This window comes from Cornus florida, unplaced genomic scaffold (genome assembly GCF_030987335.1).
Source record: "Cornus florida cultivar Cherokee Brave unplaced genomic scaffold, ASM3098733v1 CherokeeBrave_3.0.0_Hap2_Chr02, whole genome shotgun sequence".
Classification (NCBI taxonomy): Eukaryota; Viridiplantae; Streptophyta; class Magnoliopsida; order Cornales; family Cornaceae; genus Cornus; species Cornus florida.
In genome coordinates this window covers 11,499,571-11,555,000 of record NW_026775572.1, presented here as the reverse complement: position 1 = coordinate 11,555,000, position 55,430 = coordinate 11,499,571, and the positions used below count along the sequence as shown (strand labels likewise).

At 33.6% G+C, this 55,430-nt stretch overlaps 6 protein-coding genes and 1 non-coding gene across 7 annotated transcripts; 2 read left to right on the top strand and 5 right to left on the bottom strand.

Annotated features, from left to right (window-relative positions):
- Window positions 1-17,705: 17,705 nt before the first annotated feature.
- Window positions 17,706-18,871, bottom strand: LOC132295644 (probable glutathione S-transferase). The gene is made up of 2 exons (XM_059793949.1): window positions 18,557-18,871; window positions 17,706-18,068 (listed from the first exon to the last, which is right to left on the bottom strand). Exons 1-2 carry the CDS (start codon window positions 18,869-18,871, stop codon window positions 17,706-17,708), a joined length of 678 nt encoding a protein of 225 aa, XP_059649932.1.
- Window positions 18,872-30,261: 11,390 nt separating this feature from the next.
- On the top strand, window positions 30,262-31,162 carry LOC132293601 (putative lipid-transfer protein DIR1). The gene is made up of 2 exons (XM_059791141.1): window positions 30,262-30,613; window positions 30,697-31,162. The coding sequence occupies exons 1-2, from the start codon at window positions 30,283-30,285 to the stop codon at window positions 30,711-30,713; spliced, it is 348 nt and encodes a 115-aa protein (XP_059647124.1). The 5' UTR covers window positions 30,262-30,282; the 3' UTR covers window positions 30,714-31,162.
- Window positions 31,163-31,625: 463 nt separating this feature from the next.
- Window positions 31,626-34,603, bottom strand: LOC132293600 (uncharacterized). The gene is made up of 6 exons (XM_059791140.1): window positions 33,982-34,603; window positions 33,289-33,388; window positions 32,453-32,625; window positions 32,224-32,278; window positions 32,064-32,119; window positions 31,626-31,931 (listed from the first exon to the last, which is right to left on the bottom strand). Exons 1-5 carry the CDS (start codon window positions 34,444-34,446, stop codon window positions 32,103-32,105), a joined length of 810 nt encoding a protein of 269 aa, XP_059647123.1. The 5' UTR covers window positions 34,447-34,603; the 3' UTR covers window positions 31,626-31,931; window positions 32,064-32,102.
- Window positions 34,604-37,831: 3,228 nt separating this feature from the next.
- TRNAS-AGA (transfer RNA serine (anticodon AGA)) lies at window positions 37,832-37,913 on the bottom strand. Its single transcript has one exon. It is a non-coding gene; the product is annotated as a tRNA-Ser (tRNA).
- Window positions 37,914-38,890: 977 nt separating this feature from the next.
- LOC132293599 (probable proteasome inhibitor) lies at window positions 38,891-45,593 on the bottom strand. The gene is made up of 9 exons (XM_059791139.1): window positions 45,241-45,593; window positions 44,994-45,165; window positions 44,673-44,819; window positions 43,862-43,951; window positions 42,344-42,409; window positions 42,190-42,224; window positions 42,042-42,102; window positions 41,845-41,934; window positions 38,891-39,155 (listed from the first exon to the last, which is right to left on the bottom strand). The coding sequence occupies exons 1-9, from the start codon at window positions 45,413-45,415 to the stop codon at window positions 39,080-39,082; spliced, it is 912 nt and encodes a 303-aa protein (XP_059647122.1). The 5' UTR covers window positions 45,416-45,593; the 3' UTR covers window positions 38,891-39,079.
- Window positions 45,594-46,216: 623 nt separating this feature from the next.
- Window positions 46,217-47,648, top strand: LOC132293598 (uncharacterized). The gene has a single exon (XM_059791137.1). It carries the CDS (start codon window positions 46,464-46,466, stop codon window positions 47,421-47,423), a length of 960 nt encoding a protein of 319 aa, XP_059647120.1. The 5' UTR covers window positions 46,217-46,463; the 3' UTR covers window positions 47,424-47,648.
- Window positions 47,649-51,110: 3,462 nt separating this feature from the next.
- Window positions 51,111-53,029, bottom strand: LOC132293597 (aldehyde oxidase GLOX). The gene has a single exon (XM_059791136.1). It carries the CDS (start codon window positions 52,945-52,947, stop codon window positions 51,337-51,339), a length of 1,611 nt encoding a protein of 536 aa, XP_059647119.1. The 5' UTR covers window positions 52,948-53,029; the 3' UTR covers window positions 51,111-51,336.
- Window positions 53,030-55,430: the final 2,401 nt, after the last annotated feature.

Here is a 55,430-nt window from a genome sequence, read left to right as displayed (position 1 = left end):
CCCTAAGCCGACGTCTAATGCTATATTTATAGGCTTAAGGAAAACCTAATTCCCCATCTTAAGAAGAGACTAAGTCGGCTAACCGTGAAGAAGAAAAAATAAAACCCTAAAGTTATCCATTATACCGTTTAACCTAAATACACAATAAATGAAAAACAATAATTCCACGTAAGCATACACAAATTCAATTAAAACAAATTAATCATTTTGAAATTAAAACAAACAAAGCAAATACAAAACAAATAATTAGACAATTTACCAATTAACAAATAGCCAAATAAAATAAAACCAAACAAACACATCAAGAATGCAAAAATTACAATAAAACCATAAAATAAACTAACGAGACTATTCTTTTAAAATTAGGGATATTACAGTTAGAAATGTCATTTCATGGTTAATATAAAAGTTAAAGGGCAAAAATATCAATTCATTACTAGTGGGGGTGTCTTTGGCAACCGTATCAAAATTGAGGGAGTGCCTTTGTCCCAAAATAGGCTAAGTTTTATCTGTGTATCCTTTTAGCAAACTTAAGGGGGTGTTGTTGTACTTTACCCTTATTTTTATGTTGCATTTCAAAGGGGTAATGTGCAAAAAAAAACCCCTGAACTTTACCTTTTCTCCCAAGAAACCCCTAAACCTTTTTTTTTTTTTTTTTTTTTTTTTTTTTTTTTTTTTTACATAAAACACGCTAAACTATCATACTTTTGTAAAAAAAGCCAAATGACACTATTCCAATGAATTTTGGCGTAAAATAGTCATGTGCGTTTGCTGTAAATTGAAAATGCCAATCCTACCCTTATATATATATACACATATGTTGTAGTACATATATATAAAACGTAGTGTGTGTGTGTGTGTGTGTGTGTGTGTGTGTGTAAGTTATAGTGATCGTGGCAAATGACAACTGTATCCCTCACTCCATCTTCCATGGAGATTGAGAACGAACCGCATCTAAAACCCAGAATGTCACCGCTGATTTGATTGAACTTGTTCTTGTAAAATTATACTTTTTCCATGCCATATTAGTTGTCCAATTCAAAAAATTTAACTCACAATTTTTGTGCTTCAAATTTACCAAAATAGACCTCTAATATGGGATATAGGTAGTATATAAGTATATAAAAGGAATATGACTAAAAATGGCATCAAATGATTCAAAAATAAAAAGTAGTAGTGAGTCAAAGTTTTCGAAATGGACAACTATTATGGGATTGAAGTAGTACCATCAATCATTACTACCGGCCTCTTGGTTTTATCGATGTATTTCTTCCCCAAAAAACATAGAGGTTTAGCTTTACCTTTTTTATTTTTCTTTTTTCTTTCCTCTAAAACCAAGCAACATAGTTGGTCATAGTTGTGCACACTCGTTGGATTTTAATCTTCGATTGACAACCAAACAAGATAGCTGGTGTACCAGACATGGAAGGTCTTTCCATTAAAATTGGTAAAAGCCCAACCTCAAATTCCACGACCAGAGAAACTGGTGAGAGACCATCCTGAAACTCCATGACCGTCGGCGCCGGCGAGAGGTTCTAAGCATCAACGAGCAGCGAAACTAGTGAGAGCCCAACCTCAAACTTCATGAATGTAGCGAGAAGATCTAAGCATTAATGGTGCAATCGCAGTGACCAAAGCACTGAAGTCTCCTACCAAAAAATGGTGCAATAGTAGCGGCCAAACCACTGAAGTCTCCGGCTAAAGAACGGTGCAATCACTACGATTGTTCGGCAATATAATTGGTTGTGGGAGAATGAGAGCGTAAAGAGAGTTTATGTGCAACAACTGTGAGTAGCGCCAAATTAGGCTGTGTTTGGCAAATTAGGTTGTGTTTGGCAATAATGTTAAGGAGTTAATATGATAAGGTAATGTGCTCTGAGAATACTAGTAGTTGTTCACATTGCATTTGACACGTCAAGGGTAATTCTGTAATCTAACATTTTCGGTGACCTTTGGTGAAAGCAAATTTTGATTTTGTCTTGAAGTGTACTTTTTTTATAATTAAGGGGTAAGTTCTTAGTTTAAGGGAGTTTTGTGAAATTAACTGATTATTTAGGGGAGTTTTATGCACTTTATCCCATTTCAAAGTATGAAATTCTATGCTATATATATATATATTCAACTTCAACTATTTTTAGGGGCCTATTTACGAGGATTTTCCAAAATTGTTGAATTCGGCCCCTTTCACGTGAAAGAAGAGATTATAAATACAATTGTGAAAGAAAATATAGCTGTGTGTGAAGAGAGAGAAAAAAAAAAAGAAAATTTGATATTCTTAATAATGAGAGCACTATTACTAACGCGACAAAGTGATAATTTGACCAACATGTTTATGCTTAATAATCGAAGCCGTGAGTGCAGGAAAGCGAGTGGAGTCCAGGTGTAAGTGGGTCTTAGCATTCTAAGATGTGTGTGGTGTGTGTGTGAGAGAGAGTAAAAAGTGTGAATGTCATATCCGAATTATTTAAGGGTTCCTTCAGCGAGTGACCCTTAAGTTTGCTGGCATGATACCCCTATTTCCTCTTTTATGTCTCTCTTTTCACGGAAACCATACCCTACAATATTGTTCACTCATTCAGTTTTTAGGGCTTTTCTATTTTACTATTCTTTGTATATTATGATATTAGGTCACAGATATTTGCTCGCGTGACCATGCCCCACTTAATCAATGATACCAATTGATTACAACCAGCTAATAAGGGTGCAAACAAATTGGATGATTTGATCAAAACAAGGAATCAAAACTTGGTTTTGTTTTTTTATCATGCAATGTTGTTCTCTGGCTGTGCTTTGATTAGTCCCCCAACTTGTCCTCAAAACATCATTTGTAGACACCATCATTCACATGTCAAGAGGTTACTAACAAATTAACCCCAATGCAATCATCACCACTTTCGATTTTTGTGATTGATGTCTCATCACTCACTGGAGTCCAAATTTGAAGTAAATATTCAATTTTTTTTTCCTTTTATTTTGTGAATTACAATCTTTTTGTTTGGATAGGTTTTAAATTGAATATATATGAAGTTTTAGTTATTCTCTGCCCCTAACCAGATAAGGTGATGGTTTTACTGGACTAAGTAGGCACTATCCAGTTGATCACCAGTCAGAACACACTAACACTAGTAATGATTCATCGAACAATTTGTAGAGTTCAAGTCACCACACAAAAAGTTTCAAAAGTAAATTATAAAACCTTATTGGCAGGCAAAAAGAGAGGTACATGGTCAAACCTTTATTACATGATTTGGATTAATTTCGGGACAATTCTTAATGGACAAGTATACAATTGTGTCGAAAATGTGTAAACTATTTTCGACTTTTTGTTTACTGGTCAAAATTAATGATCTCATAACTATTTTAAAATTTCTCGGGTTTCATTTCTAGAGTTTAAGTCAATACGCAGAAAGTTTCAAAATTAAAAGTTAAAAAAACCCATTGGTAGGCAAAAAAAAGGGTACCATAGGTCAAATTTGTATTAGTGAATGTGGTCCCAATGGCGTGGACAATCAACAGGGGACACGTTGGAAATGTGTTAGTTTAATTTAAATTTTTCCTTACGTGCTTAATGATAATTGACCGGAACTAATGGTGTCAAAAATATTAAAAAATTTCTCGTATTTCATTTACTTCCTGTATCCCATATCACTTTCTATACCATTGCATATTGTTTGTAACAATTCATATTATTTATACAATAATTTTACAACGTTATTACACGACTAGACCAAGGCAGTGGAGGGATCCGGATTCACCCTTCTGTACGCGAGAAAATGCAGAGCTTATGGTCCCATTGTCACATACTCACATCTAGTTAGCTTAAATCAGAAGCAGCCCATTTCGTATAATACCTGTATATATATATATATATAGTTAGTTATATAGACTTACAGTATATATATACACACAAATACCAAATTGCAGGTGAGAAACAGCTAACTGACAATTATGAACTGTCCTCGTTCGGTTGAGGATTGACAATAATATTAACAAACTTTGATCGAATATTTTTGTCCTAGGAATCATTTGACTTGTATATAATAACAAAAGCGTCTCAAATAGATTATCTCCAGACCAACTCATAGCTGTTGCATAACGAAGCTGTGAGTTAAAAAAATTATACGCAGAAGGAAAAAAGATAAATGCCACATTTGAAAGTGTATGAAAATTCGAATTTTCAAATTGGAAACATAGGTAAATTAATTTATAGCCTAAATTGATTTAGTTATCAAGTTGAATATCAAGCTTTTTGAATTCAGAGCGACTACTCAAAAATTAAGGCCCATTCAAAGAAGTTTGAAATATGTCTTCACCCGTCCCTGGATTGTTGCTTTGTTGATGTTCATTAGGTAACTAAAAATAACTATTAATTTCTACAATCCCAAAAATATAAATATACAAATTGATAACTGAAGTCGTATAGTTCAATCAAAACAAATATGGTATTCAGTTTTTTATTTTTTATTTTTATTTTTTTGTAATATGGTAATATATTTTTGTAAATCCCCTTTTTCTTAATTAAAAAATCTGAACCTAATTCAACCATCAAATATCGATGGTCTAAGACTATATGATAATTTCTTAAAATAACTATATATATATATATATATATAGTCACACACCCAACAACACATACAAGCAAGTTAGCAGTGAGAACTGAGTAATTTTAATCTACCATGCCTGATCCAAGTTTAATACTAATAATTGTACCACAAGAAAAACAAAAATGGAAAAGGAAAAGAAAACCCTAGTTACTAGAGCGTGGACAAGACGTGACCTACGAGAAGCAAAACAACATTCACAACCAAAAAAACCAAAAAAAAAACAAACAAACGATTATTATTGGTATTGCAGAAAAAATCATTAAAAAAAAAAAAAAAAAAGTTTGGGCGCCGACGCTGGGGGGGGGGGGGGGGGGGGGGGGGGGGAACCAAAAAAAGGTAGGGTAAAATGTTTCTAACAAACAAACGATTATTATTGGTATTGCAGAAAAAATCATTAAAAAAAAAAAAAAAAAGTTTGGGCGCCGACGCCGGGGGGGGGGGGGGGGGGGAGGGGGAACCAAAAAAAGGTAGGGTAAAATGTAAGAAACTCCCTTGAATTATTGAGAAATCTGCAACTAATCCCTTGAACTTTAAAAAATGCAAAAAATCCTCTAAACTATGCAAAATTATTACAGATGACCCTATTCGTCCAATGTCCGGTGATATATGACCGTTAAAATTGGTTTGTTAATTTTAAATAACCATATTGCCCATAGAAGTATAAAAGGACAATAATGTCCCTAATTTCCAACTGTTGACCCAAAGCCTATTGTTATTGACGGGGCAAACACAAGAGAAAACAAGCTCAGTGCAGAAACACAAACCCAGTGATATTGTACTACATCTGTGATTGCTAGGTTTCTCTCTCTAAAATTCTGCCCATCCTTCTTTTTATTCATGAAATTGCCCTAACCCAGCCTTCCTTTTATTCATTCCACACACAGTGCAGAAAAGGAAGAAGTGGCGGCAACAGCAGTGGGGAAGAAATGTAGCGGTGAGCTCGGCGGGCTGGCTCGGCGATGGCTCAGTTATGGATGACTCGGCAGCAGCTCAGATGAAGCGACGGGAGAGGGGACGAGCTCGGATGGTGGAGAGGACCAGCAAGCAAGGTGGGTTGAACGACGATAGGCTAGTTCGGCCATGGTTGACTCGCAGCGATGGGCTAGTTGCGGCTGAACTGCACAGCGGTCGAACTTCGCCTCATCCGCCGACCTCCCCATTCCGATAAGGACGGTCACCCACTTCTCGTTTTCATCGAATTCCACATATTCGACCCTAAATTGCTCCACAATCATCCTCCGTAATCATCTTCCATGGTCTTCAAAAATTAAACTCCTACTACTAAAATCACACACCTTGAAACCCCCAAAATCCACTGTTACCACCCCACTTCCCCCTGAATTTGACAACTCTCCTCCTCTGGTGCCGCCGCGGGTGTACAGTGCCCGTTACAGTCATGATCGGAGAAGAATTAGACTTTGTAAAACAAGCAACTGAGTTATTGCAGATGGTGAACAGTGATTTGTAAATAGTTATATATATATATATACACACACTACGTATATGTTTAGCACCGAGCTCCAAGCTACAATGACCTAGTAAAGGTAAGTTTTGACAAAACCGCAAGCTCACAACCTGTATATATTCTCCAGTGACAAAACCAAGAGCAACAGATCATGAACACCGCCGAGCTTCTTCTTGAGAATATATTTTTAACGAACATCTGATATTGCAGAGATGGAACCATTCCAGCCACAGCTTACATTATGCTACATGTCGTTTTACATTATGTCTACCTTATCTCTTTGTGTGCTATCACACTTTCATTGGTTATTCATATTTTACTAAGCCACATCAGCAACTTAAGAGGCTTAAAGATCAAAACTACGTCGTTTTATAAAAAGGGTGAAATGGTCTTTTGATTTTTTCGGTGATCTGATGGGGCGAAATGCAACAAATAAATAGTCTAGGGGGGTTTCTTGAACTCCAGGGGGTTTTATGCAAAACCCCAATAGTCTAGGGGGGGTTTCTTGCATTTTACCCAAAAAGTTATTGCACTACTGTTTAGTCTTATATACCACCATACAAAGAAAACAGTTATTTAATGACGGTATGTGTGTGTGTGTGTGATACTGTTTTATATGTACCATGTAAAGCAAAGAGTTCAGCTGTTTCTATGGAAATATGTTGACCTTCTGTCCGAATCCCTTTGATCGACCTTAAATCTTTATATGTTAGTACTGTTTCGACTATGTTTGTATAATATAAAGGGTAAATTTCTCAAAGCCCCCAAAACTATTAAAAAGTGATCATAAAATCCTAACCAGTTTTAAAAACTCCCAATAATATAGTAACGTTATTATTTTACCCCAACTCTGGCAATTGTCCCCGTTAACCGAGCGCGTGGTTAACAAATGCTTTGATAAATTGACTTTTGTGACGAAAATACCCCTGTTGTCACATGTGCCAAACAAGTGATATGTATTTAAATGTGTTATACCGAAAATACCCCCAAGCTTGTAATAGTAAAAACACACCCACAGTGTCACCGTTTTAGTTCATCTTTTCTCCTCCATTACTTTAGGATGAGGTAGCTGGTTATGGGTTCGGTCATGGGTTTAGGATGTCCACGAAACCCATTTCAGTCCGGTGCATTTCTTTTCCGCGAAACCCACTTCAGTCCGACAACGTGCATGTCCACGCTACCTCAGCCCACCATTGCAAAAACCCAACAGCGAGCTCCTAAAACTAAAACGACGGTGAAGGTGACGGCGACACAACAGAGTTCCAAGACTTGCACGGTTCTACATTGACCAAAGCTGAGTTCGTGAGATTGAAGTCGTCTTCATGGCCGTGGAATGCTGCACCACCATGGCGACTATATTGTAGCAATGGAGTGTCGCACCGCCGTCGCGTTTACGCATGCTCACGGGTGAAGTTGGTTGCAGTCACCTGAACTATTCGGTGAAATTTTGGAGTTTGCTGCTGAAAAGTTCGCGGGTATCTCGAAGCTAGATGAAACTGTTCCGAGGTTTGCTCTCGCAGGCTTCAATGGAGGTTTTCAGGTGACCGACGGGAGATAGGAAACTTGTCAAATTTGCTGGAGCTTCAGTTAATCAACAATTTTTTTACTTTTTCGATACCTTCAACCATAGAAATTTATTAAGTCTCATTGATAATAAATCTTTCTAACAACCATCTGAGTGGGACCATTCCTCCATAAATATAGGTTACATGAAAGCTTAAAATAAATAAACAGTGTACGTATTGTACTAAAAATGAAGTTGCGCGCACCTTTTCGTATATTGACCTTAGGGTAAAGTACAACCACACCCCTAAGGTTTGACAAAAGGACACTCAGAGGAAACTTACCTGTTTTTTTGGACAAAGACACCCCCTAAAGGTTCAAAAATGGATAAAGACATCCCATTTAGATGAGAAATTGACCAAATTACCCCTTGACCATTTATGAAACTTTTTTAACTTTACAATTTAATAAATTGGACCAATCTACACTCATGAACAATTTATGCAGAAAAAAAAGTAAAAAACATTATATTATTCATTTTTTTTTTTTTGGTTTTTTGGTTTTTTTGTTTTTTTGTTTTTTTGTTTTTGTTATTTACTTTATAAATGTCCAAACTTCTTAAAAATGTAGACGTCTAAAATGATTTTTTGATAAAATACATATATTTCAAATAAATTATATTTTGTTATTATTTCTTTTCTTTTTCTTTTTTATTTTTAAATTAAGATGCTTAATTATTTCATCTAAAAAAATTAAACCAATCTCTTTTCCTTAAAAATAAAAAATATGGTACCGGTATAACTTTATGCATCTTAAATTATATATCAAATATTATACATTTCCCAACATAAAAGGGGGGGGAAAAAATAAAACAAAGGGAAAAAAATAAATAAATAAAACAAAGGGAAAAAAATAAATAAATAAAGGTATGCATAAAATTAAGATGCATAAAGTTATACTGGTACCTATTTTCTTTTATGTTATGAAATGCATAATATTTGCTATATAAATTATGATGCATAAAATTATACTGGTACAATATTTTTTATTTTTAAAGAAAAGAGATTGGTTTAATTTTTTTAGATGAAAGAATTAAGTATCTTAATTTAAAAATAAAAAAGGAAAAGAAAAAGAAAAAAAGTAATAACAAAATGTAATTTATTTGAAATATATGTATTGGATCAAAAAATCATTTTAGACATCTACATTTTTAAGAAGTTGGGACATTTATAAAGTAAATAATAAACAAAAAAAAGTGAACAATATAAAGTTCTTTTTTTTTTTTTTTTACATAAATTGTTCATGAGGGTAAATTGGTCCAATTTATTAAATTGTAAAGTTAAAAAAGTCTCCTAAATGGTCAAAGGGTAATTTGGTCAATTTATCATGTAAAGGGGTGTCTTTGTCCATTTTTGAGCTTTCAGGGGGTGTCTTTGTCCAAAAAATAGGTAAGTTTTCTCTGAATGTCATTTTGCCAAACCTCAGGGGGTGTGGTTGTACTTTACCCTTGATCTTAAATTATGTGGTTCCTGCAAATTTGTTTTTACCTTAGATCGAACATGTATTTTACTAAAACGATGACAATACGAAATTAAGTTTAGGATGAGGTAGCTAGTTATGTGCAATACGAAATTAAGTTTAGGATGAGGTAGTTGGTTTCGGTCGGGGGAGACGAGGTAGCGGAGAGAGAGGACGTTGAGGTGACCAGTGGAGTCATAGAAAGTGGAGGTGGATGTGGAGCAGAAGAAGGTGGTTTTGTGGCGACAAGAGTGGGGGAGTCGGAGGAGGTGGTGGCGGCGTCGGCGACGGTGGCGGGGTCATTGGCGAAGGAGGAGGGAGTGATGTGGGTGACGTGGCTGAAGAGGATGCCATCCACGTCACCAAGAGAGGAAGAGAAACGTTGGATCAAAGAGGTTAACGTAGGGCCCGATATTTGTATCTTCCGTAATAGAAGGTCATCCATGGCTGCCGTGCTAGAGAGAGAGAAGTGAAATTTGTGCGACGACGCCGTTTGAATTTAATATTGTGCCCACCGTTAGGTACACTGTGGAGGATTATATTGTAATTTCAAAAATATGATTTTTTAATTTTTTAAATAAAAAGAAATATAATAAGGGTAATTTAGTCATTTCACATACCATTAACGGTCAATTACTAGAGTTGGGGATAAAATAATAATATTGTTATATTGTTAGGGGTTTTTAAAACTAGTTGGAGTTTTATAATCGCTTTTTAATAATTTTGGGGGTTTTGAAAATTTTGTCCAAATATAAATGCTTTTGTTTTGAAAAATTATTGTACAAAAACTACAATTTTATTTAATAATTTATTTTGGTCCCCATAAAAAGATTTAGGTGTTCGGATGGATGGTAATGTGAAAGAAACAGTTATCTAACTACAGTAACGACAGTTATATATATATATATTCAATAGTTCCACGAGAGACCTGTATCATTTGAAGTGATGGAAGACAAAGTCCTCCGATTTTGATCGCACCCACCAATTTTTTTTTTTATCGAAATTAATAAACCTATCGAACAAAATTGTGGCCCACGGATTCAATATAGTTGGTCCTGATCAACATATTTGGCACCAACCATAGTACCATACGTACTTCTTATTTTTGTCGTTACAATAAATTATAAATGACAGTAATAAAATTGAAGATTGATATCCAGTGGGACACGTTCTGTTTGGAGTTTGAATTAATATATGCGAGTGTGGTGTCGGAGGGATATAAGATAGATTTTGCATTGCATTAGAGAGAGTTGATGATTTGATGTATAAGATGGAATTTGGGGGCTTAATGACTTGCATGTTTGTAGACAGACATAATAAGAGTTGTCAAAATTCAAACATAATATCATTAATATGTATATAACTGCAGACATGCATTTCAAGATTACAAGTATATTCTAGTCAAATCATAGTATAACTTCCAATTTTATATTCAACCAAAACTTCCATAAAATTGTAAAACCATGGAAGTACTTAAAATAAACACATCAACATTTTATGCGATTATAATTTATATTCTAATTGTACTTGTTAATCTGTTTCATATTTATTTTAAATATAAAAGAAAATCTACAAAATTATGGTTATTATCACAACCCTTAATACATTATATTAAGGATAATATTTGGGTCCTCTCATTGGAGGTTAAAGTTCATCCTCCAAATGAGATTGGACTAATGAAATTAGAATACATATTCAAAAAAACTTATAAAGTTAAAAGATGGGTATTACCCATTTCTAAAGGGCCAAATCCCTCTCATCTTCTCTAAACTGAATCACAATTTTATGATCTTACGTCAACCGCTTCTATCTCTCTTTCTCCCTACACATTGTTATTTTCCCTTGTTGGGAAACATGCTAATTTTAAAAACTTTTCGAGGGATTTAAATTCATAGATCTTGATTCATTACATAGAGACAAGTTTTATGCAAAAATAAAACATGATGTATCATTTAATTAAAAGATTGAATACTTACATTAAGGTTTGAGGAAACCTTAGATCTCTCCTCTAAAGTGAATGTTCTCACTTATTGTAAATCCCTTAGTAAGATGCATTCTCCTTGGATCTCCATCTTCTTGGTAATTGTTTTGCCTTTAGGAATCACTCATAATCCTCCATGAATGACCTTGTAAAACTAGGCTTGTGGGAGCCTCCATTAGATGAGAACATAAACCCTAATTTTCTAGAGAAAGAAAATATATATTCCTTTTTCCTTCTACTAAAAATCACCCCTAAAATATACATAGACCATGTATATTTGTAGGCAACATAAAAATAAAGAAAAGGAAACAACTAATCCTTCTCAATCTCTAATTCACATGTCTCAAATCTAATATGATTCCAATATCAAGTTGGGCTATGAGTGAGAATCCATTGGGCCTATTATTTTATTGGCTACAATGAATTAATAATTGACCCGGTCCATGGACCCAATTCAATTAATTCATAAATTAATTTCTACTCCACTAAAAGAAATTAATTGAACTCCAATTAAATAATAAATAACCACTAAGTCAATATTGCACTTTGACCACTCTATGCATAATTAGTTATCGGATAAATAATGCCATCAATCCGACTACTTAATTAATATATTTATTTTGGTACCTTTGATTATTTCTGGCTTGATCACAATAAAATATTTGTTTGACAAAAAATAATAATTTAATAAATAAATATATAATAAATCATTTTGTCTAAAAACATACGAAGGCCTTCGAATTTACTTTGTGATCAATCATAATCAATACAAAATAAATACAAGTAGCAATGATACAAATATTGAAAATATAACCCTTTAACTATTAATTACATAACTACCCAAAGTGTCGGTCTAAGGATTCCGAAGAATCCGCTGAACAAATCAAAGTAATTATTAATTAATAAAAGAGTTTATAATTTTCTCATGCTTAAGAGTCAAATGCTATGACGGTGATAGGGAGCAATTGCATACGACAGCTCTCGCAATATATCTCAACCTAACGCGGATCCAGTTCAAGTTTTAATTAATTATGAGTCCATCCATAATTACCGACTATGAACAATTTATAATTACTATGTATATATCATGCATTGATTGCCATCACATACATATATATAAATATTTCTTGTAATCACAGGGACACTATCAATTTCATAGTGAATCGAAACATAATACATTGAATTCACCAATTATATAAATCATAAATATTTCAGATATGTCAGGAACATATGTCACTATAATCCAGATAGGAATTTGCTATGCCAGGGCATATAAATCCCAACATCCCTACCCTAAGGGTATATGGTTCAACAAATCGGGGCAACATTCATCTGTATATTTTGATCAAAGACACCGTGATTGCGGCAATTTGAAGTCCATTCTAGTACATAAATGGAACTTTCTTCTCCGGGCAGCCACTGTGTTACGGAAATTTGAAGCACGATTACAAAGCTCATTTAATTGCTCCATCATTTAGTGATGTTTTGGATAGCCATTTTTCTTAAAGTTGTTAAATATATTGTTGATTACTTGGGCTGCTTTTAGTAACGAGAAACATTTTTTGTTTTCTGTTGCCAACCCCTAAAAAGACAAAATGAAAACAAAAATCGCGTTCAATAATATGTTTTTGTTTTTCTATAACAGAAACGTTTTCAATTTTTGTGAAAAAAAAAAGATGAGACATATAAGATATATTATTTAATATTTTTATTCATAATAAATTGCCATATGCTAAATATATTATATATCAAATAATAAATGTATACATCATGCATATACATGTATTTATATAGGGATGGCAAAATCCTCATATTCGGCGGGTCCTCGCCCCACCCCGCTCCTGTTATGGTGGGTTTGGGGACATATTTATGTAAATGGGGAGGGGATGGGGATTATATTTAAAACCCCGGCGGGAGACGGGGCGGGGCCGAGGGAGAGTAACCCCGTCCCTCCTCTCCCCATTTATAGTGCATTTTTACAAAACTGCACTTACATGTTTATAAAATATTACTAAATTACATACCTATATATATAATATATTCACTTCTGAAACCCTAAATCTATTCCCTTGCAGCATACTCGTTGTTGGAAGAATGTTATTTGTTTTGATTGATCATATTGAAAATTTCCAGACTATTCCAAAAAATGCTATATGTGGTTTTGCTATAAGTTTGATCGGGTTGAAATGATATGTTTTAAATTGTTATAATTGTGTTGAAACTTTATTAAATTATTAGTTTGAAAAATATTATAGTTGTTTTGATTTTGGTGAAGGTGAATTGGAATTTTAAAAAAGTTATGCAGGGCGAGGTGGGGCGGGGACGGGGGCTAATGTGGCGGGGCAGGGCGGGGACTGGGGAGGGGTTGAAATTTAAACGGGTATAGGGGCGGGGATGGGGGTAAAAAATTTGACTGGGGATGGGAATGGGGAATGAGATCCCCGCCCCATTGCCATTCCTATATTTATATACATAATTGGTGAAAGTATTTTTGTCTTGGTATATTTAATTTTGTACTTATGATATATTGGGTATTATTAAGATTTGTAATTTTAAATTGAATTTTGTAAATTTGTGGTTTTTTGATACTAAGGAAGCAAGTTGGGCCCGTGTCTAAGAGTCAGTGTTCAAGTCATCCCCTCTCCCCCTCCCCTCTATCACCAACCCCTAAAATTATTGTCATGCAAAAAATAAAATTTTTAAAGAATATTATGTACATTTTTGTAACAAATATGTATTATTAAACACTATTATTGTTTTATGATATCAAATTTGTGGCAATAACAAATGTTAATAAACATCATTTATGCTTTTTATTTTCACTAAAGAAAACAAAATAATGTTTCTGCTTTCTTAAAACTACAAAAAAAAAGAAAACAAAAATGTTACTAAACGCACCCTTTATTAATTTTGCTCAACATTTTATCTTAATTTTTCTGTTTGTCCACTAATTTTGTCGGATTTGCTAACATTGTTTTCTGATGAATTGGGGAGGAGCTTGGTGAAGAGCAGACTGACCTATGGAAGGTTTAAATTCTGATGTTTGTTGATACCTGTGGAGAGCAAGGAATGCTTATACTTTTAACATGAATATTGCCCTGAGTGGAGAATAATTATTCAAGTTGCTACGGTGGATTAATATCTGAATATGAGGAGACTTTGAATACATCAATTCTTGGGACAACATAAGGATAATGTCAAAAGACTGGAATGAGATTATGCAAACAAAAAATTGGTTGCTTTAAGGCAAATCTGGACATTGTCTCTACCCTCATTTTAATGAGAGAAAAAAATAAAAATTAAAACTAACATACCACTCCAAAACCAAGACTTAAATCAATCAAGTCTTGTTGAAAAAAAAATTACTGATGTGCAAATTTGAGAGAATTCAAGTATTGTCCTTATGTTATGGATGAGATGTAAATGTTTTTTTTTTTTTTTTAATCCGAATAATTAAGCAAAAAGTAGTTACATATGGGCCATATGGCATTCGGCGGAAAAGAACCCAGGAAGCTGGAAGCAAGCCCAATATATGAGCACAAGCCATGAGAAACCCAGCCCAATGACGCCCATAAAATACCCTAGTTTACGGATTAACAGGTAGTAGTGAAAGTAGGATACTTGCACAGTCCGCAATACTTGCCGCATAAATTTCATCAACTATCCCATTTTATTGCAAATTACCGTAATACTTAGATTATTTTTATTAAATAATTATAATACTCTCTTTATTGAATTACACTTAATATATATTTTTTATTAAAATAAATTATAAAAAAGTATTTATACTAAGTTAATGACATATTTTTCATTAATTCTAAATAAATTTACCTTTAATTTTTTAATTAATTTTTAAAATAAAAATCTGAAGTAGAAAATTTTAAAAATATTTAAATAGTTTCTTAATTTTTCATGAAAATAATGCATGAAAAAAAAGATATTTTTTATTTAAGTAATTAATTAATTTTTTAAATATACTGTATGAAAAAAGAAGGTAATTTTTTTTTTCTTTGTTTTAAAAATGATAATTAAAATCAATTTATTTTTTCAATTTTTATAATAAATTGATACTAATAATAAAATTAAGGTAAATGATATAATTAATATTTATATATGAGAAAAGATTAAAAAAAAAAATTATTAAGGAATGACAAATTTAATAAGAAATAGTTAAATAGTCATTTGGAATGAGTTTTGTTTTTAATGGTAATAAATTAATAGTTCAAGAAATTATTTATAAAAGGATTTCGGACTTTTTGTGTTTTATTCTTAAAAATAAAACAAAAATAAAAGTAAATACCTTGGGAAAAAAGAGTTGATTGCTTTGCTTGCACATGGAAGCAAAGAATCTGAAAATATGTTGACGTAGAATAGAAGTGAATATTCTGTCGCTAAAGTATCCACGTGGGTTTGGTCAAAGTTCCACAGTCCGTGATGGGGTTGTAACGGCTGTCTCATCAAAACGGCCTGTCTGCCGTTGGCGGTTGTTCCGCCACACCTCGCGGACGCCAACGCCCTCAATTAATTGAATTGGATTGGATGGGATGGGATGGGTATTAAAACCTACTAGTACGATATTACTAGTAATTAATTAATAAGTTCCATTCATTAAATAAACGAGTCAGAAGTCAAAAGGAGAGTAGGGACGTACCCTCGCCTGTCGAAAGGAGCTGCGTAGGGACAACACTTCCTATCATAAACAGTATTAACTTTTACTTTCTTTTTTAATTATCTCACATATTTGTGAATTACAAAAAGGGATAAAGGTAATAATATCACTATTTTATCATTCAAATTTCTAACGCTCTCTCTATTTAGCCCACTTTAGTATGCTTAGTATTTACGCAAATCATTAATATTAATTATAGATTAAGTTTTATTTGAAATATTCATAAGAATCTAAACTTGATCCACCACTAAAAATTGTGCATCTAATTAACGCCGCATCAAATGGTGTAATTTCTGTATCTCAAAAAATAAGTGAAGGGTTCAAAATTTCTCAAACAACTTGCACTCCTCTGCATTCAGTTGCGACTTCTCTCAAGCAACTTGTAAAATATAAGTGTGAGTACTTGTCTAAAATAAAAAAAAAGAAAAAAAGAAAAAAGTCTTACAACTCCCTTTGTTTTGACGTAATATATCTTTTTCAGGTAAAATATTTTTTTATTTTTACTTTATCAGTATTTGGCAAAAATTTAGGTCGAGATTGAGGTTGAATCCATCGGGCAGGCATGTAAAATAACTTGTCAAAAATTTATAGATAAATTATTTTTATTAAATTTTAAAAAAAAAATTTCATAAATATTTTACGACAATCAAACACCACTACACTAAAAAATAAAAAAAATATTTTTTAAAAAATATTTTACGTCCAACCAAACGGAGCCTACGTGTTAAAAACACCACACAGACATAAAAAGAACATAATTCAACAACAAAATAAAACTCACTTAAGATGTGATATTTACCAGCACGTTTTTTATTTTTTATTTTATTTTTATTGAACCAGCAGGTCAAGCGCCTTTGGAACGCCTAAATCCCGTAATCTGTCCCTAAACAATTAAGTGGTTTTAGAGTGTAATTAAACGTAAAACCATTGTATTAGAAGAGAACATAATGTTCTATTTTCAGAATTGTTTTTTTTCAATTCTATCCATTTTAATTTTAAAATTTCATTTATTTGTAGCCGAATACATTAGTTAAGATTTTCGTTTGTAGAATTCATGCAATACTTCTTATATTATTGTCCTTATTTTCCTAGCTTCCCATCATAATGGAACGTATTTATTGGTCCTGCATACCATTTCAAATCACGAAAATTGGTCTACAACATTTATTGCTTCTGCGGCATACAAGTAGCCATGGAAGTTGGCACAAAGCTGTTTATCTGGGCCTGCCTTTGTGAGATTGGATCACCACAGTGGCTTGGGCCATCAGTGGGTTTCTTGAGAATAAGGCCCATGTTTCATTTTTATAACTCATTGCTTATTTTTATAGGCCTAGACCCATTTGATCCCAAAGACAGGCCCATAAAAAAAACCAGCCCTTGACCGAATACGATAAGGACCCAACTTATTTTCTGGCCCATTTACTTTGGATTATGAAATCTGATTGTCACCACTACCTTGACATCTAATCCACTGCATCAAATGCCCCATTAATAATCTGAAATTAACTGATATTGCTTCATGTTTAGATACTGTCGCTGATATCATTTAAGGAAGAGCAAAAATACATTTGTTACATTTGGTAGTACCTAAATCTATTTAAATTTTAAATTCAAACTGTGGATTTGTTGATTCCAAATATAACAATTCTATAAACACAAAGTCTGATGAAAATATACTCAATTAATTTACAGATAAAGTGGTACCCCATCAAATAAATTAGCTTAAACAAAAGGAAAGTTACAATTGCAAATTTGACCTTATAAGCTTGAATGAAGCTTAATTAGTAGCTACTTTTACATTTTACATAGATGAGTTGTAAAGAAAAACATAGCAAACTTTCACAAATAAAATATACATGAAACTGACATAAGAACACAATTAGACATGATATATATATATATATATATATAGACACCCTATTTAAAATAGAATTTCATGGACATCAATAAACTACTACTAGCTACTTAATTAGAAGCAGAAAGGGGTTGGAAGCCAGCTTGGAACAAGGCAAGTAGTTTATCTCTGGGAGGCAAATTTTGGTTGATGACACTGAGCTTAGTAAACTCATCAATCCATTTGCATAATTTGGGAAATTTTTGTTTTGTCAACAACTCAACTTCCATAACTTCTTCAATAACTCCAACCCAAATTCCAAGGAAGTTAGCAACAATGTCTACAACTCCAATACTTTCTCCTCCGAAGAACATCTTTTCCTTTCTTTCTAGCTCTTCTTCAAGGGGTTTAAGGAGCTCACTTGCTTCTTTGATGGCCTTCTCTTGTTCCTCTTCATCTCTGCTCCGATAAGCCTTCACTACCGCCGGCCGAAACTTAAAATAAAAAATAAAAAATCCTTAATTAGATCTTATGTGATACAGATATATATACTTGATTAACTCAAGCTTGTTAGTTGACGTGTAACTGATAGTTGAAAGCTCTATAGCCATTTGGATGGTGATTTTTGTCAGTTGGCTGGTTTACGAACGAAACTATTCCAAGAAAAAAGTTATAACCCGTCAATTTGGCCTTCTAACAATCTAAACGGACCATACAGACTTCCCAATAATTATTAGATCTTATGTGATACAAATATGTATATTTGATTAACTCAAGTTTGTTAGTTGATGTGGAACTGATTGTGGAAACTTATATAGTCATTTGGATCGTAATTTTTGAGAGTTGGTCTCTTTAAGACAAGGAAGGAGGAGTCTTGTGGGGTCAAAAGGCCCAAATCGATGACATAAATTAACAAACCTTAGCAATACAGCATGTTATCATAAAATAACATTTAGACTTAAAAAGAGGAAACAAAGTTTACCTTGTCATCTATGAACTTAGCCCAAAAACGGGCCATGGCTCTCTCATAAGGATCTTCCGGGAAAATGGGAGTACCTTTCCAGGTGTCGTCGATGTATTCTAGAATAACAAGAGATTCGACGATTCGCTTTCCGTTGTGCAAGAGCACTGGAATTTTCCTGTGAAAAGGGTTGTACTTAAGATGCAAATCGGTCTTGTTAGAGAAATCTTCTTCTATGTACTCATATTGGACACCTTTTAGTTTAAGAGCAGTCTCAACTCTGTGACTAAATGGGCTACTCCAAACACCAAACACTTTTACTATCTCTGGACCCATTACATTAGTTCTCACTACCTACCTCTGATATTGTGGTGAAGTATTTGATGCAACTAGTTTCTGTTTTTCCTTTCTCCTGTTGTTATATATATATATATATACACACACACACACAGAGAGAGAATTAGAGCAGTAAGGGTGCATTTGTCCATCCCGATTTGAGTCTTCAGAAAGTATACAATACTCCGGAGGTATTTACTATAAGACAAATCATGCATGTTAATCAAAGGGGACAAACAAGCACTAGCTCCTATTTAAAGACGCGTGGTATGGAGTTAAAATATATGTGTAATTTAATCAATTTAAATTTGTATATCCATAAATCCGTGGCTGGAGACTTCTAAATTGAGTAATTAAAATGTGGAAAATCAAATGTCATCTTCAAATTCTTGTCAAGAAACCCTTTCTAAATCCAATTCAATTTTAATTATGAATTTTCCACCAATGGGTTAATGGAGAGAAATCACGGAGATTCATTCAGCCGCAATCCTAAATTGCTAGGTTTTCAAAAATAATTGTGGTATGGGGTTGCTACCGCATTGATGCATGTATCTAACTTATATATATATATATATATATATATAATTGGAGTAGATTTGAGAATTTTTTACTGAATTATTAAAATTTTTAAATAATCCTGAACTATTATTTTAACAATAAACATCTCTTTAACTTTCTTTAAATCATGCAATTTATACTCTCTTGCTGTTTACGAAACGTCAGAAATATGGACGAAATAAACACGTGACATTTTAATTCTAAAATTTCCTTCTCTCTCATAAATATGCCTTTTGGTCATTCTTAATCTATTTTAAATGGAAAAAAAAAAGGTTGGATGTTTCGGTGTTATCTTCCATTGAGTAGGCAGGGGCGACTCGAACTTGGAACCGTAGGCGAAAAATAAAAAGTAGCATTTTCATATCATAATATGTCATACATTAATTATTAAATAAATAATTAATATATTTGTATTAATATTTTTTCATTGTCCAAGATCATATATATTTGTCGGAATGGTCTTAGAATATGATATTCGATTACTTATTTCACTTTCTTCCAATTCTTTTTGTTATTCTTGATTATTATTGTGAATCAAATCACTGGTATATTTTTTCTTTCACTATTATATAATCTTCTAATTTTTTTTAGATGATTTGATTGTTCATTTGCTGAACTTTCACCTAAATTTTTGGTTAGGTTTTGATTATTAATTGTAACAAATTATCAATAACTTCCTTTTGAGATTGAATTAGTTTATCTATTCTTTTTTTTCTTTTTCTTTTTTCAAGTTTTTCAAATACTTTCTAGCAACCATATTAAAAAATATGGGTAAAAATAGTCACAAGACTCATAACTCACAAACAAATATAGACAAACAAATATGAAAAATATAAATATATACAAATTTATAATAACAAAAGTTAGTAAAACAAAAAAATAATTAAAGAAAAAAGAACAATATAACCTGATTTAGAAAATTTCAATTCAATGCTACTGTAACTTCTTCAATAAAAGAAAAGTGTGTTCAAATTGAGATTTGAGACTAATGAATATTGAGTCCAGATGAAAAAAAAATTGTAAAGTTGTAATGATAAAGGATTAAGAAGGGAGATTATTTGTAACTTGTAAGTAACTTGTTGAGTTTGCTGAGAAATGAGAGAAATCATAATGAACGTGAAGATTAGGAATAGGAATAAGAATAAATAAATAAATAAAATAAAAAAAAAAGATTATGAAAAGTTTCTTCGCTTCCCAATACAACGGCTATATATTTATTGCGGTGCAAATTTTCGAACTGAAAAAATATTAAATATATATAGTGCTGGTGTAAAAAAATACGTGTACAAGATAGATAAAGAAATAATATATTAATGAGATATTTTAGGAGATAAAAAAAAATGAGATATTTTAGAAGATAAATAATTTCTCGCCTGGTTAAAGTTTAATGAAAAGGCGTGAATGATGAAAAAAAAAAAAAAGGAGTTATTTTGGAAGATAAATTTTTTAAAATTAGTGTTCAATAAGGAAACAATTACAATATATTATGTACAAGACAACTATAATATTTTGGGGCCTTTTTATTGGCTGGGGTCTTAGGCAGCCGCTTAACTCGCCTAAGGCTCGAGCCGCCCCTGTGAGCAAGGTTACTTGGTTTTGTGGTGAATAGTGCAACATGCAATGCCGAAGGCTTCATAGGGATCATTTTTTCAACGAGTTTTTAGGAAGATTTGATTGTAGTAAAGATATATACTTAATATTCTTTGTGTGTAATTTCTCGAATTAAGGTAGAACGTTACTTTGTACTGATTGATTTTATTAGTGGAAGATTATTGTAAGTTTGGCTTGTGATTTTTTCCCTCTACATTAAAGGATTTTTCCACATATATATATTTAGTGTCTCTATGTGCATGATACTCGAGCAAAAAGATTATACCAATTTGTTAGGTAGAATGTACGTGGTACAAAAAGACAAATTAATATGGCAATCAAATAGTCTCAGTAGCATGTCTATTAAAATAATATAAATTTTCAAAAATAAAATTACCCTTATATTACCTTCTTGTATTCATCCTCCCTTTTTTAGGATTACTTGAAATCATAGTTTAAAAAACAACTATAATTAAAAATTTCTTAAATTCCTTTTGTAAATTTTATTAGAACACTAAGTCTCTCTAGATAGATAGATGTATAATAATATATAAATTTCTAAAAATATATCATCAGAATATATGTATGTATATGTATATATATATATATATATATATATATATATATAGATTCTTAAGCATACCTGTCCCGCCCGGATTTTTTTGGCCCTCTCCTAAGAGTTTTATTGAACACTTACAAGTCAGAAAAGGGGGCTTGATGCAACGGGAGGCTGCGGTCGATTGATTATTTATTTGGAGTCGGGCCAAATTTACTAATATTTGGAGTCGCCACTTAACATGGATTTTAGGGTGTGTTAGGTCACCTAAGTAATGTTTAAAGACTTGGGAAAATAGATAATTATATAAACAAATGAGAGGTCTAATATGGGTCCTAACATATTTGACATCCACTTAGTCTACAAAATCACAGTAGAGAGTTCCAGGCCACGACACCCGTGGAACACGGTTACCTATATTACATTCCTACAAAGATAAATATGTGTATAATTTGATAATGAAAGAAAATTTATTTAAATGACTTAAAAGACTAACATCACCTATATAAAAATAAGATCTTTGTTTACAAGTTTTATAAAAAAATATATATATATATAAATCCTAGATGATGACATGACGGAATGGAGTAACTTAGGTTGCCTACATACCTCATCACATAAATAGAGGTCAAATGTAATTCAATTAGCATTAACATTATGGAGAACTTGAATTACAAAAATAGTTTAACTTTAAGCATAGTCGCTCAACATTATTTATTTTATTTTTATAAGAGGGCCTTCTTATTAAAAGGTTCAGGAAAAGTGATACTTCAGAAAGATGACGGTTAAAGTTTAGGAGAATAGTTACTCAGACCATGTAGTTATATTATATATATATATATATATATATATATATATATATATATATATATATATATATAGAAGTATATCAAAAGTGATAACCATTATTTACAACCATCTTTAAAAGAAAAATATCCTTTATGAACTTTAGAAAGGTTCCGATGACGTTAAACAAGTTCAATAAAGAGTGAAAGAAAAATAAACAAATAATTTATATGAAGTTGATCTATTAGTCTTAAAATTGATAAGGCGAATATGTTTAAAATATATATGTTTTAGTTACCTTGAAAGCAAGAACGAAACACGGTTACCTTATTTCTATATTGCATTCCTACAAAGATAAATATGTGTATAATTTGATAATTAAAGAAAATTTATTTAAATGACTTGAAAGATTAACCTTATCTATACAAAAATAAGATCATTGTTTACAAGTTTTATAAGAAAATATAAATAAATATAAATCCTAACATAACCAAATCTAGGAGTAACTTAGGTTGCCTACATACCTCATCGCACAAATAGAGAGGATCAGGTCAAATGTAGTTCAATTAGCATTAACATTATGGAGAACCTGAATTACAAGAATAATTTAAGCATAGTCTCTCAACATTATTTATTTTATTTTTATAAGAGGACCTTCTAATTAAAAGGTTCAGGAAAAGTGATACTTCACGAAGATGGCGATTAAAGTTTAGGAAAATAGTTATCCAGACTATGTATGTTATATTCTATATATATATATATATATATAGAAGTATATCAAAAGCGATAACCATTATTTACAACCATCTTTAAAAGAAAAGGAATATTTAATTCTAATGAAAAATATCCACTTTAGAAAGGTTCAGATGACGTTAAGCAAGTTCAATAAAGAGGCAAAGAAAAATAAACAAATAATTTATATGAAGTTGATCTATTAGTCTTAAAATTGCTAAAGCGAATATGTTTAAAATATATATATTTTAGTTACCTTGAATGCATGAACCTAAAACAAATAGTTTATTTAACAAAAATATAAAGAAAGATATTACTTATATAAATTGGATTATAGAAAAATAAAATACCCATATATAAATTGGATTAGATAATTTTTCTCAGACATAAGATTTATTTGTTAGGAAAAATAATGATTGTTTTAAAGATAATACTAATCCTTTTAGGAAAAAAGATAAGACCACTTTCTTTTAGTTTAGAAGGATAATTCTAGTTCCAGGATGAATCTGCTGATAGAACATGCTACCAAGAAAACACTATTTGTCAGTACAAATTGGGTTCAAAAAGAAAACAAAACAATAAGATGATTCTTTTTAAAGTCAAAGAGCATTGGTTTATATTTTAGTGACCATTTAGTATTTTAAAACAAATTTTCCATGGTTTGAAACAAGTATCATTGAAACGGGTTATTTCTAATTTAATAAAAAAAACAAAACATAGTTCAAATCATGCATTCATTTCGGACATAAGAGAACCTGTACATGATAGTCGAGTTTAATAAGCTTAATTTGCAAATGTAGCTTGACTTGGGAGATGATATATTAGAAAACTCCAAGGTTGACTTACCATATACACACTGGGAAGAGGAATTACAAACCAACATCAAATTCAATAGGTAATATAACTACCTTATTTGTTTAAACAAAGTTATTTGAAAAATCAACCATACGATTTACTAAGAACCCATCATGATTTAGAAAATAGGATTTTATCACCCTTTTTTTTTGTTTTAAAAGATAGCAAAAATTATTTTAGAAATTTATGAAAATAAACTCACTTTGAGAACAATTTAAACCGTTCACCTATTATTATTTGTGATAGTTTAACGATCCAAGTAAAAGTTTTAGTACAAACCTCACATTAATCATAGGGCTCTGGTAGTATGACTTTAATGATGACTAAGGCGTCACAAAACCATACTCCCCTTTAGAAAAAGAATAATAATAATATAACATTATAATTTGAATATATATCCATAGTAAATATTCTATACAAAAGAATGTATAAATGTAATAATAACATGTAGAAGGTACCAGTAGTGCCCAAGTGTCCAAGAGAAAATGGATAGACAAATGTATACCAATAAAAGGAAACAATAACTAGACAATGTTCATATGTATTATGCACCAAAGAATAAGGATAAATAAACACAACATAAAATAATGACAATGGAGATATTCATGAAACATAAGAGCAATGCAGAAGAGCAACAACTACAAAAACGTGTAGAAAGGTCCTAAGAAGGGTACTTTTTGATTGGTACACAACTTGCTTTTTTTGCTTTTGATTCCCTGAGAATGCCAAGCCGAGCCGTCACCAGACCATAGGAAACCAAGGATCAAATGGATGAAAGATGGCTAAGTCTTCTCGAACAAGGAGGGATTTTTGCAAATAAATGGAGTATTTATGAGTATCACTAATGCTTTTTTTTTTTTTTTTTTTTTTTTTTTTTTTTTTTTTTCTGTGTGTCTCCTTCCGTCCTCCTCTTGTGAAAGAGAGGTACATGATCTATCCCTAACAGAAATGAAAGAATGAATTGTGATTTATATTGTTCCTATATATCTTATTATAAGATAATGCTTAACTACTATAACAGAATAATATATAACATGAACATAATAATATTGCATCATGTACCAGGTGTTATTTAGTTTAAAATTTTATTATTGTCATATATATATATATATATATATGCACACTTTGGTTTGTTATATTTCATTGTTTCTATATATATATAATGAAAAAAACGATTTGCTAATAACCAACCTATCCATGCAGCCTGGTCACACCTTTTGGGCAAACCAAATTTACGCCTATCTAATGGACCCAATATAGCATGGAGGAATTAGACAAAAGGTTGAAACATATGCCCATTTTAATAGCCGGCGTTGGTGAAATGGAAATTAGTAAAAGGCCTGGGCATTATTTTCCTTCATCTTATTTTTATTTTATCTTATTATATAATATATAAACTGCAAAGATCATTTGTAAAACTTTGCAACTACTTTAGTTGTATGCCAGAATATTAACCAACAACAACATTATTACTCTATTTTATTATTATTATTATTATTTTTTTTATTATAGTATTATTTTATTTTTCATTTATTAATTCACATAAACCCACTCCGGAGATAATGGTGGAGTCCATTTATTAATCCAATTATATCATTTTTCTTAAGTTTTAATTAGATTTGAACGAGTTAACGGTACAAATTTATGAATTCGCCCCTTTTCTTAATTGAGCCCTACGAGTTCGATTACGAACAAAACTTTAGGTGCACCCCAAGATTTTTGGGACTTTTCTGGACTCAATAGTGACATGTATTTTATAATCTAGCTAATCGAATTTTCTTATTATTTTTCTAATTTGGCTAAACTAGTAAATTTTTTTACTAGTGTGAATATATTAAAAAGAATAAGATTGCGATCCTTGGTAGGTTTTTGTAATAAATTTTGTAGGGAAAAATGGGGTGTTAATAATACGCAATTCAATCGCCATCATTTTGTTTTTTAAATTTTATAAAAACACTCTCCCTCTGTTAGCAAATCAGTACCAATTAGTATTAGAAGGTACTGATTTCCTAACACCCTCTTAGGGATGTCAATTTGACTCATTCCCGCAATTACCCGCCTAATCCCGTTTTTGTTTGTTTTGGGGGATCATTTATCTTATTTGGATGGGGATGATTTGATATAATAAAAACTCGCACGGGTTTGGTGCGGGGGCTGGGGGAAGTCGCCCCGCCCCGTTTAAATAGACAAATTACTTAAATACCCTTATTTCATTAGTATATATATTTTTCAGTATATATATTAAGTACCCTATATAACAATATTAAAATAACAAATGAATTTGATTAGAATGAAAGTTACAATGGTGAATAACTAAAGATGAAGGAAAAAAAAGCAATTTATTTCAATAATAAATAAATTATGGTCTTAAACGGGATGGGACGGGACGGGTACCCGCAGAACTAAAAATGTTAAATAGTTGCAGGGATGGGATGGAAAGTCCCCCTGTTTTGCGGTTTTGGGTAGGGAAAGAGGCGGGATTTTTAAACAGTTATGGGAGCGGGGGAGGGTACACCAGCCCAAACCCGCCCCTGTTGTCATTCCTACAGTGACTAAGGGTGATAATTCGTGTTCGCGGGTCGTAATCGTGTCGTGTCGATGTAAAGGTATTCTACTAAATAGCTCAATACGAACACGACCAATTTAATAATCATGTCAAGAACCCTCAACACTAATCTAACTTATTTATTAAACGGGTTATACGTGTAACTCGTTTAATGACCTGTTTAATAAAATTAAATATTTTATTATTTAAATTATTTATGATACTCTATCAAACATTAAATACTAGAAAAATATAAATTTTAATTCAACCAAATTATTAAATAATCTCTAATCTACCAAATAATAAATTATAAGATACAAGTTTAGATAGTTATTTTAGAACTTAAATAGAAATTTGTTTATGACACGTATCATTAAACAGGTTGAACCCCTCAACCCAAATATGACACGATTAATTAAACGGGTTAATCGTATTAACCTGTTTACGACCCAAACTCGTTTAATGTCAATACAAACTCGTTTAACTCGTGTCATGTTCGAATCGTATTGGCGGATCGTGTCAAACTTTGCCACCCCTAACACTGACCCTCTCCTTTATATATATATCGATGTTTAAGAATACACAAATTTTTGCAAAACGTAAAAAAAAAAATAATAATAAATAAATAAATAAATAAGTTTTTAAAATTTTCATCATAATTCCAAAAAAAAATTAAAAAAAGGAAAGAAAAGTGTCTGTATGGTGACGGCTATAGTGGTGATGCGGAGATAAAAGGAAAGAAAACCAAGTACTCTAAAGTGATATATTTGTATATCTTGATCGGGAATGGAGAAAAGGGTGGAAAAAGAAAATAAAGAATGATTTGACTACGGGATGGAGATGGATAAAGAAACATATTACTATTAATTGAGATTCTTTATTAATTGAGATTATGTAAGGATAATTTTATTCTTTAAATTTTATCTTTCTAAGTGCAGTGATACATCACTATCGACTTAAGTTTTGAGCTTAAATAATCGATACAAATATTATTTTCTTAAATTTATATATTAAAATTTATTTTTCTTAGCCTAAGAGATTTGAAAATAGAACGGATCTTTTTATTAAAGTATATTAAATTTGATCGATTATCTATTAGTGAATATGAAAGAGGTCATATACAAATACATGTCATAATCTTTCGTGCATCTTACCCATTTTTGTTAACTATTGAATTTTACAAAATTTCCATTAATAGAGAGCAAAGAGGGGGTCCACACTGAATTTCAAATCAAATTCACAGTGTATTATGTTGTCGTGCTGCTGACTCGTGCATACGTTTCATAATTTATTACTCTCCTCAGATTAATTAAGCTTACTAATTTATTCACTCTAGCATTCATTCACATGATTTAAATGCTAAAAATTGTTTAGTTTAAAGAAAAAATAACACACATAGACGTACAAGAAACACTAACTTTTTAGGGTATGAATATTTTGTTACGAAACATCCAAAACTGATGAGAGGATATTTAATATAAAAGTTAATTTTATTGACACTCTTTTAAAATTTGACAAATAAGACACTTTTCAAAAATTACTCACACTCACTTTTCAAATTATTTTTCCATCTTTAACACCATTAAAAAAGTGTGGATAGACATTTTATCCCCATTTATAGTAGTATACTTTAATCCAATACATCATAACTTTAAAAGGACTAAAATACCCCTAATAATTATCTCTCTGTCTCTGATCAACACTTCCACCTTCTTCACCACACCCACCTTCCAAGTCCAATCTCTCTCTCTCTCTCTCTCTCTCTCTCTATATATATATATAAAGTGTTCTCCACGTCCACCTTTTCAAGTTGGAGATATCATTTGTAATTTCATATATATATATATAATGTATGTACATATATATTTATATATGAAGTCTTTAGCATTTTATTTGTTGATTTGCAATTCGTGGGGGTGCAATTTAGTAGTATCCAGACCATATCAAACACACCCAAATAAACATATAAAAGCAACCAGGAGCCAAAAAGAAAAATTTAGAGGCGCAGAAAAGAACTTATACACTGATACACACCATCAAACTCACCAAGTAATATGTTTAAAAAAAAGAAACAATTCTGAAATAGACCCTCTTTATCTCTCTCCTTCTTCTTCTCTCATTAACTATATTCTTTTATATATATATATATCACTTTGAATTTTGATTGATTTTCTTACACAAACAAAAATCGGTTCAAAAGACTAAATTTATCAAACGGCCATCAAAATCAAAGCTCACCCAGACAAGAACAATACAATTAGATCCAAAATTGTTCAAAATTGTTGAACAACACAATTAATTATAAAATAAAAATTGAAAATATAACCTTTAGTTTTTTCTTCTTTTCCTGAATTTTGAGATTAACCAAACAACCAAGGGACTATGAATTAGAAATGAGAATTTAAATTTTCTTTGGATCCCTTTCTTAGGACTTCTCTCATCTGGTATTCAAAAATTAGGTGCATTAGAATGTGGTACTAAGTAAGTAATCCAATTACATAATCACTTTCTTAACACATTTCACAAATATTTAATTAGTGGTAGTTTGGTCATTTTATATATGAAACTATTTTTTTTATAAGTCCAACACAAAATCAAAATGATAGTAATGTGATTTTACATGGAAAAAGTGTTTGGACACCAATTAAAAAGTTCAAAATTTAAATTTTTGCGGTGTCAGTGAAATTAATCCTAATATAAAATCATATTGAAATTGAACTTTTGAACCCAACCGCTCTATTTCTAAAATAATTATCTTTTGAGTTAATAGCTGCCTTTCCGGATTTGGCTCGTAAAGTTAACAGTCTCAGATATGCAATAATAATAAAGGCTCTTGTAATGCCACTACAAATCTGCATCGAGAAAGTCTTGATTTTTCTTTTCATGCTGTGCTTAGTGGAAGTATCATGAAGGCAATTCAAGAGCTGTAATCAAAACAGAACTAAATTTATAATTATTTATTTAGACAAAATTTGTAATTATTGCAAAAATTGTACCACTAGAATACATAAAAGTCTTGATTTTTCTTTTCATGCTGGTGGAAGTATCATATTAAGTTGTTTCATTTATGTATTCTAGTTGTACAATTTTTGCTATAATTACAAATTTTGTCTAAATAAATAATTATAAATTTAGTTCTGTTTTGATGACAGCTCTTGCCTTCATGAGACTTTGAATTCCAGTCCAACTTCCATATATATATATATATATATATATATATATATATTATATAAATACATGATTTTATTTTTTTCTGCATGATCCCTTCATCATGGAGGCTCAAATTATAGTATGTTACAAATTGATTTTTCCGACCTTAGTCTGGAGCTGTACTCTGCATTGTGTCAATGACTCGATATATGTTGTTCAAAAAATAATTGGGACATATTTTGGGTTGAACAAATACCTTAATTTAAGGTTAGTCACCCTGGTTTATACATGTATAGAAGATTGAATTTACGGTTAACCAGTAAAAAGGTTACTAATGCTGTCCTAGTGTTGATGGGATTTGCAGTTGTTGGCTGGAAGTAGTTGAACCCTTCCAAAAAAAGAGTGGCTTCAGTGGTGGATTAGGCCACTTTTATATGGTAGTTGGTTGCAAGTGTCAATCTTAATTGGATTAAAACAAAATGAAAGCAATTAGTGGTGCAAGAAGTAATTAGTCTATTGCTTAAGTGGTAGCTCCATTAGGACTAGTTGCCACCACTTCTTTGGAGTCCAGCTGCTGCAGTATAAAAACATGGTGTCTGGGGGAGGTTTTATGCATTGTGAATTTGTTGTGATATCGAAATGGAGGCAACGATGAAGGTGATGGGCATTTTGGCGTTGCTTGTGATCGTAAGCATTGCCGGGGTTGATGGAGCTGGAGAATGTGGGAAATCTTCTCCAGACGATGAGGCAATGAAACTGGCCCCTTGTGCAGCGGCTGCACAAGACGAGAAAGCTGGTGTTTCGGACAGTTGCTGCCTTCAGGTCAAGAAAATAGGCCAGAACCCAACCTGCCTCTGTGCTATTATGCTTTCTGATACTGCCAAGAATTCTGGTATCAAGCCCGGAGTTGCTATCACCATCCCCAAGCGCTGCAACATTGCTAATCGTCCAGTTGGATACAAGTGTGGACGTAAGTCACTCCCATCTTTATTTATTTATTTATTTCGTGCCATTTCTTTGATGCTTGAATCTCAATTGCTTTTATTTTTGCAGCTTATACAGTCCCTTGAGGGGCTGATACTATGAAGAAGAAGAAAACCATGAGCTGTCCACTAGTTACTCAACCATATAACACTGCTGGTGTTGTAGTGATTATGTTGCAATAAAAAGCTAGCAGTTTGTGTCTACCCATCCTAAATAAAGATTGTAATAATATCAGTAAATATCTGGCTTTTATTATCCATCCCCAATGTCTTCTTATTTATTTTTATTTTTTTGTTTCTTGAAAGTTCAAATATATTATCCCTAACGAGCCAGGCAATCAAAAGTTTGAAACCACAAACACAATGGTCCACATTCTATGTAACGACTGTTGTGATCAGTGGACCTTCTTTAAAAAAAAAAAAAAAAAAAAAAAACACTTGTTATCAGTGGGTCACATATCGGATAGAGAACAAACCTCAACCTAAAGCTAGCAGTTTGTGCGTACCCATCCTAAATAAGGATTGTAATAATATCAGTAAAAACTATGGGGGCAGCGGACTGCCTTAAACAATCGAAAATTTGAAACCACATACACAATGGTCCACATACTATGTAACAACTGTTGTTGTCAGTGGACCTTCTTGAAATAAAAAAAATAAAAAATAGACTCTTGTCATCAGTGGGTCACATATGGAATAGAGAACAAACCTCAACCTAAAGATCTCTACAAGGATATTGAATAGGAAGTTGACAATACTGAGAAAAGTTTTTGTTGTCATATTAGCAGATCAATGGTTCTTGTTTAGGTGGCACATCAATGAAACCTAATAATCACAAACAACCAAGGTTCATTTATTTCATGACTCTCGGTCATTTTCATTCCTGAGAATTGTGGTCATAGGTTTATGCCAAGTCAATTACAGAATAAAAGATAATGCTTAGCTACTCATCGGTGAGTAGCTTTACCATACTCCATATGTGTTCCAATAAATAGGATATTCAAGAAAATTTGATGAAAGGGAATTTCCAGCTCTCATGCATTTTTCGTTCAACATTCTAAGACCAAAAAACCTTAAAACATAGGTGTACATATCTGCAACTTGTTTACTAGTAGCTACAAGAGCAATTATTTCAACATACAAAACATCATTTACAGTTGCTTAAAAAAAAAAGAGAGGAAAACAAAAGGGGCAAAAGAGAGCACATATAAGTTTTGAGTACATATGATGGCTTTGATGTTTTGGCTGGAGGAAGTGACGATAAGCGGCTAGCCATCTGCAATGAACTATGTTCATGACTTCCTCCTGCAAAGATTTCAGTTTAACAATATCAATTTAGGGCAAAGAGCAACTGGATGGACCAAAATACTAACAGCATTAAGAACAAAAAAAATAAAAAAATAAAAAAAAATAAAAAAATAAATATTATTGGTATACCTAGGTACAGGAAATTCACACGCCATTGGTGGTAAGGTCTTAGTAATATAAAGATCCTGCAGAAATAAATATATTGAACAACAAAAGTATGCTATTAGAGTACAACAACCATAGTCATATCCTCTTTCTGAACAACTTCCTAACAATCATAGCATCATACCTTGCCACCAATTTCCCCTTGAAGCACTGCCGGAATCATCTTCATCTTTGTTCAACTGATGAAAAAAATACAAAAAGATTTTAGATTATACTTTAATTTTAGGAATACTATCAATCTGCATCTAAATAGAAAATTCTATTAAGAACTGTGATGTGAGACACAGTACCCAAAGATGACACTTAATTTGGGACGGAGGGAGTAATATTTATCTATGATAAGATATACTCACAGTTGGGTACCCGGAGCTCTGTTTATTCTGAGGATAGGAATAGAAATCTTGACCACCATAGTGTATGGACGAGCTCAGATGGCATGGTTGCCCTCTTTCTTCCTGATAAAAGGAACTCTTGTCCCTATTCGGTATGCTCTGCCCTTCTCCTTCTCTGCTCTGAGGGTTAGTGTCTGGAAAGAAGCAGAATTTATTCCAATTCCAGAAACAGAATTCATGTTGAACAAGTTATAAACACTGAAACTTCAAGATTTTCGGAAAGCCAGGTCGCATTTCAAGCCTCAAAGTATTTCCTTTAGTCAAGAGTGCAACTTTGATTGGTGAAGAAAAAAATCCCACCCCTGTTTTTAATCAAATTGAGAAGTAGAAAATGTTTTCCTTAAAAATGGGGTTACAGGAGCTTTAGATTGAATAATCTACACAAATGAGTTCTTTGAATGATGTATTCTAAATCTGTCAAACTTGAGATATAATAAGTATTGGAAGTAAATCTTGTAAGTTTCACTTGCAATAGCTGTGTATGACGAAGGCCATCATAAGCATTTATTTCAATGATAAACATAATATTTTTTCCTCTTCCAAGTTTAGTAAAACACACATAATCAGAAAATGTGAAGCGAACCAAAAACATATTTTCACAGAAAGAACATATAGTCATCAGATATCATCATGGAAAGTATTGGAAGGACAGATTAAACTGGCAGAAATGTTAGTATATCTTTGACGAACAATATATAAAATATTTATAATTCATAAACCTAATCCAAAATTACATGCTACAAGCTAGATAAATTATGTCTCAAAAAAAAAAAAAAAACCCTTAGTTCATAATGTACCCGGAGCTCCAGGTTTGGTTATTTTGGTATTCCAAAATTGGCTTGCATTTTCTTGCTTTTTCACACCCTCCTCGCAGTGCAGAGAGTCCTTCCCCACCACCTGAAACAACATCAGTAAGAGAAAGATAACAATCATATAAGAGAAGAAAGAAGATTTCGCAAACTTAATTCAACAAGTCACAGACACAATGAAAAACTAACAAAACATTTGGTTGAACTAAACAAGCATGTTCATGCAAACCAACAACATAACAGTCCACTCTATATAGATGAGCTCTCATTTCTAGTTTTACTTTTCTTTCCAATTCTTTTTATTTTTTTTTCACTGACCCAAAAAAGAAGAAGAAAAACCCTCAAATTGAGTAAACCTCTCGAGTACCCTTTTGGGTATTTCACCAAACTTATTTCTTGTCCAGTTTAAGATGAACTTCAAAAAAAACTTTATTAGCGTCAAAATTTCATGAAAAACCACAAACAGCAAAGAATTAAACGCTAATCAAGAAACAATTGCTGACACGCCATTTAACAGAACACAACCTGTACTCTGAACTTCACAGACACAATATAAAATGCAAAATCCCCATTGAGATAATTAGAAATAATTAATCAAAGCTTGATCGAAAAATGGATAAAAACTGAAAAGATAAATTTAAAATCCACAAATTCAAGAAAAGCAATTGAAGAAGGTGATACCTTAGATGAAGGTGCAAAGATAGAGCCTAAAATCCCAGAAGAAGGAGAAATAGACGACGACTCATTGGAACCAAAAAGATCAGAAGTGAAAGAGGAAGATGATGATGAAGAACCAACCTGCTTCCCTCCTTCCATCTCACTCTCTCTCTCTAGAACTCTTTCTCTATCTATATCTATAAACCCACAATCACAAATGAATGTGATACCAGAAGGGGCCAATATATAAAACCAAGAAGCACCGTCAAAGAAGATTTGGGATAGAACGAAACGGCCGAAAGATTTTGAGAGAAACAAACAGAAAACTGCAGAGGAAAAAAGAAAAGAAAAAGGCGGAAACAGAAAGGAAGAGTGAGAGGGAGAGGCACGTGATGAAAGGGCCGTTGATGTGAGCGAGTGAGAAACGTAATCGTCGCCGCACCAATTTAAAGAACGGCAGTAGTAGGAATGGCATCCATTTACCGTCATCTCAATATTGTTTATCTCTCTCTATGAATATAGATTTATATATAAATAATATAACTTCCATTTTATCTATTTAGGTGAGTATATACACTAGTATAACTTTGATTTTCTTCTCCTCCTGTGATCTCTCTTTCTTCAAAATTTCTGTTAGTTCAGTCATCAGTGTCGTCTACTCAGTCCGGACTATACACACAACACCCGACCATAATTTCCAACATGGAAAATCCACAAACATCATTAATTCCTATTTTTGTTATTATTATTGTTTATATATATATATTTTATGATAGTGGTGGATTCTAGAATAAAGGAAATTAATCATTGAAAATAGAAAATTAACTTAGAGTTACTAATTTGAACCATTAAGATAATAATGGATCTTGAATCGAGGAGACTAACCTTACAATTAGACTAATTATAATGATGTCTCTCACACACCAAACAAACTCTACAATCAATGGGCAAATATTTTGAGTGTAGTTTGTTTTTTAGAAAATTAAATCCGAAAATCTAAACAGGAACCATCAGACTTTTTACGTGGGACCTCCATTCTATCTTCCAATTTTTTACTGCCACGAATAGCTAGTGGATAATAACAACCCCACCATCCCCCTCAATCTCTATCTAAATTCCCATTTGTCTTTTTGATTTTTCTCTTCTTTTTTTTTTCTCCTTGGTATTGGCTCCTTTTGACCACCTTTGCCAAAATAAAAAATAAAAAAAAGTGCAGCGGGGTAGTGAGATGAGGCGTACGAGTGAGAAACGCGCTGAGAATAGTGATTTAGGTGCTGAAATTCAAAAAATCGGTTAGTTTAACATCATATAATGGGATTTATTCGATTTTTAAATTAATATTTATTAATTAATATTCTTGATATATTTATGATATTATATTACTAAATATTTTAATATTAACACATAATAAAATAATTTATTAAAATAAATATATATTTTTTTATGTGATAGGATGTATTTTTTCTTTCATTGACAATAAAATGTATACACCACTAACACACCCACTTTAATAATATAATATCACGCGTGAAAGAACTGTGTTTATAGAGGTGTGAGGGGGTCGCACAAATATTTTTGTTTTGTGAGACCCCAATGAACCTGGTCCCCTTCACTCCCTCTCACTCACCAGAGTTGTATAGTTGTATGGTACCATGGAACTTAAAAACTAGCCACAACTTTGGAGATTCTACCCATGCCATTGTACAATAATAACGATGTACTAATTGTACATTCTTTTCAGTTGGGTCCATCACTTTGCACGCTCTTCAATTACATAAATTATTATTATATTGTTTAATTAATTCGAATTACTTGGTTTTAATTTGTATGTGGTTAGAGAGAGAGATATGCATATAGTTAAACCTATAAATACATCCGATTCGAACAGGATCAGGCTTGATCTGATCCAAATTCGATAAGCATTTTTGGCGATTCGATAATTCATCGAATATTTTGTAAATTAATTCGAATCAGATTTGTTAATAAATGGATAATCCGATCTGATAAGATAAAATGTAGATTTTTTATATTAAAATATATATATATATATATATATATATATATATATAAATTAATGTCAAAAGAGAATGAAAAAAACAATGATTATAAGAAAAAAAATATAAAAAAAGATAACTAAAATATGAAAAGAAAAGAAATATATATATATTTACTCTAATATGAAAGAAAAATAAAAATAAAAAATTATTTACTCTATGTTAATGAATAAAGAGTATAATATTATTAGTATGTATATTAAGATATTTATTAACATATAAATGGGAATATCACATTATTGTATATATAATATTATGATTTTTTTTTTTTTTTAAATTTTAGATTACCACTAATACAATTCTAATAGGAGTATTGATATATATATATATATATTTAATTAGTTCGAATCATATTATTATCGGACCGAATCAACATAATTCATATTTAATTTATTAAGTTAACATATTATTAAATTTAGATTATAATTAAATTATTGAATTTTTTGTTCAATTTATATGGATTAATCAGTTCAGATTCAGATCAAATCCGAATTTAGATTGGCTCCACTGACAGGTCTTGCATACAGTACTGCGATTTGAATGTTGAAAAAATGACAGTCAAGGAAGAGATAAAGACGGTAATGGGGTCAGAGTCCGACAAGGTTAGTGAGGACGGGAATGGGCAAAAAGGGCCAAAAATGGAGGAGGTCCACAGACATAGTATCATCAGAAAAGGTGGTGGTGGTGGAACTTATCTGTTAAAAGACTGTGGATGATGTAGGTGTGTCCAACTTTTTACGTCACCTGAAGTGTCTCCATTTTACAAAATTTATCCATAACTTTTACCGTAAGTTTGTGTGGTTTTGCATACACAAAGCTGCTGTTGCAGCATTTTTTTTTGTCACTATTTGTAGTGTAAAAGGCCTCAGCCAGCTCTTGTTTGTCCATCACTAAATCTTATCAGAACTAGGGTTGAACAAACAACTATTACAATCTTACAACTGTACCAAATTGTCACTTCAGTTCGATTCTCTTATGAGTTATGATTCCAACCACGTTTTGATTTAAAATAAAGAATTGTCAGCTTACTTTTTCAACAATATTAATAAATAACAATATAATATAGATTACAAAGATAAACTTTACTACTATAACATTATTGATAAGGATATTCTCAAATGATTTTTTATTTATAAATTTCATATTTATTTTACACAAAAAAAAAAATGATAATAACTCATTTGCTTTTATATTACAAATATATTTTATTTCTTGGTTAAGAAGTTTATTATTATTTATTTGTTATATAAACTTGTATTTGTTTTGATAAGCAAAATTCATAATGTTGGTAGCAGTTTATTAAGTTTTTTATTTTATTTTTAAAGGTAAATAAAAAAATAAAAAATAGAATTGTGGTTTCAAACCGAACCGCTCTTTAATGAATTGGTTCCGGCCCTCAATAATTTTGGTTTCGATTCCAATTTTTTAATAATGGTTAGAATTGATTCGAATCCAATTTAACTAGGAATCGTACCAAGCCAATTGAAACTTTTTTTCTTTTTTTCCCTCTAATTAACTTGTGAAAGTTTGGATACCAGTGTTTTGTTCATTTTTTACCCTTTTTCTTTCGGTGGGTTTTTTTCTTCGTGTGTGTGAGAAAAGTTTCATTCTGCTGGATTTGAGAAAGGTTAGAATTGGTAGATCCAAGAAAGTAATAAATATACTGTTTGATTTAAGAAAGGTTAGAATTGGTAGATCAAAGAAAGTAATAAATATAAATATAATTAATTAATTAATTAAAAAAAAAATTAACAGAACACCAGCTACAATATTACTTTTTAGCAATCATTTTCATCCCACAATTTAAAAAATAAAATTTACGTGGTCGGCAGGATTCGAACCTGCGCGGGCAAAGCCCACATGATTTCTAGTCATGCCCGATAACCACTCCGGCACGACCACTTGTTGTTAATTTGTCTTTTAGTTTACATTCTTATCTATTTAAAACAAAGAGTAGAATGTTGATTTTATTTATTTTTAATTGCATCCAAATGTTGAATTTTTGATTGGTGATTCCTTGGGTTTCATATCAACCAAATCTAACGTTAAAACTGCCTCTTGGACTTTGATAAGAACAAGATGGTAACTTTTCGAAAAAAAAACGAAGAACAATATAGTAGTAATGTTTGAATGTAAGAAAATTACTGGTTGCATTTGATTTTTATTTTTATTTTTTTGAATTCCCAAGTCACATTTCTTCTGTAAGAATAATAAAAGGAATTTCTTTTCAGTAATTTACTTTGTTAGAATTGAATTTCAATAGAACGCTTTCCTCACTGATTGTATACATCAAAGCTTAATTTAGATAAATGAATAGATTTGAAATCAAAGGATCTATTTAGTATTTACATAAAATGTTGGCTATTTGACTGCTGAAATTGAATTTCAAAATATCAAAGTGAGATTAAATTATAGGTAATAAGAGCAATATTTTATTACCGTCATTGCGCAAACTAATAAAATCGTCAACATAAATTGATTCTTTCTCACAATTCCATTCATTTAAAATCGTCTCAAATCCATCAAGTAATAGAAATCCTTCAACCCAAATAGGACCTAATTAAAATCCTACACACTAATCCTTCAATTCAAATAGGCCACTTGTTTGTCACTTGACACCATCTGAATCTATTATACTTCCAAACAGATCGAAACAGAAACCACTTAAAAAAAAAATTAAAATACATTAACAGGAAAACAAATAGTGAGAAAGAATACATATAATGCATTCTTTGATACACTATACGAAGAAACACAGCTTTAGGAGTGAGAATAACACGAAAAAATTTCTTAATTACAAACATCGTGTAGAACCCATGGCACCGATTCACACAAACAACAAAAACAAACAGGAAAAACACACGCAATGAGGACCGATAGATATCAAAGTGAAATCCATAACATAAGCACCATCATCAATTCTAAAACATAGTTTAGTAACTTGTAACAAAACCTTACAAACCCTATTAATATGTATAGGAAAAAGTAAATGTAATCACATTGACAAGGTATCAAAGGAAGAGTGTATCATCCAACTTCGGTTTCGCATCAAGGGTGGGAACATGAGTCTATATGAAGTCTGAACCATCCCTATAGTGCTCCAAATCTGGATGATTTCCGCCTCCAGGCCTCCTTGGTGGGTTCCTACAGCACGTCCAGAAAAGAAAAAAAGAAAAAAAAACATGTCAAACACTGATAGAGGAAGCAGAAATTTTCGCCAAACAACATGTGTATATATATTACATGTACATATTATTCATGGTATAAATTCATAGGCCGGTAAAAGAACCAATCTATTGATGAACAGCTCGGGCTCAGCTCATGAATGAGCTTGTTCAGTTCGTACATGAAAGTCCATTCTATAAACGAGCCAAACCCATTTAACCCAATCTCTGCTCACTAGGCTCGTGAACAAGCTAGACTCATAAGAAAATTGAATTTGTTATATTAATGTACAATAAGAACATGAATAAAACCCATCTCTAATCATCTAAAAGGCTTTTAATGGAACACATCTCATCTACCAAAAGAAGCCCATTTAATATTTCTTGTTCGGGCAATACTTCTAAACCCAGCAAACATGTAGCATAGAGTGTAGGAAATCCAATGGCTTGAAATAAATCCTTCCCAACAATAAAAGAGAGAATGTCCATCTCTCTTTTGGAACCCTAAGCAATCGCCACTCTCCCTATTCGTCTTGGAAACCTTTAGCAGCTCTCCCCTCATTTTATCTCAAATCTCTCTATCATTTCTCATTTTATCTTCTCTCATTTTTAAATCAGTGGATGATCTTCTCTCTCTATCTCTCTCTTCTATATCATCTTTGTCACGACATCAAAGAACAAGATTGGCAAACTTTGGACAGCAAAACTCCATTGACAGCCGCTGCAATGCTGCCAAAATCACAAGCGGCAATGGTGCTTAAAAGATCGCCGTTTGACAGAGAGTAGTAATCGTGTCCAAGTATACACACACACATGCAAATGGGCTTGAGTCAAGCAGAGCTCGAGCTTGGCTGTACAAAAACAAGCCAAGATTGAGCTAGGCCAAGCTTGCCAGAACACAAGCTGAGCTCCAACAAGCTTCTAAATTTGGCAAGCCAAGTCCAACAACTAGAAACTAGACTCAGCTTGCAGACCTATAAAAGCATTTAATCAAGGTATAAGTGAAAAGATACCTTGTAAAACTCAAAAACGGGTTCATCAAGCCTGGTCCCAGGTAGACATCAATTGCCAAATTTATTTTTACTATTAATTTTAGGGGGTGACAGATGGTGTCCCCACCCCTTTTGGAGATTGGACCAGCTTGCCAATTTTCAGTTCATATCAACTACACATTCATCTGAAAGACCTCACTCAAAACCCCAAGTCAGCTCAGAAACCCCACCTGAAATCCCAGATTTTGTCCTAATGTTTTTGGAAACCACAACGGGTCCTTCAACCAGTAAGTATGCCAGCTGGCTCAACTTGATTCAACTGGTAAGTCGGCTTTGGCTAAGTCATGATAGAAATGAAAATATGACGGAAATGAAAAGGCAAAGGAGAAAACAACTACTCAATGATGCAACTAAGGGCTCAATTGTGAAGTATTGGCCATAACGGTCTAAGTAGGTTTAGTTTCTAGCCAAAGAATTTCCTTTTTTTGTTAAGTAACAATACACACGTCCGAAGAAAAAAACAATATACACGTCCAACATACACAACTACTATGTTCCATTGTGCACTTGAACTCTCAACTAAGTCAACTTCCTGTATGGGAGGATAAGGATATCCCACTTGACCTAAAGGTCCCAACTCCCAAGTCAAGTGACTACACCGCCTTCAAACCAAAGACTAAACTTGACCAGTGAGTTTTCCTCTGTGAGTACCAAAATCAAGACATTCCTCATCTAGAATCCTTTCCCAAAACACAATGGCAGCATAAGCAAAGCACCAGACACCTTGTTGTAATGGAGATCAATATTTGAAGGCTAACAGTCAACGTAGACCAATGAGTGACTGTGTTTCAGCCAAATTCATGGCACATGCCAACAGTATCAAAACCTCCCAAAACCAGGCATGAAAAAAACTAAAGCAGTTCTGGGAATAAAAATTAAAAATTGACCCTAATGAATTATCTTGCACAAAATGAAAGTTAATCCCATCAAGTAACAATAAATAGACATCTACATTCATCCAGCCCATTCATTTCTGAGCCATATAAGATCATGACCCAAACCCAGTTAAAAGAGATAGCAGTTTGTTAAAAAGATCAAACAGATATGGAACTTGCTGTGTGACCAGCATTTCCACTTAACACCACAAGATCAAAATTCTGATCTGCTAAATTCCACTCGCTAAAGACAAAAGAGTTGCAAAAGCAATAAAAAAACTAATAATTACAATAACAGTAGTAAATATTTAAGACCTAAAACAACACAGTTTATAATTCCCCATCTACTCTTGCAGTTTATTCAAAATGAAAGTTAATCTCATCAGGTAACAATAAATAAAGACATCTACATTCATCCAGCCCATTCATTTCTGAACCATATAAGATCAGGACCCAAACCCAGTTAAAAAGATAGCGGTTTGTTAAAAAGATCAAACAGATATGAAACTTGCTGTGCGGCCACTGGCCAGCATTTCCACTTAACACCACAAGATCAAATTTCTGATCTGCTAAATTCCACTCGCAAAAGACCAAGAGTTGCAAAAGCAATAAAAAAAACTAATAATTACAATAACAGTAGTAAATATTTAAAACCTAAAACAACACAGTTTACAATTCCCTATCTACTCTTGCAATTTATTCAATCAATAGGACAGCAGAAGCATTCAATATGTATCAATACCTGACAAATCGGTTAGGCTCAAAACCAGGAACGTTAGGTGGGCCATAGGGATCAAAACGTGCGCCCGGAGGAATACCCGATGGAATACCCCTGTTCAATTAAACTAAGCTCTAAATACAGACTCCAAATTGAGTGTGTGTGTGTGTCACAGAGAGAGAGAGAGAGAGAGAGAGAGAGAGAGAGATTAAATAACTCACGGTTGTCCTCTGGGGAAACCAGGATCTCCACCTATCCCACCAAACAGAGGATGATCGGGGCCTGCAACCACATGACAAGAAGATGTGAGTCTAAAAAGTGTTTTATGTGCACATTGATAAAAGAGTTCAATAAGGAAATTTTACAAACCTACAAACATGCCCCCGCCACTGCCAAAGCCACCCCTGACAAAAGGCCACCAGTTAATTAAGTAAGAAACTGCAACTAAAATATAATGGCAACCTGGCATAAGGCACCAGATAATGAATGAACATGATGCAATAAATCAGGGGTAACAAAAAACCTGGTAGGGAACACTCCAGGAGGAGGACCAGGAAAAAGATCGCTGCCACCGAGAGGAGGGACAAATCTAAATAGCAATCACATATTAGAGAAGTTAGCCTCATACTTCGATGGCTTTCACCACATTATATGTGAATCACAAAAAATATATTATCACCCCATGAATCTGTAACACAATAATTGCGTACTTATTTGATTGGGTTCAGTACTGACATTCTAATGTCAGAGTACCTTTACAACTCAAGCATGTAGTTTTCAACAGCAGTAGAAGATTTGATTTATTTTTTTGTTAGATAGTTTAGGTTTTAATACGCCCACTCAAGCCTTCTCATTCCTACAAGGTTAGAGCAGATAGTTTCCTATAACCGTAATTATAGAAACTATATTAGCTAATTAGGTTGAAAACATCAACAAACAGGCCTCAACATTCACTAAGTAGCAATGTTTAGTCTCATCTCCATGCCAAAGAGTTCAGAATCATCTCTAAACTAATTGGAACTTTCTCTATTGCCAATTTGCCATAGAAATCATTATCTGGTGGTGATAGCAAAGTTGCAGGGGCATTTTTCACAAACTTGATTTCAAGATCCACAAGCTGAAGAAAAAAACAAAAATGAAAATGGGAGAAAATTCATCAAAAAAATGAAATAGGGAGAGGTAATATACAGGGTTGACAACATTACAGAGACTTTGAAAACCCTAACCTTCACAATAGTGATGATAATATAGCTATATATTGTGGTTACCACCTGGTATCCAGTCTATATTAATATTGACTCAGGCCAACTAACATCATGTGGTAGAACTATCGGTATTATTTCATAAAAAGCCAACATAGGTGCTGGAAATAAAATTTAGTTATAAAATTGTAACGTAAGATATATATTTCTGTTAAGTATAATCCCTGGAACAAAAGATGCTCCAAGGTGGGGGTTGCAAAAGGGGATGGATGGAAGGGGCATCTCTAGGAATAGGAAAGTGTCCATCCCTCCTTTTGCTTGGTTGACTAGAAGTAAAGGAAGGGACGGGGATGACACCTTCCACTGTTTGGCAGGAATGAAAGGAAAAGGAGACTTTGAAATATGACTATTATTTTACTAGTATACCCTCGCTATATAAGACAAAACTAAGAAATGAGGGTAATAACATGCTTTAGGGACTGCATCAACAAGCATCAAAATAACTCACTGTACTTAACATCCTAAAATTAGCAAATCTCTTTAAGCATAATTTCTTAAAAAATTGAACTGTTTGGTTAAATAAAGACCAACATATCAAAACTTCCTCAATGTATATTTCTAGTGACATAAAAAGAGTCTGCATTACTGTGTTGCAAGAAAACCTCGGATATCATGCCTTGCGCTTTAAAAAATCTCAAGACTTCTAATTTTATGAGCCAAATCCAGAAAGGCAGCTATTCTCCACAGGCTACAAATTGATGATGCATGCAATATACTACCATGCAGCCATTTGAAGTAAGGAATTAACTCAAAATAAATTTTATTTATGTTAGATATACCCTGAAGGATAAGGTTGAGGGTAATGAGGTTCAGCAACTCCAACATCAATCGGAATTGGGATGTCTCTCTGTCCTGCCCTTGTCTCAGAACTGCATATATAGCATCAGAAAACAAACAATCAATTGAATTTCGAGGGAAACCATGTTCCCAGTTGCAAAATTCTATATAAACACATGGATTAGGACACCACTACAACATCGATAAAATAATCTAAAGATCAACACAAACCAAAGAAGCCTCCGCCACCTCTATAGAAATGAACAGCATGTTGTAACTAGCCAATAATAATGCTGAGAGTCTTTCACAAGCTATACAGTATAGAATAAACAAGGTTCTAACACTGTAAAAGCAGTCAAGAATGTTAATGAAAGCAGCCTGGGAAAATAGTTTTAAAACTCTGTCTTCCTCCACTTTTTAATTTACAAATCTGACGTGATAGAACCATATACAAGTCTCCAAGCCAAACAACCAAAGGCAAAAAGCAATATAAAACAAATCTATGTAAGGCGGAAAGGGGGTGGAGGTTGCTCTAAGTCCCCCAAAACCAATTATGCAGATCAAATTCATACTCCTGAACATATTGTATTTGCTAAATGCTATTTAAAATTTATTATTAACATCCCCAAGTGTACATTACAGGCAATTACATGCAAACAAGCTAAATTAAAGATTAAAATTAAATCACCATGACATAATCTGCCAATCACACTAGTAATCCAGAACATAATATATCTGCACCCATCTACAGTTTGTCACGACCACAACCAAGTGTGCTGCTGTAGACACTTAAATGTAAATAAGCTAAATTACCTTAAAGATTGTGTTGAAGTGCTGGTGGTTGAAGAGCCATTCAATTTAGTTAACATTTCTTTGTCAATAATGTTCACCAGCTTCCCCAAATTCTTGAACTGTGAACTATAATTATCTCCCCCGTTCTCTTCAACGTAGTCCCCAACTCTGCAAATCATAATCAAACCCAAATATGCACCGGTAAATAATAAGAAGTCAACAATCCCACACAAATTAATATACAGAAATTCAAGAAAGTAAATAAATATAAAAATTAATACAAATCAACAAAACTATATAACTACCCAATTGCAAAAATAAAGATTCAAGAAAAATCCTTACTTAATTTCAAGATGTACAGGCTTGGAACCGTCATCGCTCACAGCATCAACAAACAACATATCGTCCATCGCGAGACACTTGACTAAGACTTTCTTGGAACCCTTGTTAGGGTTTAGGTAAACAAACCCGTACTCGTCCTCCGATTCGTTCCAACGATCGATCCCCGCCTCGTCTACGAACCGAAAATGAAAATCAGAATCCTATTCATACGATATTACATATAATATATAGAGAAAGAGATAGTTACCGGTAGAGGCAGAATACAGGGCGTCATCGGAGAGAGCGGGTGGACCGGTGGCGTTGAGGACGTAGCCGGAAGCGAGGAAGGAGGCGTGTACTGCAAACGCTACCTTGTCGTGAGCATTTCTGAAAACTGGCTTATATGCCCTAATCACTGCCATTACAGAATGCTCAGTCGCCATTGTTTCTCTTTCTACAATACTTTCTCACTCGCAGACCAAACAGAAATCTCAAGAGTCTTCTTCTTTCTCAAGTTTCTACTCTCTATACGTATAATAAGTTAGAGGAGAGTCGGTGCGGCAAAATTTTAATTGTTGTTACAGATAACTCAGAACTTCTGTTTTTTGAGAATGACGAAAATTAGGAATAGTATAATTTTATAAGGATAGTCGCTGTTATTTTTTTCCTTCCTTTTTTTTTTCCTAAATGGTTGCCATTAGTCTTTTTTTTTTTCGTCCTTCCTCTCATTTTTTTTTTTCTTATTTTTTTTTAAAATTGTTATAATTTAATAATAAATTTGGTGAACATTCCCTTATTTTTAAATTTTTTTCTAAATTTGGTGAATATTCTCCTATTTTTATTTGTTCTGATTTAAAATTTAATAACAATTTGGTTTAATAAATTTTTTTCTAAATTTAGTAAACATTCCCCTGTTTTATTTGTTTTGGTTTAAAAAAAAATGAAAGGAAGAATCAATAAAAGGCTAATGGCAACAATTTAGGAAAAAAAGAAAAAAAAGGAAGGAAAAAAATAATTAGTTGCCACAATTAAAATAAAAAGGAAAAAAATAAAGACAATAAAAAATAATTTAAAGGGTAGTAATTAATGAAAACAGAGAAAGAGTAATGAATGAAAATTAAAATATAGCCTCTTCCAAAAGGGTATTTGTCTTCCAAAAGATTGCCAACTCTCAAAAAATCATGACCACAAATGTTCCTAGCCCGCTATAATACACAGCGCCGGGCAATAGAGTGAGGGTCCTCTCAATCTTTAATCTAATCGGCTGTCATCTTGCTCTAATCAGATTTGGTCTGGACTAACCCGACACAAAAATCAAATCCAAAACACGGGTCATTGGGGCCAGTACGGCCCGGGAAATCCGAGCCACATCCTCAATCACACCATTCATTTCGTTTACCTCCTCCTCTCCAACTCCAGATTAGAAGAGGGTCTTCTCTCTCATCACCTCACGTTCAAGTTCTTCCCAACGCTGAAATTAGGGCTTAAAAAATGTCAATCCTTCAAATGTCACCGTCGATCCCAACACCACACCCACATAACCTCTCATCATCTATGGTTTTGTCTGGCCCAAACCCTATCTTCCTCGTTTCGAAGCTCTCTCGCCTATCAATCAACACATCCAAAACGACAAGGATCTATATGGGCGGCGGTCCGAGAACATACCCAGGTGGCGTATCGAAATGGCAGTGGAAGCGAATGCAAGCAAACAAATCCAAACAACTCCTCAAGGCCAGACTCACCCGCGAGCGACAAATCTACGAAATGCGAAAGCGGGCGGAGCTGAGAGCGGCTGTTTCGGAGCTCGAGAAGCCGTGGGAGGTCGTTGAGAAAGTGCCGACGCTGTTTTCCGTCAGAGCTGATGAACAGTTGAAGGTATTGGCCGATAGATTTCAAAAGCCAGGTGGGTTCGATTTGTGGTCCGAGAAAGATGGGCCCCAGTTGTTCGACACCGTCGATGGGGTGCCCTCGGCGAGGTTTTTCCCTAAAGGGGTTGTTCATAGCATCAAACCCTACGGGAAAATTGCTAATGATTTGGATAACATGAAGGAATTGTTGAGTTTTTCTTCAGAACCTGAAATTGGTATACAACGAAATGGGAATAAGAATCTGAGAGGATTGAGAGGTGGTTCACGTAGTGAAAGTGACATTGAACCAAACAATTCGATGGAACAGTTTCAGGGAAAGAATGGAAAGGGTTGTAATGGTAAATTTAGGAAGAAGAGGAACAGGAGGCGGCCTGGGGTTGAACATTCTAATGGCTTGAACGGGTTGGATTCAGGACAAGTTGGTTTCAATATGGAAAAACGAGTGGATACTCCACTCATGCACAATGCTGATAGTCGGTTTAGCGGCGGTCGGGTTTCACGGAAACCCAAAAGCGCCAATTCAGGAGTATATGATATGAGTAGGCAACAAGATGGGAGTTATGGGTTTCAAGCACAGAACTGATAATGTGGCTCAAAATGTAGCTCTAAGGACGCTGTTGAAACTGAGTCATTTTAGCATTAGTTTGTCTTGGTAATAGACCTCGATGAGAGGTGAAGAATTGGAAGTTGATCAGGTAATTACCATCAATCTTCCAACATGTACATCTGTATATTTCCATAAAAGCTTTAATTTCTGCTCTGTGAATTGTATATTAAATCATATTGAGTATGAATTGTTTTTGTTAAATGGAAATGGAATTTTCAGCTGCAACCGAAGTACCCTCTATTGTCCGAGATTTTTATTTTTATTTTGACAAGCAATTGCATTATTCTTATTTTATGTTGTATACTTGCTAAATCTCTTTTCGGTAGGTGTCTATCAGAACTTTATGTGGAACTCTTTATTTTGGTATCTGAATTGTATAAATACAAAAGCAACCAAATTACAAAGCAAAGTCGGGCACACCCTTCTGATTACAATTTACAAAAGGAAGCTAGCATTGTCCTTGTGAATCTAAAAACTGGAAATCCTTTCAAGAAACCTAAAGAATAGCTAAAACTAGAGGAATTTCTGTGGCACCAAAGGTCTATAGTTTAATGGCTACGCAAATTTTTTTTTTTTTCTCTCTCTACTATAATCAGAAAAAAAAAGGACTGCGATTGATTCCTAAAACAGAGAGGTGATTGGATCTAAAAGAGAATCCAAGTTCGTAATACATTTGCTCAATATTTTGAAAACTTGTTCACCTCACCTTCCCCTTCCCCTTCCATGATTATTTAGAGCATCTATTTAATCCTTGCATATCAGAAGGAGAGAATAGAGATATTTGTATTATTTCAACCTACGAGAAAATGAAGAAAAATCTGTTTAAAATGCCTCCAAAGCTCCTGGTCTTGATGGAATGTCGACAGTGTTCTATGACGTATAATCCTTGGTCGTAGGTGATGATCTCGTCTGTGGTTCAATGTTTTTCAGGCATGCTCTAGGAAATAAATCACACTCAAACTGTATCAGTCCCCTGAAGCTCACTCTGAGCAATTCTGTTCAATTAGTTTGTGTAGTTTTAGCTTTTAGCGATAAGGTAATGTCAAAATTAATAGCTAACAGAATTGAGCCTTTTTTAATCGGCATCAATCCTGGTAATCAATCAGCCTTTATTCAAGGTTGATTCATTGGAGAGAATGTAGTCAACACTAGAATCATGTGCTGTCTAAAGAAGAAATTGACAGGAGGTTTTATGATTTTTAAGATTGGTATGTCAAAAGCATTTGATTACATGTAAACAAAATTTATGTTAATGGTACTGACGTTTCTGGGGTTTGATCCTAAATTAATGAACTGGATTCACCAATGTGTATTCATCGTCTCCTTTTCAGTCCTTGTTAGCAGAGTGAGTTGGTTTTTGTGGCATGTGGACTATTATATCAAGGAGACCGTATATTTCCTTTTTTTTTTTTTTAATTCATTTTGTGCCCTGAAGAATTATCTAGAATGTGTTAGCAAGAGAAGAGAAACAAGATTGACTAAATGCTGTAATAGTAGCTAGATTTTGTCCAGCTATTGGCCACCTACTGTTCACGAGGTCGAGCCAAAGCAAAATGAGGCAGAAGCTTTAAAAGAGTGTTTAGATCTATATGTTATATGGAACATTTTTGTGTACCCTTTGAACTATAGACCTTTGGTGCCACATAAATTCCTCTCGTTTTAGCTATTCTTTAGGTGTCTTGTTGAGTTCATGGCTCGGTCTTCAATTTTTGGTTAATTTTGTGTTTATACAATTCAGATACCAAAAAAATGAGTTCCACATGGAGTTCTGATAGGCACATACCGAAAAGAGATCTAGGAAGTATACAACATAAAATAAGAATAATGCAATGGTTTGTCAAAAGAATAAAATAAAATCTGGGACAAAATAATTGAAGCCATTAGCCAACTTACTACGGCAAGTATTGCTTGATGAATATCATAACTCCATCCTCATAAGACCATCAATGCCTTTAGAATGCTATGTCTTCAGGCATATCTTAAATTTTGGCTTTTGTATGCGCACCAAAAGCTTTTGATTTGTTTTTCCATCTCTTGCAGATTGATTTAGTTTGCGGTTATGCAGATAACTTTTTCTTATATGCAGCTATTCATTCTTGTTTTATTCAAATGATGTGCCGAAGTTTATCATGGATGAATAAATTGAATTCAAGCAAGGGCTGACTGAGCTGTGCAACATGAAACTTTTGTAAATGATACTCCACCCTTCGACTCGTATTGGTTCTTGGCTCAAATTTTGATGCTTTTAATTGAGTTTTTTTTGCTTAGTTCAAAATGAGAAACTGGAAGTGGTGGGTGCTTAGTTAATCTAGCAGATGCCTTATAGTTTTGTACAGAGCGTTCATGATATTTTCTTTCTTTAAGAAACAAACAAACTCAGTACGCTATCTACGGAGTATATGATTCTGAAAGGGAAGAAGTTTTTCAACAAGCAGATATTCGCGGAAAATAGAGCATTTTTTCCATCTTTATTTTCCTATCGTAGCCCTGCATCCTGCCTTATCTTTGCTTGCGGCAAGTTGAGAATTATCTGTCGCTCCTTTTCTCTTGCCACCCATTTTCTTGTCTTTGATTCTTTTGTTGTGGTTCTTTTGGATAAAGTTTGGCCATACTGCCAGAGTTTGTTTTGATGGAGACCTCTTCGGGTTGCACCTAAAGTTGCTTACTTTGCGGTGGGCCGAAACGCATGTCATTTTATCTAATTTGGGCCTGACCACAGCTACTTTGCCTGGTGGTAATGGTCGTTGGTTTTAAATTCTTAGCAAGTCTGAAACTTTTTTACCACTTTTTTGTAGGTCTGTCAACCAATTCGAATTGGATCAGCCAAATTCATATTTGATTTGTTTAGTTAACAGATTATCTGATTCAAATCACTAGGCTCGGACTGAATTCAAACTCGGATTAAAATCATATTTACGGTCTAATTATAATGATACAGATTTGGAAGGTAACGGAAGTGCACTTAGAAAAGGAGAAGGATATGATATCAATATCCGTTGATGAGACCTCCATGTAATGTAAGGCCGAGGCGTCAAGATGAGGCTAGCTAGAAGATGGTTAGGTCAGATTGTCCATCAAGTTGCCTATGTTGACTAGTTCCATTACCACAGAAGTATAACCTACCAGGCTTTGTCCTCATCCAGTAAAAGAAAAATTCCCTTTCAATCAACAATTTAACTACTCATTTACATTAAATACCATAGGCGTTTGAGGCAGGTTGGATATACAGAGTCTCACTCTTACTTAGTATATGCAGAGTCTGTTTTTTATTTTGAATTCGTGTTCTTTGTATCATAATAAAGATAAGTTCATAGTGAAACAAACATTATGTTAAGAGCAACCTGAGACTATAAATAAAGTGTAAATAAGTATAAAGATCTAAATAAAGAAGAATATCATTGTCATGGACATTCTTGGTTTATGTATAATTAATTTTATTATTATTTATAACATAAGGTCTGTTTATTAGTCGGCCTTGAGATCTATTTTTATTATCACTCTTGTGGTAATTAATAAAATTTAAAAACCTAATGAGAATGAAGTTGTCAATCAGTGGATGACCATTACTTTACAAATAGTACGTATAATTTTATTATTAAAGTTATTTACTTGACAAGTGGGTGACGACTCACACACACTCGGGGAGAACCTTTATCAAGTAGGTTATCCAAACAAACATTTTCTCATTTTTTTTTTTTGCATAAACAAAGCACAAACCTTTGACAAGTGTTACAGAATTCTGTAAACTTCCTCGACCCGTCGTTTTCCTTATCAACACTTACATAAATGACAATAATTGAAGCTGGCACCCAAACTAATAAAATAAATAAAATATAAAGAACTAAATTCCAAAAAACAAAAACAAAGACGACAAAGAAGTAATTAAAAATCAGGCCACTAATTGGACCCAACGAGCCACACTCGGCACCCCCGTGTTTACGGCGAACACCATGTAATATCCCGGCGGCGCCACTCTCCCATCCGGCGGCGCCGTACATCCAATCCTATACCGTCCATCCCCGTTCGGCAATGCGCTCGTGACTGCAAGCTTCACCAATCTCTGTCCCTGCGAGAACGAATGGGTCGCAAAAGGTGCATTCCCCAAATTCACCTCCACAATCCCCACCACCGGCAGCGAAACCGATATAAACACATCAAATGCCTCACCGTACCGTAACGTCTCCGGCGTTTGCTCCAATACCGGTCTAATATTGGCCTTGTCTGCCGACAAATATTCCGGTGAAAAAGCTTCTATTCTGAGCTCCGTCGGGAAATCGGTAGCGAATTTGTAAAAATAATGCGGATTACTTCCGGCGATTAGTACCCTCCCGTCCGGTAATAAGTTCGCCGTGGAGTGGTACATTCTGGGTACTGAACCGGGATTCAATGTCATGAACCGGAGGTCAATGGGTTCAGAGGGTCTGTATAAAACCGGGTACAAACACGGGTTCGACCCCATCTCAAACCCTTGAGTCCCCGCCTGAGCTCCGTTGATTATCAAAACTTCGCCGGTCGGCAACATCACCATATCACCCATGATCCGAACAAATGGCATGTCCTCCGTTTCCCAACCCGAGTCGGGTTGGGTCGCCACAATCCGGCCGCAGCTACCGTGCGCCGGGGCGTCAGTACTCCTATCAATATATGCGCCGTACTGGGCCCCACCGCAAACTACAATCACAGCGGTCGAGTAATCACCTTCCAGAGCCAGCATCACAGACGATCCACCAGACGGGTAGTTTCGTGGGCCACCAATCAACGGCGGATAATCTCTGAGAATTGCATTCTTACTGTAATCATACAATACGGCTTTGCTGTTTGCAAAGACGAATAAGTTACCGTTGGGAAGGAGGTGAACGTAAGGGTAGAGGTTGTCCATTTGGTTGTCCTCCACCTCAGCAAGAAACGGAAAATGTACGGCACCACCTTGCCTCGGCGGAAAGAACTCCACACTGTTAGCAGCTCGGCCACCGACAATGATCACCGAACCGTCCGGTAGTATCTGGTTGGTGGCGTACCATCGGCCGTCGGCCAATTCGACATCTTGAAGTTCAATCCAGTCGCAGAGCGCAGTGGATTCACAAGGCACGAATTTACGGAATTTCTTGACGCCGTCGAGGTCGCCGCCGGTCTGTAGGAGGGTGCCGTCGGGGAGGAACTGACCGGAAGAGCACCAGGTGTCGGTGAGGATCATCAACGGTCGGATTTGGTTGGTCTGGAGGTCCAAGATGACAGAGTGGGCGTAGCAATCGCGCTTGAGTACGGCGTCGTATTTGTCATTGCGGCAGTGGCCTTTCCGGAGCATTTTGCGAGATGGGCCGATGTTAGTGCGGTCGAGGAGGACGACGGTGTTGAAGCGTGTGACGGCGGTATGCATGGAGGCTATGCCGGCGTTGGCGACCAGGAGTTCCCACGTGCCGGGGAGGTCAGCACGTGCAAGAGTGGCGGTGTATATGATGATAGAAGCTAAAAGGAGGATAATAAACTTGGAAGCTTCCATAGTTTCAGACAGACACTGAAGAGACTGCGATCAGTGAGTGAAGGGTTTTAAAGGCATTAAAGTGGTGAATATGGGCCGTTAGATCCTATCGCTGATGAAAACCAGTTTACGTTAGGATACGAAGTTCACTGAAGTCAAAAACAGTGGGGTCTTTATGTGAGCCCGTTTTGACCTATGTGTTTAGAGAAGTGGATGACACGAGTCCAATTTGGGGTGTGGGATAGGGTGTAAAAGTGGGGGCCACCATGTGATGATTTTGATCAGCCAGTTTCCGATGATCAATCATTTTTTGCCTCTTCTGAAGATCTTAACGGTTTAAAATAGGATTTTGGACAATTCTCGCCAGAAATGCAACGTCACAAGGAGTCATATTTGTGGGGACCGGGTCAAATTTAAATTACATTGATTTTATTATTTTAATTTTTTAAAAGTGTGAAATGTCTTCCTTATCTTTATATAATTTAATAAAAATAGGTATGTCAAATAGTGTCAAACCAAAAACTCTATAACTCACTTTGAAAATATGGAGAGGTTAATACCATTACACCAAAGACGTATTGGTGAACACTATATTATTTTACTTTTTTTTCATCTTGTAAATATTATATTATCTTTTTATTTTTATTTTTTAAAATAAAAAACTAAACAAATCCTAAAAAGAAACCAATCAAACATCATTAACAAGAAAATAAAAAATATATTTTTGGTAAAATTTAATAATATAAAATTGATATAAAAATTGATATTTTACATTTCAATGATATTTCATAGTATTGTTGTAATTTCATGTCAAAATATAAGATTATTGAGGTTTTAATTACAATAAAATAACAACTTAATCATTTGTTGAATTTTTATTAATGACAAGGGTGTTATTGAACCTCAAAAGAGGTCAGTGTAATTTACCCTTTATATTATGGATGAGGATATAAGCCTAGCCCAATCAGTTGAACCAAGCCGTCATCAATAAGAAACCATTTGAGATCATCACTGATTTTGTTATTTTTCAGTTCAACAATTGAGTTAACACTTCCGCCTAATAATTATTTTCCACCATAAAATGGTAACGAATTCCTTCTATTTACTTTTTTATTTTCATACTTCAAAGTTCAAAAAAGCATCATTTAGAAAGAGAGTAAATTCCGTCTGAAAGGTTTTTTTTTTTAACTCAATAAAATGACTAACAAAGTATTCGAAGTTAAAATTTTAACCATGTTTATTTAGACGTACAGGCCAGAATTAAAGGTGGTGTTAATAAAAGAAAGGAAGTACTTAGTGTATAAAAAAAAAATTTAAGTTAAGAAATATTGGATGTTAGATGTCGAAACTTGACACTTTCAAATTTACGAAAGTGCATAAATAGATGGTGCCCTGCAAACACTTACCTTTTACCACTGCTTTGCTTAAAAAAGGAAGGAAAAAAAACATTGGAAAGGTGCCCTATCTTGCTTTTTATTTTGCTGGTGTCCCACATCAAAGGGGTACCAAGCCCTAAAAGTATTCTTTCTAATATAATAATATTAACCAAGGAAAAAAACACATTGCAAAGGTGCCCTATCTTGATTTAACGTGTAATGAAAGCAAAGAAAAGGCCATACCAACTAGCCATTAATCAATTTATTAAGATGCCACTTTTAAGGGTACAAAATTGCATAAAGTTAGAGACAACATGATATTGCTGGCTGGACTTTATTGGAATCGTGGAATGAAAGCGAAAATAAGTGAGAAAAGATGCTTTATGATCTCTTAATTAGAGTAAGGCTATCTTCGTTTTTTGGTGGAATCATATACTGTATGACTAATGGCTAGTTGGTAGGCTCTTTTAAATTATTCTCTCCTTTACACACACAAACACACAATCAACATATTTGGGGTGTTCTCCAGTTGTTCTAATGAGTGAAAAACCAGGGGTGGCCCAGTCCTGTCTTCGGCAAATTGGATCATAGGGCCTTGGCTGACCCAATTTCTGCCCAATGTATTTTCAGGCCTGCCATGGAAAGTTTGTTTAGAGGAGGAGCCCAGCCTTACCGACTCGACTAAAAATCCACTTGGGCTATCAAGCAAAAAATATATAGCTTCTCATAGTTTATCAATTAATGTCGGGTGTGAGCACGAGGTCTTCTAATATTTTTAACTAGATGGACCTAGGCCGACATCTCTTTTTTAAATTGTTCAAGTTCGATCCAACCCGTCTTGTGGCTAGCCATTATGGGTTCTTGTTTCATATTGAATCTAAATGGGAAGGATTTTGGGCTTTGCGTAAGCAACGGCAAGATGATATTGGATCTAGATGTGAACCATTTTGGGCTTTGAGTAAGCAGCTGCAAAACGTTATCGAATCTGAATGGAAAGGATCTTGGGTTTTGCGTAAGCAGCAAAACGTTATCAGATCTAGATGGAAAGGATTTTGGGCTGTACGTAAGCAGCAACAAAACAACATTGGATCTAACTGGGAAGGATCTTGGGTTTTGCGTAAGCAGCAA

Excerpts from the sequence above, each read along its gene's own strand:
- LOC132293599 (XM_059791139.1), bottom strand. The coding sequence starts at position 45,415 with ATGGCGACTGAGCATTCTGTAATGGCAGTGATTAGGGCATATAAGCCA. Across the intron at positions 45,166-45,240 it reads CCTGTATTCTGCCTCTACCG|ACGAGGCGGGGATCGATCGT; the intron begins GTAACTATCTCT and ends TTCGGTTCGTAG. Across the intron at positions 39,156-41,844 it reads GAGCCTAACCGATTTGTCAG|GAACCCACCAAGGAGGCCTG; the intron begins GTATTGATACAT and ends GACGTGCTGTAG.
- LOC132295644 (XM_059793949.1), bottom strand. The coding sequence starts at position 18,871 with ATGGGTCCAGAGATAGTAAAAGTGTTTGGTGTTTGGAGTAGCCCATTT. Across the intron at positions 18,069-18,556 it reads CTAAGTTCATAGATGACAAG|TTTCGGCCGGCGGTAGTGAA; the intron begins GTAAACTTTGTT and ends TTTTATTTTAAG.
- LOC132293597 (XM_059791136.1), bottom strand. The coding sequence starts at position 52,947 with ATGGAAGCTTCCAAGTTTATTATCCTCCTTTTAGCTTCTATCATCATA.
- LOC132293598 (XM_059791137.1), top strand. The coding sequence starts at position 46,464 with ATGTCAATCCTTCAAATGTCACCGTCGATCCCAACACCACACCCACAT.
- LOC132293600 (XM_059791140.1), bottom strand. The coding sequence starts at position 34,446 with ATGACGGTAAATGGATGCCATTCCTACTACTGCCGTTCTTTAAATTGG. Across the intron at positions 33,389-33,981 it reads TCTTTGCACCTTCATCTAAG|GTGGTGGGGAAGGACTCTCT; the intron begins GTATCACCTTCT and ends ATGTTGTTTCAG. Across the intron at positions 32,279-32,452 it reads AGAGCTCCGGGTACCCAACT|TTGAACAAAGATGAAGATGA; the intron begins GTGAGTATATCT and ends TTTTTTCATCAG.
- LOC132293601 (XM_059791141.1), top strand. The coding sequence starts at position 30,283 with ATGGAGGCAACGATGAAGGTGATGGGCATTTTGGCGTTGCTTGTGATC.